The sequence below is a fragment of the Trachurus trachurus genome, assembly GCF_905171665.1.
Source record: "Trachurus trachurus genome assembly, chromosome: 1".
In the NCBI taxonomy this organism is placed as follows: Eukaryota; Metazoa; Chordata; class Actinopteri; order Carangiformes; family Carangidae; genus Trachurus; species Trachurus trachurus.
Window position 1 is genome coordinate 15,385,188 of NC_139891.1, and position 72,089 is coordinate 15,457,276.

General features: G+C 40.8%; 5 protein-coding genes across 5 annotated transcripts; 4 read left to right on the forward strand and 1 right to left on the reverse strand.

Annotated features, from left to right (window-relative positions):
* The first annotated feature begins 1,668 nt into the window (after positions 1-1,668).
* Positions 1,669-38,394, forward strand: LOC310994351 (RNA binding protein fox-1 homolog 2-like). The gene is made up of 13 exons (XM_083983001.1): positions 1,669-2,916; positions 9,456-9,506; positions 23,509-23,715; positions 25,217-25,384; positions 25,915-25,968; positions 26,120-26,212; positions 30,180-30,267; positions 30,563-30,619; positions 30,730-30,874; positions 31,474-31,519; positions 34,129-34,217; positions 34,531-34,603; positions 35,432-38,394. Exons 1-13 carry the CDS (start codon positions 2,665-2,667, stop codon positions 35,474-35,476), a joined length of 1,368 nt encoding a protein of 455 aa, XP_083839127.1. The 5' UTR covers positions 1,669-2,664; the 3' UTR covers positions 35,477-38,394.
* A 3,274-nt stretch (positions 38,395-41,668) lies between these two features.
* LOC310987630 (retinal cone rhodopsin-sensitive cGMP 3',5'-cyclic phosphodiesterase subunit gamma-like) lies at positions 41,669-42,042 on the reverse strand (the record flags this gene model as incomplete). The annotated part of the gene is made up of 2 exons (XM_083973969.1): positions 41,669-41,786; positions 41,933-42,042. 2 exons carry the CDS (start codon positions 42,040-42,042, stop codon positions 41,669-41,671), a joined length of 228 nt encoding a protein of 75 aa, XP_083830095.1.
* Positions 42,043-48,785: 6,743 nt separating this feature from the next.
* Positions 48,786-50,358, forward strand: LOC311008144 (retinal cone rhodopsin-sensitive cGMP 3',5'-cyclic phosphodiesterase subunit gamma-like). Its single transcript, XM_084001579.1, has 3 exons — positions 48,786-48,849; positions 49,579-49,700; positions 49,819-50,358. Exons 2-3 carry the CDS (start codon positions 49,591-49,593, stop codon positions 49,934-49,936), a joined length of 228 nt encoding a protein of 75 aa, XP_083857705.1. The 5' UTR covers positions 48,786-48,849; positions 49,579-49,590; the 3' UTR covers positions 49,937-50,358.
* Positions 50,359-59,404: 9,046 nt separating this feature from the next.
* erp27 (endoplasmic reticulum protein 27) lies at positions 59,405-64,410 on the forward strand (the record flags this gene model as incomplete). Its single annotated transcript, XM_083972859.1, has 7 exons — positions 59,405-59,462; positions 59,878-59,963; positions 61,290-61,427; positions 61,527-61,643; positions 61,843-61,968; positions 62,908-63,105; positions 64,369-64,410. The coding sequence occupies 7 exons, from the start codon at positions 59,405-59,407 to the stop codon at positions 64,408-64,410; spliced, it is 765 nt and encodes a 254-aa protein (XP_083828985.1).
* Positions 64,411-69,497: 5,087 nt separating this feature from the next.
* On the forward strand, positions 69,498-70,549 carry bglapl (bone gamma-carboxyglutamate (gla) protein, like; the record flags this gene model as incomplete). Its single annotated transcript, XM_083969389.1, has 4 exons — positions 69,498-69,558; positions 69,653-70,024; positions 70,153-70,264; positions 70,447-70,549. 4 exons carry the CDS (start codon positions 69,498-69,500, stop codon positions 70,547-70,549), a joined length of 648 nt encoding a protein of 215 aa, XP_083825515.1.
* Between the last annotated feature and the right edge of the window lie 1,540 nt (positions 70,550-72,089).

Sequence of the window (72,089 nt, forward strand, 5' to 3'; positions counted from 1 at the left end):
ACAGCAGCAGAAGCAGACATTTGAGGAAGGGAAACAGGACACATCAGTAAAGTGACTGCATCTGAAAGGGAACTTGAATATTGCCACTGAGGCTTCATCACACAAACGTGGTCAGATTAACCTGCTTGAGGGAATTGGGGCAAAAATTAACCCAATCAACCCTCCACTGTGCAGCAGACACTCTACTGCTTTGCTGGTATATGACATAGCCCTAGGTTTTTCTGTGTTACAATTGGATTAAACAAATTAAAATTCTGCACCATGACAGCACAAGACCATTTAATGGCTAATATTTTTGAGATGCATGTTATGATTTTACACAGATAACATTGCAATTAATGAAGAAAAACAAACATCACTTGCGGGTGTCACCGATTTATAGATTAAACTTTACTTTAAACTATAGGAACTTGCCAGTATGCAAACACAGACAACAATGATAATACAACAAAAAATTATTAAAAATGATCTGCTTTCTTGTTGAGAAAATGAGAGGGTTGGTATCCTAACCCAGATAACAATGTTGTGGTTAATGTAAAGAAGTGATTCTAGGCTGCTGTGACTTTTGGATGTTTTGTCATCACCATGCAAGGGAACTTAGTGCAAACTTTAGGAAGTTGAAAAGAAATGTAAAGCCATAAAAATGTCAGACAATCACACAATTCTCTTTTTTTTTCAAATCTTTTTATTGATTTACAGTTGCGGTAAACAGTACATCCAGAAAAAGTCACATTTTCATTACACAATCCTCATTTAATGGTAAATTGTTGTTTATACGTGTGGGTTATTTGTATGAATTTAACACATGGATATAATGTTATTAATCAGTGAACTGTAGAGATGCTGGAAGGATTTTTAAAAGAGCTCTGTTTCCGGTCTTTAAACTAAGCTAACTGTAACCTGCCTGAAGGCTGTGTTAACTCTTGTCAAGGAAACACATGACATGGTATGGTAAACTGTGACTCTATAAAAGGGACAGTAAGAAACTGAATATGTAGCCATCATAAATAGGTGGATGGGTGGGGGCAGCCAACCAACCCATGTAGATCACCAAAAATCAGGATTAGCTTTTCCTAGTGTTGTAATTTGCTACAGCAAATTGCCTTTGAAGTATGTGCACCTCCTGGTAGCCTTTGACCACTGGGTGTCATCCAAGCAATAAAAATGCCAGAGGAACATAAGGCTCTCCATGCTGCATGACTCACAGCTGGGCTTGTGTGAAGACCTTGGCCTGTGTGTTCGTTGTGTAATGAGTTGGGAGTGAAATCTTCCACAGCTAAAACTTGACGATAAGACCAACCCCCCTTCTGAAGACTCAGCCGTGTTAACGTGGCCTTAACACAGGCGCGTAAACCCAGGATTTGCGCACCAGTAGAAAAATAGACAGAACAGAACGAAACATTTGATCTTGATGTTTCGGGATGAGCAGTTAGAGCATGTCTTCCCCTCATCTCACTATACACACACACACACACACACACACACACACCTCCCCTGAGTGAAATGTATGGAAGCACTGCGGCACACTGCGTGTATTTGCAGGCTGCATGGCTGCCTGGCTCAGCGTTCAAAGGGAGAGCGGAAGATAGGAGGAGGGGAATGACTACACTGAGGGAGGAGGAGGGAAGGAGAGAGGGAGGGAGGACAATTTCCTTTCTGTAACACGCTACAAGAACACACCGGGAAAACGGAGCGAGGAAAGAAAATAATAAGCGAGAAAGAGAGAGAGAAAAGGAAACACCGCAACCCCTCCGTCCGTCGGTCCGTCCAGCTATCCATCCGTCCGTCCGTGTTTTTTTTTTAATGGGGGAGGGGGGAGAGAGATCGTCTTTTCTTTTTAACGCAGACTTGCGGACTATCATGGGGGGAAGAGACAGCTCCTGACGAGGATTGACTTACAGTGAACCTCTGCTCTGTGGCACAAGTCCGAAGCTAATAAGGCGCAGAGAGGGAGAAGGAAAGAAAGGACAGAGAGAGAGAAAGAAAGAAAGAAAGAGGGGAGCGACAGGGAAGACATGTTGAGGGCTTTTTCGTCTTGAGGTCGCGGTAGGATGTTGATGTTGTGCTCTTAAAAACACAGACTCTCGCTCTCGTGGAGAATCTTTTTTCTTTCTTTCTTTTTTTTTTTTTTTTTGAAAAAGGGTGACAAATGGAAATTGGGCGGTAGGCTGCGTTCAAGAGCCATTGTGTTCATCGGTGTTTATTTAATTGGTTTGTTATGATCTGAAATAGCGAAGGCCTCTCAGGCAGCCCCGCAGTAAATAAATACCCGGTCAGCAAACGGGGGCTACAACGCAGGAAATTAACCCGACCAGCCTGTTTGTATTCTCAGGGACGTGCATTTTCTTTTCTTTTTTTATTAGCTATTATTAATTGAGCCGCGTGTGTTTTTGCAGTGAGTTGAAGGCGGTGTTTATGGGCTATTTGCTTTTAAAAGCGAATCGCAGCGTTGCTCGGCCAGAGCCAAAACATTTCCAGATACATCAACTCTTAAGGGGGTCATACAAAGGCCCAGTAGAAAACACAGTGGAGGCTACTTGGCAGCAGTAAAAGGCTATTTTTAAGTGCATAGTACAGAGGCTGGGTGGAAGCACAAAGGTGCGCGGGATTCGCCTGTTTTAGCCCCAGTTTAGGTCTAGAGAGGAGACAAAAGAAGATTTTTAAATGTTAATGTCGACCGACGTTGCATCAATCATGCTGCCTGTGTCCCGGGGTCTCATGGACCGGGATAGAGAGCTGGACACCATGGCCGGAGTGCATCCCAACCCGGGCGGCGCTCCTGCAGCTGTCCGGGGCATGAAGCGAGGAGACCCGGAGCCTGACGGACAGACCGCGGCGGCTCTGGTGGATTCGGCCGGAGCGGAGTGCAAGCGTCCCCGGATCGACGGCTCAGGAGGAATCGGCGAGGTTGGTCAGGTGAGGAGGGGGACTCTTTAATGTCCAAATGCAGTAGGCTAATTTGCAGATATGACTTGATCGGTGAAGCGTACCGTGGTGCAGGGATTTCTTAATGGATGATGTAGGCCTAGTCGTTTTATCGCAAATCCCCCTTTTTAATGTTTTACTGTGTTCGCACTATAGGCTATGCAATATGTGTAGCTACACATGTGTAGCTACTCGTCTTGTGCTGGTTGCAGATAGTTGCAGGCAGAGCTGCAGCAGAGACCACCAATGGGCCCACTTCACTTTATTCCCAGCGTTGCAGGAAATACCACCACATTTTCTCAGCTGGGGGTGACTCTATGCTGTTAATTCACCTTTTAAGAGAGCACTGTAAGAGTTCACTGATTGCAATTCGCAGTGTTTGGCCATAACGCTGCAGCTGCCATACTGCACATCAGACATTTAGCCTACTAAAGGTTTCAGAGGCAACTGCAATAGTAATTTGTTGCAGTGCAGTTTGTATAACTGCATGTTTAAGTGGCTTGTTGCAATAACTCAGACATCCTGTTGCTTCACAACCCATCTCTTTAATGAATATCAGTAAAACCCGTGCAGCTCCAGCTGAGGGTGGGGAATGTAAACAAACGTGACCTTTTATTATGCAAAAACACCTCTGCCATGTGACAAAATGGTGTGGACAACATTTGGCTTAGGATGGAAATCGATGTCACTGTTTGCTTGTGTGATCTTTTGTTTGGAGGGAGGGATATGGGGGCAAACATACATCCAGTTTTATTGGGGTACAATTAGCAACCGTGGTTCTCAGGCCGCTGCTTTTACCAACATTAATACCACAGTGTTTGTAATAACCTTTCATTCTGCATTTATCCTAGAGCTGTTAACCCTTTTCTCAACTCGCTTTTTTTGCCCCTCTGTTTATCCAAACGTGGTCAAATGTTTCTTATTAAAGCATCAGGGGAGGGCAGGAGGATGCTTAGGACATCATTATAGTATATTATGGAGGGTGAAGCACTCCTTTCTACAATAGAAAGCTCTTTCGCCGCCATGAAAGCACCAGTAATGGAGGTGAAGTGGCTTGTTTGCTCCTGTTTGGAAAACTAAATGGCTGGCCTTACATCGTCATGCTGTCTGCGAGTGCTGACAGACAGGCTCAGGAACCTAATGCACTTAAACACAGATGTGAGTGGAAGAGTGTGTTTGCGTTGGAGAGAGAGGCACAGATCAATACTTCAGCACCTAAAATGTATTGAACGTGAGCCGGCTGGACAGTCCGGAAATGAGAGTGGGAGAGATGCCCCCTCCCTCCCTGCCTCCCCCACCCCCCTTCCTCTCTCACAGTTGGTGCAGGAACAGATTTGCCCTATCACTGGCAGTAAAGCGGCTTTGTTTTCCAGCTAATGGGATCACATCTCATACTGGAGGGGGCATTATAACCACACTGATCTCTGAGATCCTTATCTAAGGCAGAGGATTTCTACAACACACATGCATATGTACACACACACAGGTATGAAGATTAGTGTAATAATGAGTGTAGAACTACAACAGTTAGTAATTGATTAGTCAATCAGCAGTAAAATAACTAATTGGTAAAGCAGATTTTAAAGCCAAATTGCCTAAAGATATCAAGTGTCTTGAATGTATTGATTATTTATGTTGATTTCCAGCTTTCGTATATTATTGAAAAAATTCTTAGTGTTTCTGCCACCATGGACTATTAGAAACTCTTAGATTTTCTGACATATATGTCAGATATATATATATAAACTTGACTTATTGAGAAAATGTTTGGCAAATTAATCATAAATGAAAATAATCATTAGTTCCAGCCCTAAATGTGTGTTTCACTTTTGTAAGTGCCTCACTATGTGTCCATGGTTATGATTTGTTCACCTTTAAAAAAAGAAAAGAAAAAAAAGGATACTAAATATTTTTACAATGCATTATTCATCCTCTGATCCCAGTGTGTGTGTATGTAAGTAAAACAGTGTGACGTATTTCTATCCCCTTAACCTGGTGACACCATTAATATTCTGGAAACAAATTGGGTTGAGTGACATTTAATTTTCCTGCTTTTTAAAGCACTTGGCTTTCCATGAAACGTCTATAAAAATGCATACAAGTGCTTCTGTAAAGCAAATCTTCAGAGGAGGGTTAAGGATGGAAATTATTACAGCAGACAGTCCCTCAGCTGTCGTGAAGCACTGGGCCTCCCTTCCTCCACCCTTTCCATCCCTGATGTTGAAAAAAAAAAGATTTATTCCTGACAACACGGCAAGAGTTGAACTCTGACCTGTAATTGAAGCCAACACAATGGTGAAGAGCATCCATTTGAGCCACTGCAGCCCAATAATGAGATCTATCCCATTTGGCCATTGACCCTGCTGCTTTTCTCATTAGCTGGTAGGGTATGATGTCATCACAGTGCGGGGGTGGGTTGCACTGTCAAGTCAGATATGTAAAGTTTTGGCAGAGCATTAATGCATGTATAAGTCACGGCAGCATGCAGTACATGACTGAATGCTCAGCTAACACGTACAAATAAAGCCCGTGGATGAAAGAAAGCTGGATGCATTCAACAGAACGAGTTCAAATGTTCACCACTGCTCACAGAAATTAAGATGCTGACGTTTAGGCCTACACTGTACTCATTCAAAATAGTGTAGATTTTAGGTGGATACTAAGCTGAACAGTCCACCGATCAGAGCCCTCCCATTAAATAATATAAAAAAAACACAGTATGAGTCTATTTTGCATTCTGCTGTTGAACTGGTGAAGTCCTGCATTTTTCAGGACGACAGGAGACTCATAACAGCACTCTGCGTCTCCAGCTCCAGTCAGATTTTGGCAAATGTTGAGAGGAGCTTGTCGGCTTCAATATCCATCCGGCGTGCTGCTGAGCAGCCCATGTTTTGTTGTCACTCTGCGGAGGAACCGGGGCTCTCTCTAACCTAATAAGGTCTTGCCTGGGGTGACAGCACTGAGGACAAATGACTTGACTAGGACATTAATGTAGGTGGATCACCCCTCTGTACTTTCATCTCAGGCCCGGCACTGAAATAGAATGAAAACGTCAGCAAGAAAAATGTACTCTTGCTGCGAGTTCAGAATATTTATTTAGTTTTTGGGCTCCTGTTTTTCTGTGTTAAATGGCTAGCAGAGGTCTGTTGACTGAATTATGTTTGAGAGACCAGCAGACAGGGAAGAGTGTGGTTTGGTGCTCTGCTCTGGGCCAGATCTGATGAGCTGTAAGTGTAATCATCTTCACACATCAAACACACTATAGTATTTCTGGTTTTGGTGAAGCATATTAATATAATGATTAGTTCTCGTGAAGAATTTGTTTGTCTAGCAACTTTTTACACATCAATATATCAGCACACTGCTAGTGCTTATACATCCTATATGTTACCCTGTGTGCCAAAAAATAATAATAGCAATGAAGAGTAAAATGCTAAAATGATAAGGCAGTTAGTTAGTTAGGAAATAAAACGGCAACGATCCTTTAATCAAAAATGCTAAAACATTTGTTGTTTCTAGCTCATCAAATGTGAAGATCTGCTTCCTTTGTCTGTCATGATTACATTAAATGCTGAGGAAACTGAACGCCTTGGGTTTTGAAATGTTAATGGCCAACTTGTAATGGGCATCCTTAGCAGCTACTTTCTGACATTTCTGAGACCAAACAAACAATGAAAAATGTAATCTGAATAGATAATCAAAATAATCATTAGTTTCATCCCTAGACATGCACTGAATATAGGCTAATGTAGAAATTTAATCGTTATTATATTGTTTTTCTAGCAGCACCCTGCTCTGTAACTTTATGGTTCAGTGGCATAATTTAATAAATCTTTGGTAAAATCAAAATGTCAAAAAGCAATAGGAGCCAATCCCTTTTATTTTCTTTTTCTTTTGAACCACCAAAAATGTGCATCGACACTGGTCCTGACAGTGCAGTGTTAAGCTCTGGTTTCTCATGTGGAAAGATGCAACCAAATAATGATGTTGGGTAATCATGACAGGCAATTATGCAGTGCAGTAAATAATTACCAGAAAATAATAACTCCTTCTAATCAAGTCTGAATTAAATTGAGGGATAAAAATGACAGTTTTATCATATGCAGATCAGTGTGTTGGACGTGGGTTTGAATGTATTGCCTGTGATTTGCCAGCTGATACTCCTGCACGATTTTGTTACACCATAACTGTCAAGCTGGCTTCCAAAATCCACTTTTACACCGGCCAACAACCCCCTGAAAACGCACGTTGTAGGTTTACTGTGGAAAGTTGAACAGACCTGAGGTATATTGAGGGAAAATAAACTTCAGATCGTCTTGCCGCATGTTTTGAGGCTTAGCACGTAAGTGCTCGGTGGATGAAATGGATTCACATCCTCTCGAGTGTGTGGAGTGCCCTGCTTTGCCGTTTAGGTAGGATGACTCTCAGAGCGGTGAAATGTAGTTCCTCTTCTCCCCCTCCTCAGAAGAGCAGCAGTCCCAAGGCATGATAGGAATAGACACAAGTCTTGTGACCAAATTAGACATCACACACACACACACACACACCTACCGGTACCTGTAGTTTTTGGAGAGGAGGTGCAGGGTTCATGGTTATAAAGGATCACTGTTGCCTTGTTTAAAGATGGTGTGAAGGAGAAACTTGGAGGTGATGAAGCTTCTCATCCTTTGCTTCTCCTCAGATTTTAGAGGGCCGTCCCACCCTCCGAGCTGGTGTGTCCTCCCCCTCCCCTCCTCACCATCTGTTGACTTTAAGTCATTTTGTTACTTTCTTCTGATTGCTCACCGGGTCTTTCCCCAGCAGTTTGTGTCTTTGCTTGTTTTAGTTAACCCCCACCCCTTCAAACACCAGCACCACCAACCCCAGATGTGAATAGGCTGCTCCATTTGTCACCAACATAAAAAAAGGCAACAAAAAAAGAAAGCATGAAACATGTTAAACTGCAACTGAAATAGGTACAGGGCAAAAAAAAAAAATCTTTTGTTTTTCATGTGCGTGCAAGTGTCTGTGGTGCAGAGAGCGAGACTGATGCACACTCATCTTGAGCAGCGTCCCTGCAGCCCTCCCTCTCTCATTCCTCCCAGTTCCTTAAGGAAATTAAGCACATGACTCCGCTCATGTATGAGTCATTGTCTTTGCTCCCTCCATCTCATTTGGTGTTTTTTTTTCTCCTTTTTTTTTCATTGCTTTCCATTTCCCGTTGTATTTCCAGCTCTGGTTCCTCCCTCAGTCTCTCACTCATATGAATTCCAGATGTTTCTAGATGTGTGTGTGTGTGTTTTAACAACCCCCCCCCTTCACTTTGACAGTGTACTGCCCCAATAAATCTCTATTTGTAGCCTCTTGTTTTGATTCCCCATCTTCTCCATACCTTCAGTGCGTGGCGTCTGGACTTAGGCACCACTGTAAAATAAGGTCTATACTTTATTCATGTTATTCAAGCCTCTTAGAGGTGATTCATTATTTAGAGTTTCTACCTCCCAAAGCCAGTTCACTAAGTACATTTTTGGCTCTGAGATAGACTCACAAAAAATACATTTTTCAATCACAAAGACACTTCCTTACCCCCACCCCTACTCATCTCTAACCAGGCCTCTTGTATTTGGAAACATTGTGCTTAGTTTTACTGAAATGGCCCCATGGGGTCTGGAGTTAGATGGCGACAGTATTAATCAGGCGAACTCAAGCTGTGAGGCGCACAGAGCAAAGTGTTCCCCCTAGGGACAGAGCAGGCAAGGGACATTGGTTCCAGATGAAAGGAAGATCAGGGGGAAGGACAGAGAGAGAGGAGGGAGGAGCTGAGTTGTTTTCTAATCTAGTGATATGAAGCCAGGGAGAGGCAAATCTGTTTTCCCCTTCAAAGTGTGCTGTAATTGCTGTGAAAAGCTCCTTTTTAATGGAATACATTAGCATAAAAGCCGGAACAGAGCATAATGAGTACAAATAGTGAGTTATAAACTATTTTAGGGACATGGGGACATGATTTCTGTTTAATATTTGGCTCCAAACAAAATGTGTTTTTTTTCTTTCTGCGTCTTGTTTAACTTTAATTACCCACCAGATGTTTGCTGTATCCATCTCTGCTTTACACAGCCCAGAACATCGAGAGGAATGCGGTGGGAGATTGCATCAGTGCTCACAATGGCATTTCACACCAATGGGCTTCATGCTCGCTGACACTTCTGACCTATTTATGATTTAAGAGCGGCGGTGACACTCGTTCTTTCTAACCGTCTTTCATCTCCTGCTCGCATGATCTCACTCGCCCCCGTTATCATGTCTTTACAAGCGGACAAAAGATCTGCTGGGTGGAAAACTCCGGAGGAGGAGCAGGAGTGTGTCGGTGGTGGAGTTAATTTGATTGGGAGTCGGTAACACCACAGAAGTGTAAAGCCACTTAAAAAGAATATAGACTGAGTGGATAAAGGAGGCTGCTTCTCCTCAGTGATGGAAAAAAAAAGCATCTGGTAATGTTTTTTTAACCAATGAAGATGCTGCCCATAAATCTAAAAACTACTCTTCTCTTCCAGAATAACGACCCTTTGACCCTTGGTTACCATGGCTACCCATCTCATAGTCAGGTAAGAACACAATTGCACTTCAAAACACATGTCAAAAACCCTGATTTATGTTATCCCACCAGCCAATCCTCTAAAGTTCATTTCCTGTGTGGATACGGTGTTTACATAGCATTAATATGGCTCAGTGAAGCTCTGTAAACCACAAGGTGGGGGTGTAGATTATAATTTGTCAGTCGTGTAGAAGACGAAGACATGCCTCCACACCCTTCACTCTTCCAGTCAAACCCTCCCACCACTTTTCTTTCTGCGCTCAGCAATCAGCAGAAATATTAATCATCTCTCAGCTGGTAAATCAAATTAGTTATTTCTTTTAGCGCCTGTAACCCTGCTAATACTCTCACTTTTCTGCCTGCAAACAAAAACAAACGAGAACCAACTGTATTACATGTTGTGTTAGTTATTGTGTTGGTGTGTGTGTGTGTTTGTCTCTGAGGCTACAATCTGTTTACTCTTGTTTGTATTAGCCTGCTGATTGTGTTATTAGACTGTTCAGTTTATGTGGTTAATCCTTAGATCATCCTCCGTTCATCCACTCATCCTCTCATGCTCTGCCCATAATCCCTTCATCCCTCCCTCCCTGTGATGCCCAGCAACCTCTGGCTTCTTATCTGCACTTTATCAGTCGTAAGCCTTCTCTTATACGCTCTTCTTTGCCTCAGTATGCAAGAGTTGTTGTTTTTTTCTCCTCCTGCCTGGCTCTTGTGCTGCTCGGAGGATGTTACGTAAGCGGGAAGCCAATTAACCAGTTTTCATTTCATTGTAAGTTGATACAGCTTTGAACCGTTTCCTTCCCGAATGATAATGTTGGGAGAATAATCATAAAGCGTTACCTTGCGTGAACAGCTCTCTGTGTTGAGATGGAAAGAAGTCAGTCAAGGACTACTTCAGGGACTCAAAAGCGTGAACTGGCTTCTGACCAGGAGTAAAAGGCAGAGAGGAAGAAAACAATGTTGGGCAGCGGAGACTCCCACAACACCGAGGTGCTAAACTGTCAACAACAGTGTGAGAATGATGTGATCAAAGACTCCTGAAAGGAAAAGCCTGGAGAGCAGCAGAAGCCTGATGTGTGAGGAAAGAGATGAGGTGTTTGCAGACGTGCAGTATCAAACTTTGCTGGTTTCATCTGTCGGTTAAAGTAAGGTTGTTGTTTTTTTTCATGGGTGGGGTGTGGGTCTTATCTATATATAGGTAAATCATCTGATGATGGCTTTATTCAAACATGACACTGTATACGGAAAGGGCCACAAGGCAGCAGTGGTACTGCTGAGAAACAGCGGTGAGTTGCCAGATAAAATAATCATTAGGCTGACAGGCTCATCGGTTTCATCACTGATAGATGTTAAAGCCTTGTTTTTGCCATTGACGCTGAGATAAAGACTGTCGTGATCATCCGGAACACAAAGGAACCCAACCCTTGACCCCACATTTACCACTGCTTTTCACCCTAATGAAAATTCTTTATCCATTTCTACATTTATTAGTGCAAATATAGAATTCTTCTCCGTATTTTCCTCTATCAAGCAGCATCCACAGATAATAAAAAATCACTAAGGACTTAAAAGTTATTTGACTTTTTTTTTTAAAGACACATAAATACATGAAAACACGTTTGTATAGACTGGTATGACTGAAAATCTTTCGCCATATTTTGTGCTGTAGCCTACCGAGATAATGTTATATTTTCCTCGCATCTGAATTGATAACAAATCCCTGCACAGTTGTTGTCATATCAAAACATAAACATACGTCATTTACGTTGCATAATTTGCACTCTAGTAGCTGAGCAGTTTTTATTGCATGTATCCATCAGATGTGGTGCTGAAGACAAAAATCAGTCTGAGTTCAGCATCGCCATGTTGGAAGGTGTTGTTGACGGTCGTGTTGCCTTTATTTTTTATTTCATTTAATGATGCGACATGAAAAATCTTATTGGCTCACAGTTGTTTGGCTTCGCTGTCTGAATGTACACAACTCGTTCTTCTTGTGTTGCAGAGGAGCTGCTCAAGGCATGTTTCCCTGTCCCCAGTGGCCATTACACATGCTATTTCATGTGTCTGAGTAAAATATCTGGTTGTTGAGCTGCTAAGTGCTTTGCTATATTTACCAACTAGGTCTGTTTTGGTGCACGTTGGTTTTTGCAGTGCTTTATTTTGCTGACTGCGGGTGGACACAAGGTTGATGAAAATGGTTAAACTAAATCAAAACGGGTATGTTAGAGCTGCTAAAGGGAACTACAGAGTCAAGTGGTATTCATCTGTGGGTTTGTCACTTCGGACGACTTCTTTTACATTACATGTAATCAATTGAACCAATTTTTATAGTTGTTAAATGTATTGGTTAGTGTGGCAAATAATTACAACTTTAATTTAGCAGTATTCAGACTTGAACTGCATTGGAAATGTTGTCTAAATTTAACAAGGTCCAAGCTCATCTGATTGCCGTCGTGACTGTTAGTGAAAAGTGAATCGAGTACGCATTCAAACATTAGACAAAGATGTAAAATTGCCAGCGCAATTATGTAACAAGGTGCATGTCTGAAAGGGGCTTAGAGAGAAAGAAGCAAAGTCTTTACTTCCTCTCCCAGTGGTGCCAGCAGCCCCAGTTAACTCACCTACATGGAGAAAGAGAACAGAAGGAGAGAGAGAGAAAGAGAGAGAGAGAGCAAGAGAGAGAGAGAGAGAGAGAGAGGAGGGAGGGACTGCGACATGAGAGGAAAGCAGAGGGGAGGGGAAAGTTTGCAGGTGTGACAGAGGCAGAGCGGTAGGAAGGGGGAGAGAGAGGCATCGGGCTAACTGGGTGAGAGAGGAGGAGGACTGGAGAAGAGACAGAAGAGATGAGCAGGCAAGGGCACAGCAGCAAAACAGAAGGCAGGGGGTAGAGGGAAAGCAAGGAGCGAGTGGGAGAGGGAAAGAAAAGAGTGAGTGGGAGACAGAAAGAGAGCAAGAGAAAGAGAGAGGGGGGGAAGAAAAGAAAGCAAGCAAGCGAGCGAGGGAGAGTGACAGGGACAGAGGCCAGCGGAGGAGGAGGAGGAGGTGGGGAAGGGGGCTGGGAGGGAGGGGAGGGAGGGTGGGGGGGTGGTTGGCTGGGCAGTCGGAGCGAGCGGGGGCAGAGAGAGGGAGATTTTGAATCTCTGAGACAGACAAGACTGAGCTGGTGAGGTGACACAGACTCGGAGAGGGAGAGGAGAAAGCGAGGCAGCGTGAGAAGAGGAGAGAGAGAGAGAGAGAGAGAGGAGCGACGACAGTTTGAGCTGTTGCACAGAATACGATGATGGGACTGTACTATCCTTCCGTGTTGTCGGTGAGTGTTTATCTTGATATCTTTTCATATCCTCCTCCTTGTGTACGCGTCCGCCGTATCTCTCTCCGACACAGCAGCAACGGGGCTCCACTGTACATGAAGCGGCACCAGAGCAGGCAGCACTGTCATTGAGCATGAAATGTTAATTAACCACTAACAGATGAGGACTCTACTTGACCCCTTTTTACAGGAGTGGTCCAGTCAGGGCATTTCAGACTCCTGTTGAGACTTTGGCGGCCAGTTCTCCACGAGCTATATAAACATTGAAACTAGCGTAGTAGGCGTAGATGACAGCGAGATACAGACAGGAGATTGTATCGCTACAGTCATGATTCGCTATGGTGAGATGCACAAGCGGCGATGTATTATTGTACGCTGTTGTTGTGGCATCTGTTCCCCTGCCCAGAGCTAGAAGCGCACGCAATCTGAACATCAAGAGCTGTTACTGCCAGAAACTGTGCTCTGCCATGTATTATGTATGCTCTGAAGAATCTAAGTGAACATATAGTGCAGCATGTTGGTGTGTGTGTGTGTGTGTGTGTAGCTGGATGAAGCAGCGTAGTGTGTTGCCTCTGCGATAAACTCTTTTTTAGATATTTCTGAGGCAAGCAGTAAAGGAGCAGAGGGGGCGGGGGGAGGAGAGGTAAGTAAAAAGAAAGTCTTTCTTCTTTATTGCCCCTGCAGCTGTCTCTGTACATCGCTCAAGCCTGTGAGGGAAAGGGACAGGTGTCCATAGAACAGTTGTTTCAGTCCTTTTTTTTATCCCCTCCTCCTCCTCCTCCTTCTTCTTCTTCTTCTTCTTCTTGCTCTCTCTTTCTTTCTCCTCCTCCCTTCTCGCTTCTGCGTCTCCTCTATTCAGCTAACAACACCTCCTCACTGTAATTTCTGTGTCACACATTTCACAAACACACAGAAGCTCAAGCACACAGTGGGCTGCAAAGTTGGTGCATGAAGTGTCTCGTTCATATCATTACATTTCATTCGGTACGAGTCAGGCTTTTTTTGTGTGTGTGTGTGTGTGTGTGTGTGTGTGTGTGTGTGTGTGTGTGTGTGTGTGTGTATTTCTCTTTCAGCTGTACCTTGGATTCCTGCTCTCTTTACTGTTTGACCTCTTTTCTCCCTCCTCTTGCTCTCCCCGAGGCCCTGGCAGCTGTTATCTCAATGTTTTCCTTTAAGAGTCTATGGAAGAGGGGGGGATGGGTTGGAAAAGAGAGAGAGAGCGAGAGAATGGGAGCGGGAGAATAGAAAATTGATTTTTTTTGAGGTGACGGGACACCCTCGGTCAGTTACCAGGGAAAGCCCGTAGATAAGGAAGCTTGAATCATGCAGAGATGGACGCGGTGCGGTGGAAGAGATGGAGAGCAGCGCAGAGATGTGACAATACTGTAGGTCAACCGGAGGAAGACGGCTCACCCTGTGACGCAATTTCAGCCTGTAAAGCTGACTTTGCATTCGTGTGCGTCTGTGTAAGTGTTCACAGTTGCCTCGTGATTTATTAGCTCCCTCACAGTGTTACTCTCTGCTAATATTTTTTGGACTGTGCAGAGCGAGAGAGTTGGAGTAACAGCTCTGGTGCAAAACACTGAAATATTTTCTCAGGCCCCACCTAAGTGTGTGCCCTGAAGCAAGGGAGCGATGCCTACCTGCTGCAAAACTATACACACGCGCTGCCACGCTTGCATAAATTGTAATCAGGTCGTGAGGATCCACCCCCCTCCCCATAGACACACACAGACACACACACACACCCTGTCCACCCACACACCCGCCTCCTCCACCTCCCAAATCTTGTTATTGATTCTTTGCAGGGTTAACAATAATGGCCGTTAAATGATCCCAATGAGCCATGTTGCCGTGGCAACTCGCATTAGTCATTCATTTTGTACAGATTGTTAGATGGTTCGAGGCGTGAGGGAAACGTCGATGGGAGAGCCATGTGAGGTAAACACCTTTTGCACTATGCCTTGGAAAAAAAGAAAAGAAAAAGAGGTTGTTATGAAATTGCTCCAACCTCGAGCTGCCATAACCGTTATGCCTCTTTAGCAGCTATTTGCATTTCTAATGGCTCTAAAAGCGCTTGCTGTGAGGCATCTGTGTGGCTTTCAAAAGAACATGCCTTTGAAATAGATAGGGATTGCCCCCGCTGACTCTTTGACGGTGCGGTTGACAGTGACAACACCGACCCACGGCTGGCCTGTGCATATGTTTAAAATACACTGGACGCTCAGATGAGCCTCATATTATTACGAAGCATTACCCGAGTCCTAAACAAGCTTAACTCGTTCATTTGTCACGCTTAATGTATTGTAAGAGGTGTGTCCACAGTGAGTAAATACATACCTGTCTGCGAGTTTGTGTGCTCACCTGCACGTGTGTTTGTCCGTGCAGGGGCCTGTGGCTTTTAATGAGGAACGAAATGTCATCATCTTTTTGTTGTTTGTGTTTATTTTTCATAAAACGCTGCAGCGGGGCAGAACAAACCATTGACACAGTCAGTGAGGAGATGACAGGGGAAGTCAGGGATCGCGTGTCAGTGTGTGTGTGTATAGTACAGGCCTGTGCATGTGTGTGTTCCTGCACACATGTATGTTGAAGGGGAGTCTCCCAGAAAAGGCCTGCGAGGAAGAGGAGTCATACATGACACCTTACAAGGAAAAGGATGGGGGTGTACTGGGAGGGGTTTGTTTGACAAGCAGACATGTTACCCTATAAGGAGATGGGAGAAGAGTGTGGGAGGAGGAGCCCGGGCACAACTGATATCCTGTTGCTATGAGGCAAATGGTCTTGATTGACACGCGTGGGGGCGGGACGTATGCAAGGGTCCCGTCTGGATTTTATGAAGCGTAAAGAAGCGAGGCACACAGCAGCGAGAGAGAGTGGGAGGAAAGGGAGAACAGCAGCAAGAGGGGGGAGGGAGGACGAGTGATGGAGGGAGAGGGAGGGGTTGACGTGGGATGGAATAATTTAACAAGAGGGTGTCTCCTGGCTCATCGGTATGCCGCGGACACGTCGTAAACGTTTCTCCAGCTGTTTGCAGCTTGGGCAACAACAACACTGAGTCAAAAGCCAAGATCTGAGCTGAGCGCAACTTCCCTAGTTAAAATGATTATTGAGCCAAATGTGAGCTGCTGCTGCTGCTGCTGCTGCTTCTGCTGCTAACGGTATGAATCACATTTTCCGTCGTCAAGTTTGTTGAATTAGGCTATAGACTAATGGCTCGAGGCCCGAGAAAGCAAGATCCTGAAATGTCATTATTCATGTGAAATGACCCAGTGCTGCCCTAGTTAGCTCTTAGCCATCCTCTCCTCTCCTCTCCTCTCCTCTCCTCTCCTCTCCTCTCCTCTCCTCTCCTCTCCTCTTCCTCCTCCTCCTCCTCCTGTAGCGTACTGAGACTGCTGCAGACAAGCACATTTTATAACATGCCTCCTCAGACACACTTGCTGCTGCTAACTGACCCGAAAGTAAGCCAGCTACAGCTACCGCTCTGAGTCACTGGCTTTGCCTGGCCAACGCATACACTTACACAACCCTTAACGCCTTAACGCCAGGGGAGCGTGTGCACGAAAACACACACACGCCGACATGCACACGACATGTACACAAACAAAACATACACAAACCTGAGTGCTGACACGAACGCACTGCACACAGTTTTGCTTGTCTGCAGGGCAGCACTTCTCCAATTGCCTAAGAATGCCCTCCATCTCCGTCTTTGTGTTCCTTTTTATCCTCCGATCTGTACATTTATTCAGTAGATGCTTTCATCCTGATGCGACTCACAAAGACCACTGGCAGTCAGCAAAAGGCCCATAACTTGAAGGTTTGAGAGAGCGGAGAAAAAGTGGCACGCAGGCACACTATTTCTGTAGATACTGAGCTGTTGACATAGTGTATCAGGTAGAGAGAGGGCTGTTGCGATGTGGCTAAAATGGATCTCCTCTGAAAAGGCCAATCGTCAAACACAAATACAAGGTTGTTTTTGGCTCGGCTTCCCGCTTCTATTTTGGTCTGGCAAAAGGAGCAACAGCCGGCGTTGTCCATTCTTCTGCAAGGCTGTAGTCTGTTTCTGTGTATGAGCACCAACAATGAGGGGGATGTTATGATTGACAGAAATATGATTTGATGTGTTGTATAGACGGAGAAAATGATATACATCGCGTTGCAGACAAAACATTAAAAAAAAAAGTAATTTCAGTTCCCAAGTGTTCTGCATTAAAATCCAAGTCACTATCATTCTGTCTGAGTTGCATCACAACCTGTCAAGTCCAAGGCTGACTCATCTGTAGTCGAGTGAGTTGTGTCATGAGTCATGAATGTTGGGACTCAAGTACGACAACAGTGGAGCCATGTTGTAGGTATTTTAATGCAGAGTAGGAGGGTCGTTTTCCCAACACATTTGATAAAAGGTAGAACTTCAGTGCACTTAACTCTGCTTTCATCCGTCAACAGTATACTCTGTACCAGCCACTGTGGCACGGGGATCCCTGAGTTAAGTTTACCAGGATTTCCTCAACTGTTTCCCTTCCCTTAGTTTTGCTTATTGTTCCAGTTCTGGCTGATTGTCCCATGAAAGGCAATTAATTTCATAGCAAGTAGGTACACCTAATACTCATGGTAGTTTAAGGTTATAAACAATAAAGCTGATCCATCAGAACTGTTGATTGGGTTGTCAGATATGTTCGGGACCTTTGTGTCTATTTTTAAATATTATCATATCTGCCATACTTTATTACTGCTTTTCCACAAAGGAAGTTTAGAGGTAGGGTTGGAGATCCTGGAAAAAAACGATTTGAGCAAGCCACATTTCAAAAATAGACAATTCAAAAGTCCAAGCCCCTTTCCTTAGACTTCTGCAAAGCCATGCCTCCTGAGCACAGGAAAGCGCTGCTGTGCAGTGAAGCCCCGCTATGCGCGACAGTATCGTGGAAAGCCGCGTCGCTCACATTGGGATTACATTGGGTCGCTCCGTGAAGGTATCGCCTTCGTGGCACGTCACTGCACAGCATCGCTAACTTTCCGACAGCTTTTTCTCATGGCTTATTCACGTGAAAGAAAACATTTAACATCATAATAAACCATCCGGCATCCAGCTTAGAGCTACATTGCCACCTACCAGACTTCAGTGTGGTACATTGGGTTACCGGCGTTGTGTTTCCCGCGGCGTGAGTTGTTGAAGACTCTGAGCACTCGCCACGATTAGTACACGAAGAGCAGTACGCGCAGAGGAAGGAGGGAGGGACAGAGATGGCAGTTTAATTGACACATCACGATCCAATTGACTTGAACGTGGCGTTCAAAATGATTGGATGGTGTTTTTACAGGCTTGTCCGTTCCACAGGTGACTGACTTTTTTCATTTTTGTGCAAAAGCATTTAATGTCTTGGTTGCAGTCGGGGTGTGAAGGGGATTTCAAGCAATTCATTAAAAAATGTTCCAGAATAAGATCTCCAACTCTACCTTTAAGGTCCGTCTCAGAGCTGGACTGAGACGAAGAACTGACTTTCTGGGAGGAAATCTGGATCAAAAGCGGCATTATTACTTTCCTGATCAAGACCCAAAAACTGTTTACACCAGAAGCAGGGGGTGTGATTGTTGGAACCAAGAAGACCAACTAAAACATATTTACTGTCTTTAACAAACAGCAGTTTAATAGAGTTAGTCTAATCCAAAGAAGTAGAAAAACTAGAAGTACATGACATCAATGAAGCAGACAATGTGGTCGGCCACTGTTGTGCTTGGTTGTAGCGCTGTGAATACCAAGCATATGGTGATGTTTACTGTGATGAATCCAGCCTGTCGTATATAAGACAGACTTATTTAAAGGTTCTCAATATGAACCAACTCTGAACCAGTGCAAGCACCATCCCAGAACTAACATCAGGTTTGTACAAACTACCTCTTTTCCACAGTAACCCAACCATGGCAGGACAGTGCTTTGGGATATTTGCTAATGACAGCACGTCAGTAAAATTATTTCATAATGATCCAGCTAATAATTATTGATACAGATGGATCTACGTAACCAGTCTTGGAGCCTCACTGCTTGCTTGAAGCTGTTTGAGACTAATTGTACTCATAGACAGGAGAGTTTAAATGCTTGCAGTAAAATGTGCCGACCCCTTCTACTTCTCCTGTTTCGTGACTTAACCAAAGCTGGGTGATCAACTTTCTTTTTCTAGTCGGACCCAGGGGCAGGTCTAGTTTCTCTATTTCTGTTTGTCATCCATTTTAGCTCTTACCTGGTGACCCAGAATGACTTGCTCCACCCGCTATCATTTTCACGGTTAATCTTGAATGTAATGGTGTAAAGGCGACGTCATCTGGAGTATCACTTTGCCTGTTATGTTCTGTCTCCTGCAGTTAAAAAAACCTATCTAGACTGATTTCACATCTACCTCGTCTCTCTCTCTCTCACTCGCTCAGTCTTTCTGAATTGTGAAAATATAATGCATTCAGGGTGTCTCATTAGAGGATTGCAGCACATGCTTTCATTATTACCATTAGTGATGCAATAGACTGGATCTTTTGGATCTTGGATTTTTTTTGCAACAAAGAGAAACATTCACATATTAAAATTTTTCCGGTCTAATTTTTGATCTTTCGCTAATTAATTAGAGCCTAAAATTGAATCTATTATTAACAGAAAACAAATTAACAGGAGGGAGAAGTAAATTATTAACAGATATGCAACACATTGAAATTGATATTTATCGAATACTGTTATGCTGTTGGATTAATGTTTTTGATGCTGCACACTCTGGAGTGACTGTGATTTTTGCAAACCTGGATGTATATTTACATACATATTGCTATTACATAAGCAAAACCCTCTCAAGTCATAATAATGGCTGTGCAACAGTCTGTGCAAATGATGAGTAAACCAAGGTACAAGATGGTTCTGCTGCACCATGAAACCAAGGCAGCACAGGAAAGCAAGGATGTTAGAGATGTTATCATTTAGCAAAATCTTAATTTGGAGGCTTGTGGACGATATTGGAAGAGGTTCATACAGCTGCAGGGTTTAGATGAGCGGACACAGCTGCTATCTGAAAATTTGAATGAAGTTAAACTTGGACACTGTGGTCAGTAATCTGGCGGCTTTATTGTTCGAGTGCCAGGCACTGAAGATGGAGAACATGGTTTCTGTTCTGGTCGAGGTAGAGACTCTTCACCTGGCAGGAGAGCAGCGGCAGTATCGGGGATTTAGGTATGAGTGTGGCAGCACAGTTTGGTACCAGATTTACCGCTTTGAGATTAATGACAAAAGATGTATTTACTGTTATCGGGGAGAGAAGGGAGGGAGATAACTGGGTTGCTGCTAGTGATTACCCTGCTGAAATCACAACAGGCAGAGCAGGACTGCAGCCATATAAGGTTGAGTTCAAAGCATTAATAAACACCTGGTTCTGTTTCCTCTGCTCGTACATGATCAGTGAGAAAAAAAGAAATAGTTGAAGTACTGTAGATTCTGATGCCAAAGGGAATTTATTCTGAATTGAATTCAATATACACATGAAGAATGATGTTTAAACAGATTGCTGATCTGCCATACTGTAGATTTTGAGAGACTCAACCTTCTTAAAATTAAAGCAGAAGTAAGTGGTCCGGTCGTTTTCGCTAATGCTGCGTTCCAGGCAGGCTTTTGAAATCGTAAATTACAGCTTCAAGTCACAACTTACGACTTTGTAGCGTTCCAGGCAACCCACTCGTGTTTTTCCGACCTGTTTTACCGGTGAAAGTCACTATAACGGCCACTCGTAACTTCCGACCGGTGAAGTCGTACCAGATCGAACTGGTACGACTTCACGGTCGGAAAAATACGAGTTTCCTTGAACGCACCATAACAGTCCTCGTCCCTACGTCGCCACATTCACGGCGTCCCTTGGCTGCACACACAGCCCTGCATGCCGTTCTCTCTCCTCATTGGATAAAAACTGTAGGATACGATAAATGTTTTCTCCTCGACTCTGCAGAGCAGAGGGACTGACAGACCCGTGATTCAGACCAAACACTCTATGTAAGTGATTGCTGTCGGAAGATATAACTATTTAAGACTTATATTAACACAAATATATCACTTACTTCTGCTTTAAATCAAACAATATGCATAATAAGATCCTCTTAATTACAATTAAATTTGTATCTTCACTCCTATTTTTTGGATACACAACATATTCACTTTCTTAACACTTTGCATATGAGAACAAAACAATTTAGCAAAAAAAAAGAGCTAAATGAACTTTGAAATATTTAAAGGCAGTCCTGGTTTTAAAGTTCATCTGTAAATTATTTTTCCCTGAAAATGTATTCAAAGACAAAGTTTAAATCCAGGATAAATAGATGCATTTCAAAGAAAATATATAATGAATTTGTTGTTGTTGCTCATCAGCCCCTCAACACGACAAGAAATTAAAAACAAAGATGAAAGTGTAAAAGTACATCTGACCTCTCTAGCTGTTCAAAGCTCATTACTGTAATGACTCGTTCTTTTGAGACTTGTAAATATTCAGCACAACACGGGAAGCTCAAGTTGTATTTTCTTTGGTTTATCTGTGTTGGCCTCACTCATGCACACACACACACACACACACACACAAACACACACAAAGTTTCTCCTCACTATTTCCTTGCTGCGACTCGGCTGTAGCTGCTCTCATGTCACACTATCGATGTGATCCGTGTCGACCGTGTGCATCCCCTGGTTTGTCACTGAGTCGAGGGGCCCGGCTGCCATGTCACAGGTGTGACGCTGAGAAAGGTCAAAAGCTGGGAGACAGATGGCATGCACACGTTGACACGCACGCACGCACACACACACACAAACACACACATCCTCCCACACACTTTTAGCACTCCCAAAGGGACAGAGATCTATTGTGCAACTCAGATGGGCATCGCTGCAGCCTGTCAGTCACAAACACAGACAGATACACACACACAAACACACACACACACAGAGTCAGCGTAGCCAAGCAGATGTCAAGTAGAGCATGAAGTCGTTTTTAGAGGGATTCATCATTTTGGATTTAAAACAAGTCGCAAAATATTAATTTAAGTAGCAAATACATTATTATCACTGCATGCTTTTCTGCTATACCACTATTACTTAATAATAATAGTAACAGTAATTAATGTTGAAGTTGATAATGATTATTATAATTGGGGGTAGAAGTAGAATGAGACGAACAAGGATATATAAGACAAAGAAAAAGAAAAGAATAAGAAGCTAAACGCTGGCTGTCAAACAGGATTAATCATAGACGTGTAGGGTTTTTAGTATTCTGTCCTCTACTTCATTGATATTTGCATCATAAACTTGTTTTACAACGGCTGTCTTAATGATATGAATTTCACGTGATTTATGGGAGTGTTGTGAGTTTTATTGTTTTTTAATATATCTTAATGTCAGACAATGAAGGTCTGTCTCTGTCTTGATAAAGGATGCCGGCCAGTGTAAACACCAGGGGCAACGATGAAAATAAGTCCTGGACTTTAGTGTTCTGTCTGGACGAAGCCTGATATGTTGTGTTTTCATCAGCCCTGCTAGCAGCATGGCGTTAGGGATTGCAACGGTGATGATTCAAATATCTTACAACAACTACAGGATGTATTTGTGTTTTGTGCTAGCAGTGCTAATCATCTCATTATCTCAAGCTAAAGCACCAAAATCAGTCGGCAAACGTAGAGTTTTCTAAGCTGGCAACTCAGAAACATCCTCACAGAGCCATGGCAGCAGACTCGTAGTCCTGTTATAAATAAATGAATATTGTCCATAACATTCTTAGCAATAGGTATCAACTGAGTGTGCATCCATTGTTGTTGTAAGTGGGTTATAATAAGTGCCGGTGGGTTTATCTTGCACAGCGATGATCAGAGACAGGTCATGCTTCTTCTATCAGTCACCACCTTTTATCATCCATCCTCCTCTTCTCTCCCGTCCCTGCTGTCTGCCTCCTCTCTCTCTCTACAACTGTTACCATTTAGGGTAACCATACCCCACTGCCAACAGCAAGGAATGTGTGTGTGTGTGTCTGTGTGTGTGTGTGTGTCATGTTTGTGTGTCTCTCCGCCATGTGTTTTGTGGGTGCCTGTATTGTTCTCCTACACGCGCAGCCGCAAACTCTGGCGACTTACACAAGTGTTTTCTTAGAGGAGGTGGTGGGGGGGTGGGGGTAAGAATAATGTCCATAAAATACTTGGGCAGGCTTCCCTCACTAACAGTTGGTCTTTGTGCCAGTATTTAGGTGTGTGGGTGTTTGTGTGTCAAAGGTGGTTTGTGCGCAGAGGCGTGTGTGTGCGTGTGTGTGTATGTGTGTGTGTGTGTGTGTGTGTGTGTGCCTGCGTGCGTGTGTGCGTTCGACACTCACCATTGTACAACACTCTGAGCATGGAGGCATCTGACCCTCAATAATAGATGCGGCTGCAGTGAATATTTAATGAGTGGGGGGTAGCAGAGATACATGCACACATTTGCACACGCACACAAACACAGGAGGAAATGGAAATATAATATCCATGCTTGTATGACTTTTAGACTGAAGCTCTTAGGAAAGTGGTCTCTGTGTGTTCGGGTGATGCTCTCAGTAAAAGATACTGTGGAATTTGGCCAGCCAGCTACTTAAGCTTTAAACGCCCCCACCCCCACCCCCACCCCCACCTTCCTTCTCTCGTTTTTTACTCTTCTCTCTCTTTTCTCCAACAGGGCTCTCAGGATAGTGCTGGCGGTCAGGAGGGACTCGTACCCCCACCCTTCTCCGCATTCCCCCCACCTCCGCCGCCACCCCCCCAGAACGGCCTGGCCCTGGATTACGGGGGCAGCCTGTACGCACCGGGGGCCGTGCAGGGCCCCGTGGAAGCTGGCGGGGCAGTGAACAGTGCAGCCAACGCCGCCAACAGCCTCAGTGTCCAAGTGAGTGCTGTAGCCTCTCCCTCTGTGTGCAGCCCACATCAGGTCTTTGCCCCGGAGGCCACAGAGAGCGAAACCGTGTGGGAATACGTTAACAGATTAAAAAAAAAAAAAAATGAGTGAATGAAAATAAATGAAACAAAAAGTAGGGGTGGACTGATTTGACTCTTCCCAGTGATTCAATGCCATTGCCGTTCAGTGACTCAGTGGCTGAGTGTAAATCAAAACACTCCAGTTTACCAGTCACACTGTCCACACAGATGGTTGATTGCTCGCAAATTTTTGATTTGATTCAAGAATTTCTGCACTTTTTCAGGAAAGGGGAACAGAAAGTAAAATGCGTTGTAAAGGGAACAACATTTATTGAAAAACTACTAAAATAAACATCTAAAATGATATAATGTGACCACGATCAACTCATAACACAATAAAGTAACATTAATATAAATGTACTACTTCGACCTCTTGAACCACATGTAAGGAGTTCAGATATACAAACATCGTTTCAGGCTTGAGAAAATTTGAAACTGTAACTTAAGACTAGATTCACTGTTGATAAAATGTTTGTTTTCTTTTTAAAAGAGCTGAGCGGCATTTATTCAGGCTGGCCATGTCCTACAAATACACAACCCAATTCAAGTTTGACATTTCGATGATATGAGATCATTAACACGCTGTGTTGTTTTTACACCTGAGTGGACAGATATGAGTGAGAGTGAGAGTTGCTATTAACTACCTTTCAGCAAAAAAGAGATTCCCATATTTCACAAAATGAATCTTGTCCTCAGCGAGGTCAGTTATGGGGTATGAATAAAGCCTCAGTGTGTATCGCAATACAAATATAGTGTTTATCATAGTATTAAAATTTTCTGAAAATTGATTGAGAAGCCAACAGGACAAAATCTTAACATTTTCAATTTAAAATTGGATTAAACAGAAAAGGCTCACATCCTATTCCTCACATTTGGGGGGGTGGCTTGTTTGGAATATTTTTTCATCAATAACTGATTAAATTTGATCAATACTATGTTGTTTGGATATTTAATGAATCCAATAAATGCTTCATCAAGGTAGCTTATCAATTAAAAAAGGCTAATGAAATTCTTCACAAATACCACCTGGACAAAGACAACTAGATCATCGAGAGACGCAATGAGTCAATGGATTATATCAAGCTCATAGATGTAAAATTAATAGGCAACTATTTTGAAAATCAATAAATAGTCTTTCTTTAAGCAAAAATGACAAACATGTTCAGGTTCTGGCTACTTAAATATGAGTATTTACCATTTTGACAATATATGCAAATGAAAACAGGCTATTCCATTATGTTATATAAGAAAATAACTTGCAGTATAATGGCATAAACACCTCCACAGCATATACAGTAGAAAACATTTTTCCCCCATCTCTATTGTCATACTTCACAGTCCTATTAAGACATCACTCATTTGTTTTCCTGTCCTGAGCTCTGTGTCCCTTTCATGTTCCTCTGTCCCTGCAGTCTGATGGGTCGTCCCAGATTGACGGGCAGTCAGGGGTCGGCTCAGGAGGAGGAGGAGGGGGTGGGGGAAGTGCTGTGGATGACTCGGACAAGGGGACCCCCAAACGCCTCCACGTGTCCAACATCCCCTTCCGTTTCCGAGACCCCGACCTACGGCAGATGTTTGGGGTACGCTGTGTGATATTGTCCTTTTCTCACGATGCACTTTCATATAACAACAACCCAGTAAAAGGAGCTTTGGATTAAAAACATGCAGTTAGTCAAAATACTGACTCAAAGGACCCATCCAGTGACGTCAGCTCTCCTCACCTCAAATTACCTTTTACTGTTTATTTCCTATGATCCTTTAGAGACGTTTTTTAAAATAGATATAAGGATCTGTCATGTTTATTTCAGTTAAAAGAAATCGTTTTCTGTCACATTTGACAGAATATCCAAAACTATCACTTGGACTGTCTTATTTAGAGTCAGGTGCACAACTGTTTGGCTGTTTTGTAGGACAAATGTCTCTAAAATGTGGCGCATCAAAAAGAGCAGAGGCAAGGAAGATATGTTAGGGAGAAAAAATAAAAAGGAGTACTAGAGCTGGCTCTGCGCCAGCACATCATGGCTGAACAGTGCTGACACCCTGTGGCGAGATCTGGTACACAATTTACATCCTTGCGTCTTCATTTTCCTCCTCTTCGTTTCTGTTTCAGCAATATGGCAAAATCCTCGACGTGGAGATCATTTTTAATGAGAGGGGATCCAAGGTAAGTGCAACTGGAACAACACCTCATTTCTTAGGTTTGTCAACCATGAATGATGTTAGGAAAAAGCTTAGTGCTATCACCATCATCCTCTCACTCTCCCCCTCCTTTTTTTCCCTTTTCTTTTCTGTCTTTGTGTGTCTTGTGCTCACAGGGGTTCGGTTTTGTAACGTTCGAGACGAGTGCAGATGCAGAGAGGGCCAGAGAGAAACTTCACGGTACACTGGTGGAAGGACGTAAAATCGAGGTAACTCACAACCCTCGACCCCCCCCCCCCCTTCTTTTTTAATTCTTTTTTTTTGTGGAAACAGTGACCATTTTCTCCTCTGTTTTCCCTTCCATGTCCAACAATGAGAATGAGTTTGTTCTGGTTGTTTCTGCCCCAGAGAAGGTTTTTTTGTTGTGTTTTTTTCCGGATGACTGTATGTGTTTCTAACCCCCTCTGGCTTCACTATAGCATGGTGCAGTGGTGCCGCGCACACAGACGTCTCTTTTTTGACGGCACTTCCTGACGATGTTTATGCTGTTGTTTGTTCTTGTCGTTGATGTCGTGGGCTGTCCATTTGCACCTTGATCTTAAAAAAGCTGTGTGGTTTGCAACAAAAAAAAGCATGCTGGGTTGAGTGGCTACACAACAGGCATGGCCGGTGAGACGTCACTATGACAACGTTTGCTGACGATATCCGCTTCTGTCACAGCATGTAGGATCTCTTTTTTGTTTTCCTGCACCTTCTCCATCACCATCATCACTTCTTCCATGATCATGACAAGTGGCCATCTATGGTTTATGGTTGTCTTTATGATTGGAAGGGCTGTTAGTGGCCTCTCAGTTATTTTTCTCTTTAAAAAAATAAATAAATAAAGTGCTTGCTGTAAGAGGCTACTATATGTTGCATGGATGGATCATGAGGTCTGAAGAATTTTTCACTCTTTCACTTAATATTACGCAGGTGCCTCTGGGTCACTGGGTTTATTATTTTTTTTGTATGTCTGATGTGTGATGTTTTAAAGAGGACTGATGCATGATGGGGGCGTTTTCAGGGGGCAGTTTTTGGGGAATGAGACTGCCGTGAGAAGTGTGGTGTCATTTCTGATGCTTCAAAAAGCTGTTTTCAGATGTGAAAGATGGATGGTTAAAAAAAAAAAAAAAGTATTGTTTGCGCACACACTTGCATCCACCACTCCTGAAAAAGAACACCAGATCTCATGGAAGTGCATTTTGTGGTGACATCTTATCTTTTCTTTTCTTTTAATTTGTCAGCATGAGCTTGGATTTCAGTTGCAAATGGCCTCGGAGATCAAATACACCATGCTTTTTGCCATTTGCTCTGGCTCCCGATTTTAAATCACGCTTTTATTATTATTTTTTCTTCTCTACTTGCTACTAAAGCTGTTCTGCATGGTCTTGAATGTCTTGCACTCTTCTCTGTCTCTGTGTGTGGGTGTGCAGAATTAGAAATGTGGAGGGTGGAGAGAGAATGAACAAGTGAAGAGAATGCAATAGATAGCTGTCGTTCCCTCTCCTTTCTTTTTTTTTTCTTTTTTACTTTTTTCGTATATATTGGTTCTCCTCCATCTCTCTCCACTCTTTTTCACCAGGCCAGTCTGTCTGTCCGTCTCTCCCAGTTTGTGTGTCCCCATTTGCACCTGCATTTCCGCTGTCCATCCCTCCCTCCATATCTCTGTCCATCTCCCTGTCCTGTGATGTAGTCAGGTAGCATAAACATTGGAGAATGGGATTAAGTTTGATTTCTTTTTGTTTCTTTGTTTCTTCTTCTTTTTTTGAGTGATTTATTTTGTCAGTTACTTGATCATAATCTGGGCAATAATAACAGGTGGTTTCCCTCCCAAGTTAGATAAAAATTTCTGACATCTTCTGTTTCCATTTGTTTCCTTCTTTCTAAACCTTTATGATCTGTGTTTTAGTGGGTTTTCAAACAGTAGAGGTTAGGTTGTTGTCATATGGCTGATGCTTGTAGGTGACTGTTGACACGTGACCTGTTACACCACTTCCTCTCTACCACAGGGTGGGGGTTGCTTTTCATTACCTCGTTTTTGTTTTATGTTTTCTTCTTTTTTTTTGGTTCATCATTTCTTTCTTACATATATTTTCTCTATTTCCCTGATGATTTTTGTATGTTGTTGTTGTTGTCAGTCTCCACGGTAACTGCTCGCGTGTCCTCACGCCGTTTCCCTGGCAACGGTAAGTTGTGTACACATGGCATCATCTTTGAATGACCCCTCCCCCCCACCCCATCCGTCCAAATGAAATAAAATGCACCCAACACCCAAATGAAAGACTCCTTTACTGTAGGGAGCCTGATTGATTGATTGACAGAACCTGATTGGCTAATCCTGTGATTGATCGGGGAGGTGGTGAATTAAACGATTACGAGATTAGCCATTGACCGCATGGCATTATAAAGGCCACTTGTATAACTGAATGTACTGCATCTATCTGCAAGTGCAACAACTATGACTACCACTTCTTATGCATTCATTCCAATCACCTCTCTAACTGCATTCAGCATTTATATCCAGAGCTGTATCCTGCATGGTTTACTCTCTTTCTCGTCATCTGTATGACGCCATATAGTACAATGTCATCTCTCTGTGTCATGTGTCAGCCAGTAGCTGCATATCTGCACCTTAGTGGGACAGCATGCTGAAGCATGAGTGCTATGTTAGCTTTACTCGGAGAGAGGATAATAGCTGTCTGTATCTCGTGGTGTACATTAGCACTTCCTGTATCACTCGGTAGACAGCAGTCAGTTATAGATGTGTCGTTCTTAAGATGTAACATTCATAATATACAAGATATATCTTGTGAATAGTGTGTGCCCCAGAGAGGATGCAAGCATACTCCACTTAGGAGCAAATCTGTTCTTGTAATATGAACACTTTTAGCAGCCGTGACTATTAAGACTGAAAGAAACTGCCATTAACTAAGATGTAGGCCCCAGCAAAGCAAACTGAGCCATTAATTAACGGCAGCTTTTCTTAATGATCTCAGTAGTGAGGTGTCCTTCTTTCACTTTTTGATCAGTTTGGTTCTGGATGGTGTGTGTTGGTGGTTGTGTGCTTTGAGGTTTTTCTCGTGTGCGACACTGATCTGGAATGCCTGACAGTGTTTCACAACCATGGATTTATTTGAATTTATTTATTTTTTCTTCTTTTTTTAAGAAATGTTTTTGTTTTTTGTTTCTGAGGAATGATATCTGCATCCCCCATCCTCTCCGTCTTTTTATCTAGACTGTTCTCTCTCTGTGTTCGTTCTTGCTCCATTTATCATTTCTCCATCGTTGCTCATTAGATCCAATGTAGGCAAGCGGTCAGATGTATTCTGTATGTGTGTACCGCATCTTGTTGTTTCTGTTTGTTCATTAGAGGAATTGCACATTTGGATGGATTATCCACTCTCTCTATCTCTCTCTTCTCCACACCATGTACATGTTTTTTCTGTGTCTTTTCATGTGGACTGGCTCCTCCTCCTGCATCCCTCTATATTTCTGTCTCTTCTCTGTCGTTCTCTCTCCCTCCCCTGCCTCCTTTTTCTGTATGATGTGTATTTGATTGGGAGGGCTGCCAGCCTTTTTTGATTGGTCTCTTGCTGCATTTGATGCTTGCTGATTGGCTAGTTTTGCTCACCTCTGGTGATGTGATGCGCTCTTGATTGGCTGCGTGTAATTTTGTATGAACTCTTCGATTGATGTTTTTTGCATTGTGTTCAACTGATGAATCTGCCGCTTAATTCACCTTCTTTTTCCCTCTTTTTTTTTAAAGGTAGCAATATAATGGTCTTGGATTTCTTTTTGAATGCCTTTGTTCTGAAATATTTTGTTGTTTTCTTTGTTCTGTTTGCCAATGGTTGCATTGTTTGTGTGCAAAACTGCCTGACTACTCACCAGGATCCTTGTTTTCAGTGTCTTTCTCCTTCAAAAGAAGTGCATGCATCAAATACCATCGCTGCTCATCAACAGAATTAGCCTGTCATAAGAAAAAGAAAACTGTATAAAGTGTAATGACACCTCACACTTCAAGTACAAGATTAATATGAAAACTCCAATCATATATCTACTATGTGTCAGCGAACTCTTCAGCTTTAGACAACATACAACACAGACTTAAATATAATTGGACTGTGCATCATTTTTCTGATCATTCCTCAATACTGCGGGTTAAATCAGCCACTGATCACTTTTTCTGGTGTCCAGGTCAATAATGCTACAGCCAGAGTGATGACGAACAAGAAGATGACTACACCATACTCTAACGGAGAGGGCCTCGCTGCACTTCCATATGGTACTGCATTTTTTACAGTTCTAGCTGTCATGTGGCCGAAATCAATATCACAAAATCAGTTATTTTTTCAAATATAAATGTCACACTATGGCCAGTTCACACAGAAATACTCCAATTTGTGTTAAAACTATGAAATGTTTTATCCTCGTTTTCAGTTTTTTTTTCAGTACAGTTTGCTTGTATTCAAAATTTGACTTGCAGACTTTTGTATGAGTAATGTGGTCATAATCATGAGGCTTTGAAATAAAGGTAGTTAATATGGTAACACTGATTTGCTGTTTTTGTTTTACTCCAGCTGGATGGAAGTTGAGTCCCATGGTTGGTGCGATGTACAGTCCTGAGCTCTACACAGGTAGGACAGCACCTATTGTTGTTATACGTGGGTAAAAGAAATATAATTTTTTTTAAATCACAAACAGCAGTATCCATCTTGATTATTTTCTCTCTCCTTCTCTCACTCAGTACCAGGGTTTCCATACCCAGCAGCGGCAGCAGCTGCTTCCACTGCTGCGACCTTTCGGGGCGCTCATCTCCGAGGTCGTGCACGGCCGGTCTACAGTGCAGTCAGGGCAGCTGTGCCACAACCTGCCATCCCTACATACCCGGGGTAAGCACACATCAGCAATCAATAAAAACTGATAACTACACCAGTAAAGCGCTAATGACAATGAAAAGTAGACGTACCGAAATGTTCCTCTAAAATGCATGTCTTCACATAGTTAAAATTAGTACTTGATAATTGTGCATGTTGTGTGTTTGAATAGATTTTTCATTGAGATAATGACATTGATTGCTTGCTGAGCTGAAATACCATTTCCTTGTACCTCAAAAGTGGTAAGGATTCAAACAAGATAGATACAAGTAGAATAGGATTTCCCTTAATGGGCCATTGTCACAGCGGCTGCAGTAACAGTAGTATCACTCTGAAGTCAGCGCATTTCTATACAAAGAGGTGGTATTTTGTCTTGCATGTTGCACGGTGTGTAATAATCTCACCCTTCTTTCTCTTCTCTCTTTCACAATCTGTTTGGCACCATTTTCTCGCCTCTCTCTCCCTCCACCGTCACTCTTGTTTGTTGTTTTCTGCAATGCCCACATGGTGGCGCATCACACCATTTTTTTTTTGTTTCTTTTTGTTTGTTTTCGACATTCCACCACCGCTCCTCTCTCCTTTTCCTTCTTCCTTTCCTTTCTCGTCTCTCTCAGCGTGATGGCCTATCAGGATGGTTTTTACGGTGCAGCCGATCTCTATGTAAGTATACCTCTCTCTCCTCTACTGCCTCACCGCTCACCTACATTTTCCTCCTCTTGCCTGTGGGTTTTTTTTTTCAAGTGTGAAATGGCACAGACCAAACCCATAGAGATGTGTACTTTTGGGTGTTTTTTGTTGCATTTAATATTCTCCATACACAATTTTAAATTGCCAAATTATGTCCAGTTTCATAGAGTACATTCTATACATACAAATACATAGCAACACCAACAGTCCAGCACACACTTACTGTAATCATGTGTCCATTCATGAGTAGACTCCTCTAGGGTTTGTCTCAGTGCATTTGTGAGCTAGTTTGTACCAATGTGATTATGAGCGTGTGTCTGTGTGATTCTGAGTGTGTGTATGTGTGTGAGAGAGAGACCAGGTTGACAATAGCTGTTTCTGTTCTCTCTGTAGACTAGTGTTTCAGGACATTAGTGGCAGATTGCCCCAGGTAGGGTTTACACACTCTGTGTGAGAACCAGTGTGCATCCTCCTCGTCTCCAATGACTGCGTGCTGCTAGACATTATTGACCATCTGAGATTGAAATGCCTTCTCTGTCTTCTTCTTACTAACTCACTGGATTCTGACAAGGGTGGAGTTGCGGAAGGGGGAAGAAAAATAATTACGTTTAAATCTGAATTCATAAAGAGCATACAATATATAAATGTTCATTCACAAAATCTGTTCAGGAGAACTGGATCTACATTTTTGGGTGAATTAGATTCAGGGAAAGTCAGTACTTGAGCAGTCACAGCCACTTTCTTCAGCCACATTTTGCACTGGTGGTTTACAAGTGATCCACTCTATCCCATGACAATACATTCAGCTAGCAATGCATGTTTTCTTCTCAGTGTGAAAACAAAGGAATTTTGACTCATTTTGGCATCATCAACATGTTATAATCCTTTTGTTTAATACTAGACAAGATATGTTCAAAGAAACTGACAATTTATTTTTTCCTTTGACCAATTTTTGCAGACTTTTGTTCCAAAACATGTAAAAGTGAGGGTAATTTGGGTAAAAGAAAAGAAAGAAACAGAAACAGATGATGCCATTTTTCATCCTATAGGACATGTTATCACCACCACTTTCCCTTATAATACATATGTCACACACACACAGGAACAACTGCTAACGTATTGCAAGCTGCACTTGTCATGCTTGAAATGCAAACAGGACATGAAATAAATAAGACAATGAAACTTGAGGAGATCCACTTGTCAGATGTCAGAGGGATGTAGGACAAGAAAATTTGTTCTCTCAGCAGTTCATTCAGACCCCTTCCAGGAATCTCCCTATCTGTTTCACTTGTGGCATGCTAACCGAATCAGTGTCGGCATGCAGACGTACTTACAAGGCTCACCCCCTCCACCCCCCACCCCACCCCCATCCCCGGTCCTCCCTATTTCCTCCCTTGCTTTCCTCTCTTCCTCTAGACCCCTCCCTCCCATTTCTGTCACTCTTTCTTTACCTCCTTCACCCTGTTCACTCTGTCTCCTCTTCAATCAGCAGCTGTAGTTCCTCTTGCTTTGTTCTGTTACTTCTCCTCCTTCTATCCCACTCTCAGGGTCACGTTTTATCTCCTCCTCTGTCTTTATCATCTTATTATCTTCTCCTGGCAGTCACAACCTCCCCACCCACCCACCCTACCTACCTACCCCCCCCCCCCCCCCCCCCCCCCCCCAACCTTCCCCCAGTCCAGCCTTCTTCCCATAGCAGCAACTGTGTGGTCCTGAATGTGGGGACATGGTCGTGACCGATTCTCTAGGTTAGAATGCAGCGGTGTGTGTTTTGTTTTTTTGCATTCTTCTTTTTTTTCATAGGGATGTTTGGCCTAATACACTGTATGTTCTGAGTTTTGGGAAAGCATGCTGTGTCTGTCAGTGATTGGTCGCTGGCCCTGTGAGCGTGTGTGTGTGTGTGTATGCGTGTGTGTGTTTTCCTTTTTTAATCTGACTGGCTGACTGCCTTCTTACACCTGTAGTTTAATGTGTCTGTTCATCAGCTGTCCATTCAAACATAAATAATGACACAATCATCCTGCCACCCCTTCCCCTTTCTTTAACTGTGTGTTTTTGGTAGGGAAAGTGGGGTGGGGCACAGTAATGGGTATGAAATCTCTCTCCCTCCATGCCCAACGCACACTGGGAAAAAATAATGTACTTGAATGATGATAAAACAGTAAAATACATAAAGTACTTGTAATTTTTTTCCCCCTTGTTAGCCATGGAGGGGGAGATGCACACAGCCTGAGCTACATCCTTGTGAATGCTGTACTGCACCAGATTAGCCAGTTGTGCTGACTGTCTGCTTGTTAATCTTCCGCTCTCTTCTCAGCAGTTTTTCTCACAATGTAACCCTTTAGATTCACCACTAGTCTGTTAGTCAGCAGAAGAAATACAGCACCCTCTTAACAAGAATTTACTCTTCTTTCTGTCCCTTCCCACCTATCCCTTCTCTCTCTCTCTCTCTCTCTCTCTCTCTCTCTCTCTCTCTCTCTCTCTCTCTCTCTCTCTCTCTCTCTCTCTCTCTCCTATTGCACGCAATGCCCTCTTCGCTCTGTCTGTTCTCCATCTCTTTCCTCTCCATCGGCCCCTCACAGGGTGGCTATGCAGCGTATCGTTACGCCCAGCCGGCTGCAGTAGCGACCCCCGCAGCAGCAGCGGCTGCAGCGGCAGCTTACAGTGACAGGTGAGTGGACGGTGTGTCTTTGACAGGCCAGCGCCTGCACCTTTTGGTGCCTTTGACAAAGCATTGGCCAGAAAGTGACTTTTAAAAATGTCTGTCATCCTTCCTGAGGTTGTAGTACATTAGTTATTTTAGACAGAAATACATTACTTATTTCCCCTGTTTAGATTAGCTGCAATACATAACAGCTGACACATGGTGTTTTTATTCTCTGCTCTTATCTTATGATGTCTTGTTCTTTTAATTCCTCCTTTTTCAAAGTACATAGAAGAAGCATTAAGTGTTATATGAATAACGTTTATTATTTTTCGGACAGTTACGGACGAGTTTACACGGCAGATCCCTACCATGCTGCACTCGCCCCAGCTGCCTATGGTGTTGGAGCCATGGTAAGTCCATATAATTTCCTGTATTTAAAGCACATATCTTGCTTTATTCTATATTTTTTTCTTATTGTCAACAAATTCAGTAAATACACCAAAACTAACAATGCATTTGTCCACCTGAGTACTTCCTTACCCTGTCTGTAAAAAAGTGGGTGATGAGTGAATGAATAAAGAAAGAATTGAAATCAAAACAAAACACTATATAACACTATATTTGGCTACGATGACCTGTAGGCCTAAATAAACCATGATTGCTATCTTCGGTAACACTTTACTTGAAGGTACCGTCATAAGAGTGACATGACACTGTCATAAGACTGACATGACACAGTCATGAATGTGTCATAAACATTATGTCAATGTCATAACGTTGTCATTAAGTGTCATTCGGTTAACCCTAACCATAACTCTAACCCTAAACCTAACCCTACAAAAACCGAATGACACTTAATGACAACGTTATGACATTGACATAATGTTTATGACACGTTCATGACTGTGTCATGTCACTCTTATGACGATACCTTCAAGTAAAGTGTAACCCTATCTTCTATGTAAATTTATTTTTAGAAACACATAAACTACTGTCAGTGCTTTAAAAATCCACATTGTTTAGTATATATTTTTACCTATGGAGGCAGCCATTGTTCTACCTGCGCAATGCACCATGGGGGCAGTATGTTTACCTTCCGGTATCACCACACCCGGTTCCGATTTGTTAGGCCAGTGTGAGATCAGTTCATTGTTGGTTTTGGTCAATTAATTTTCAGATAACAGTGTTATCTTGAATGAAAAATGTATCTCACTAAATGTATGTGTGTTGTTTTACAGGCCACACTGTACAGGGGAGGCTACAGTAGATTTGCCCCTTACTAAGGACACTACATTTCCCAGGAGCTCATCTCTTCCATTGAATTACTCTAAAAGAGCTCCCTCTTTTGTCGTGGAGGTGGACTGCACCCAGTTTAAAAGTGTGGAGTCATCCACAGCAAAGAAAATTCTGACCCCTCCCCAGAGCAGTCCCACATTTTCTTATATTCGCTACTACAGAAATAGAGGAATGCTGTATTAAAGACTGTTGGATGGCCTTTACATAAAAAAAAAGAAAAAAAAAGACTTATAATGGCCACCTTCCCTATTGCACGGCTGTATTATAGTCCCCCTCCCCTCCCCCTCCTGCCCTCCCCCTTCTTATTCCCTCGGCACTCAGCAGCACAAGACTCGGGATGGAGCCCAGATGTTCTTCCAAAGGCTGTGTGTGGATAACTGACATTTAAACAGCTGTCAACCATGTATGAGACAGAGCTCAGTGCTGTGTGGCCTACGCGCACTCCAAGTTTAAAGGAGAAAAGAGAGGGAGGCCAGAAATCGAGGTGTCCACATAACGTTGGAGCAGTAGGAAGCGGGAAGGTGCATCAAAAAGAGCATCTGACAACATTTTTGAACCAGAAGAGAAGAGTCAATAAAATGATAAAACACCCACGGAGGGATCTTGTAACTCCTCAACGTGGGTGGATTGTAATGAGTGAGGTTTTCTATTCTTGTTGAGTTCTGGTAGAGCGAGAACATGGCGGCTTGTAACGCTACAGAAATCACGTCCGAAACCTGAAGGAGGGAGGGTTATTAGAGCTGTTCCTTACCTCAAGTTTTCTTAGTATGTGGAAATGGTGAACCTTTAAACTTAAAATTGTTATAATATGCAAAGAAATTAGTTTAGAGAAAAAAGTTACCAAATTATTATTATTATTATTATTATTATTGTTATTATTGTAATTATTCTCATTATGATTCTTTTCGAACCATTATTTTTGTTTGACTCAGCTACATAGCAGCCACAGCTGTTAATGGGACATGTAGATCAAACAGTGAAATCAGACAAAGAGCATCTATCAAACCAATACTCCACCTTTTGACTATACCACACAACTAGGCCTATAGTCTCACTTCATCCTTCTCATGCACAGGATTTCACAACACTCTGTGTGCAGTCACCACTAAACACTACAGAACGTGTAACACTACACTCAAAAACATTTCTCATTTACTTGAGTTTTAGATTTAGATCCAGATCCACAATCCAGGGGAATTTAAGTATTTGTTGATCCTTTTAATGTAGGGACTTATTATTTGGATCCCACCCCCCATTGCTCCATCTTTTATAGAGCAAAGTTCAACATTGACTGAGTCTTCCTGAAACATACTTTAGTTGGTAATTGTGTTCGCGATGCTGCCAACAGCAATTACTGAGCAAGAGCAAGAGAGGTTCTGTCGATCAGTTAATAGAAAATATTTAAATGCAAAACATCTTACTATTGTGCATATTTCTATACTGTTGTATTTCCAAAATGTGGCTTTTTTGGCTTTTTGTTTTTGTTCCAAAGATTTGTAGAAAGCACATTTTTTCTGCCGTATGTATAAATATATAATCTTTGTTATTATCATTATCCTTGATAATCCTATTGCTGTCTTTATTTACCTGATTCCATCTTCAGTTTTTTATTTATATCTGTTATTCCTTCCTCACAAAGGTGCAAGGTCTTGAGCCCTGAGCGTACCCAACTAGTAACAAAGCAGAGGTATGCATGTAACACTACCAAACTTTTGTTCTCTCAGTTAAATATTCAGTGTTTTTTTTGTTTGTGTTTTGTCATGTTTTTGGTTGATTATAGGATCTGCCAGCATTACATTTAAGTGTATTTCAAAATATGCAGGAACGGCTGGAACGGCTTTTTGTTTTTTCTTGTCATGTCTATATTTTGCAAGTGACTGAGACATTAGGAACGAATGAACATAGGCCTGTAGCACTTTGCTTAAAACCAACTGCGATCTTTTCTTTTATTGTTTTTCATATATTCCAATAGTTTTGTATCATGCAGAGTCCTTACATTTCAGTGGTTAAATACGTCAGCTTGGCCGGTGTGGTCGCTCCAGTTTTATTTGAAGATATCCCGTAAAATGTCTAAAGTTGTTACATACCCAGATTAATATTTCGGTAAAAAAACAAACTAAAAGTCATGGTGGGAAATGCTAAGTTTTTTTTGTTGTTGTTGCTGTTGTTGTTTTGTTTTTTAAAACTATCAATCAATTTCAAACTGTTGTGTTTTCCACCTCTCACGCTTGGAAAAACATACAGGTCAACAAGATGCTTTTTTTTCTATTAAATGTGCTGCTGTTTCATTTGCTCAAGTCATGACATTAAACATTTCTTTTTCAGAATCTCCATATTAATATAGTATGTGCTCTGGACAAAATGGGGAAAAAAGGAAAAAAAGAAAAGAAAGAAAACCTAGCCAAAGATGCTAACTAACAGCCCCCTAGCACATTCTGTTTCCTAACGTGAAGAGTGCTACACAAAAAAACAAAAAAAACACAAAGATGGACTTTTGGAGACACTGAAGGCATGGACAAACCAGCATGAGCGAGTCTTGTCAAGTTTTAAAAAAAGAAAAAAAAAGTTTTGCATGAATCTTGTGTCTTTCATATTTGACTCCTGAGCAGCCGAGCCCAGTTGTGTTCTTCTTTACCACTAAACTCCATGGAGAATGACAGGCAGCTAGCAGTTTGAAGCTAGTTAACACAACCAAGAGCACAGTGCTGTTTGGCAAAAAGGCCTGCTGACAAACAAAATGGCTGCCGCACAAAGATCATTTTCATGTCGTGGTTTATCTTGCCACTGTATTATAGTAAACTATGTGGCCATTCTTCATAGTTGCTATGGTTTCTCAATGACCAGTCCTACCCCTCTGTCATGTCTATATCCCCTTGACTGCCATTTTGCCCGTTTTTTTGTTATTGAATGTCCATATAAAATGTTTTATATAAAAATGTTTTGTTGTGATCAAGCTTTCAGGTTGTTTTATTTTGGTAATGTATTTATTTAGTAAAATGGATGAGCATATTTTGTAGTTTCTCACATTATTTTACACATAATTGCCAGTGTGTGAGTGCTGATTTTTATGTTGAATACTAGGTCAGTGTAGGTACATTGTTTTGGTCTCTTCCAACTCCACAAATTCTAAAACATGAGTAAAATATCAAGTTGTAGCTCACTTCATCAGGCATTTGGTGCTCTTATGAGATTTCCCTCTCTGTAGTCAGATGAACTTTCTGACTGATTTTCAAACAATTTGTTTTGTTATGAACGTCAGGAATGCAGTTATGATACTACATTCTTAAAATCACGAATAATTTTATTCATGTACTTTTCTATGAAAATAACATTATAGTAACTATGCAAATAGTTAAAGCAGAAGTGAGTGATCCATTCGTTTTCGCTAATGCTGCGTTCCAGGCAGGCTTTTGAAATCATAAATTACAGCTTCAAGTCACAACTTACGACTTTGTAGCGTTCCAGGCAACCCACTCGTGTTTTTCCGACCTGTTTTACCGGTGAAAGTCACTATAACGGCCACTCGTAACTTCCGACCCGTGAAATCGTACCAGTACGTCTTTTTGTACAGTCTATGTACCAGATCGAACTGGTACGACTTCACAGGTCGGAAAAAAAAAAGAGTTTCCTTGAACGCACCATAACAGTCCTCGTCCATACGTCACCACATTCACGGCGTCCCTTGGCTGCACACACAGCCCTGCATGCCGTTCTCTCCTCATTGGATAAAAACTGTAGGATACGATAAATGTTTTCTCCTCGACTCAGAGCAGAGCAGAGGGACTGAGAGACCCATGATTCAGACCAAACACTCTATGTAAGTGATTGCTGTCGGAAGATATAACTATTTAAGACTTATATTAACACAAATATATCACTTACTTCTGCTTTAAAGTAATAGCTATATACGGACAAAATTTCACAGAGTTGTGAATAGTTTTTTTTAGTGCAGATGATTGGATCACCCATCTGCTGCAGCCAGAGCAAGTTGCCTGACCCAATATGGCCTTGACCGCAGTGAGGACTAGCCTCTGTATGTGGGGTGCCTGCTCAACCCAGTCAGCTATACGACAACACCCAATCTGTTAACTATTCCAGCAGGTCTCGGCACTTTGAATGCATCAAAGCCTCAGTCCACACAGACATTCACACAGCTCATATTCAGAAACTGAGCCTTGAAACGAGAGTCAGGAATTTGTGATGTCACAGCTAGGTTTCAGCCAAGCCCCCTCCCATCCTGGCCCAGCATTCAATCAAAGCATCGAATGTCAACATCACGGTGATGCTAGACGAAAACCGGGGTTTTTGTGCAGGTGCAGCACATTATTGGTGGCATGTAGGTTTTTGTTCTCCGTCTTTAGGACATGGTTCTCTGACTGCAGTTTTTTCTCCTCCTCCTTGAGGACATGTTTCTCTACCTGCAGTGTTTTCCTCGTCATTTCTCCTTCTCCCTTCCCTCTTAAAGACTTTGTTCTCTACCTGCATTTTTTTCTCTACGTCCCTATGGATTTGGTTTTCTGCCTGCAGTTTCTTGTTCTCGTCCTTGAGGAATTGTGTCTCCTTCTGTTGTCTTTTTTCACCTCCTCCAACTCTCTGACTTTCCTTATCCAGGAGTCTTCTATCCTGGCAAGCTCTGCCTCTTTTTCAAGACTGTTGTCATGCTTTAGGCTCCTCAGCTGATCTGAGGTCTTCTCAGCGTCCTTGGGCTCCTGGATAAGAATGTCCTTCTGTTTGACATTCTCTATCATCTCCTTTAACTTTTCTTGGCCTTCCTCCACCTGCAGTTCCAGTTGCACGTTTCTATCACCTTCAACCAGGAGACTGTCTTACTGGCAAACTTTGCTTTGAGGTTCTTGGTTGTCTCTTCTTGAGAGGTTTCGTGTCTTTTAGTCTTATCACCCTTGCAGCAGAGGTCCTCTTTCTCCTGAATGAGTTGCAGGGTTTGAGTGTGTCATGCTGTTACAGCTTCTTTTTCATTTTCGTGAACTTTTCCAGGCTCTGTGCCTGCTGTTATGTAGATTTAAATTCTTAAGGTGGAATATGCACTCACTTGGCTGACTTTACTTGAACTTCTGCACTGGGCTGATGTTGTTGGCCCTGATGGTCAGCAAGTTCAAATCTTACCTTAATTGGTTTGTGTTTGCATGCTTCCTTAAATAACAAGCCCAGCAATCAGCATTACATCACGTTCCTTTCCTTTGAAAAGTAGGTTCCAGGTTGTGACATCAAAAATAAAAATAAAGCTGTATACATACATCCCAATCAGGCAACATGTTTTCATATATAATTTGCCAGTGTGTGTCCAAACTTTTAATGGCAATCCATCAGCTAACTTTTGAGATATTTCAGTCTGGACCAAAGACGGTCCAACTGACATCCTTAAAGCTGTGCTGCAGGCATTGTTGAAAATATACATACTGGTAATAGGTTTGATAATGCAGATGACAATGCGGATGTGGGTGTTAAATATAAATACCAAAACTGGACTTATGTAAGTCAAACCAGCATTAGTCTTATTACATTATAGAGAAATTGTCTATGCTAGTGTTGAGTCCCAAAAATGTAAACAGAATGCTCAAGACAACATTGCTTCTTGGGGAAAATATTTATTGACAGTTCTGTTCAACTGTTCTACCCATTTTCTATTGACCGGTCACACAAATTTACATTCATAGTTCATAAAAATAAAAATATATTTCAACATAAATATATCTCTTTCATAAATAGCTGTACATTAGGCAGGAGTAGCTCCAAACAGGGGCAGGAGTGTGGAGTGGAAAAGGCAGGAGAGAGGAGAGGGTTCAGCAGTGCAACATCGTCACAACAGCAATCAAACCTGCTTGCAGCAGATTTAGTCCATTGTCTCTCAGAAATGCACAACCCAATTGTAAAGTATTGGGGAGGAAGATTGGAGTTATCGCTTGAAGCATGCACATCTCAGTGAAGCGTATATAAATTAATAAGATATGCACTTTTAAAATTAGTTGGGCCAATTGATCTATATTCTTTGTCAGACTTGAGGATCATTTTTTGTGCAATGTTTCCCAAAACATGTGGGGGCTTAAACAATTTTGGGAGATTTGAATGAAAATGGGGCAAATGGGAGTAGGAGGTAGACTGGGTGAAGGAAAATCAGTGCAAGGAGGTAAAACTGTTGCAGGAAAAACGCAGGAGGGTTTCTAGACAATTCCGTATTTTGCCAGGTCGCTGAGCTCCATGTCACCAAAGGCTTCCCATGGGCAAACCACTGTGATGTCTGTGCCGAGACCCTCCATGCCGGGGATGTCATCTCCGAATCTGAGAGAGAAACAGAAACGTGTCGGTTTCAAAGGTGTGTCATTTGAAATGTGACTTTCAGTGGTCGAGGAAACACTTGCATCCTCAACTAAAGGTATAGATTCAACAGTGGAAAAACACTTGGGAAGATGAGCTCAGTTTCTTACCCCTTCTGGCCTGGTTTAGGGGCCTTGCTCTTGAAGGTGCGGGTGGTCCTCTGCTTGAACTTGGGAGGAGCCTTCTTGTCGGCGGGAGCTGCAACGGCTGTGTCTGCCATCTTTTAGTTTCTGAGAGCAAAAGAGTTGAAAGTCAGTAAGTTAGTTTTGATGACCAAGAACCTTGTGCAAGACCCTTGGATGATATAACATCCCCAGACTAGGTGAAATTATGGTCTAAATCTGACATAGAGATTCTTAAGACCCCGTTACACAAACAGCTTTGTCTATTTTTACACCTTGGCTTTAAAGATTACTCTTGGCCACGTTACAAACTGTACATCTTGAGACAAGTATAGAGTTAAGTTCACTTAATTCCTCAGTTAGTCTGAAGTCAAGACACATTGCTGCGTGTTATAGATAATAAACTCTGAGTCTAAGAAGATTTGGCCCTGAGCAACTTATTTTCAACTTGCTTTAATCTGAACTATTTCTGACATCGGTTGACTGTTATCGTACAAGGAAGCTCAGCAATGCTCTGGAATTTCTAGAAATTTACTTTGACCACACTGATGTTTTCACGCTAACAAGCCATTTAATTTGTGGAGGTTATAAGGTCTTAATTAGGTTCATTCTTAAATTTCACATCCCACTATATTTTTTGTATATTTCCTTATTTCCTACATCTCCGCTTTTGCTAAGCCACAGTTCATGATACAAGTATCTATTCCCTGCAGATAATAGAGTTCACCATGTGTCCTTACGAACCATGTCTGTTTTTTCAACACAGACACACACTAATGATCTATACAAGGACATTTCCAATCCTCTTTATCATCATTGTATTGTAATCTATTTTTCATTTAACCAGGTTGGCTTCTTGAGCACTACATCCTGTTTTCAAGGAAATCTACATCATACATTATAACATATAATTGGTGAATTATGTTGTATAAATCAAAGCAGGTTCTGCATAGAAAATGAAATGCAAATATACAATATAATTTAACACAATCAATTTGCTCACTGAGGTTTGAGCTCTTATAATAATTAGATACATGCCAAATATGGTATCTAGCTGTGTTTTTTTTCTCTTAAACACTATTTTTGATACACAGTCACATTCTGTCTGATAAGCAGGACAAATTCACTTTTACACTCTAACACATTCATAACCACATAAAATGTCCTCTAAAACAAGTGAAAACTTATTTGTAAAAGACATAATTGCTTAGACTTGTTTGTGCTGAAACTGAACAGCACAAGTCTATGTAAATTAAATGACATAACTCCTTGTTGTGTCTGACACATGTAGAATCAAAAGTGACCAATGTGGACCTCAGGCTCTCTATTTATTAAAAAGTCAATAATTGTTTACTAAGCCAAAGATGCAAAGAGCAATACCACAGAGTATAGCCGTGAAAAAAACAACTTAATAAAGCCAAAGAAAACAGTTGCACTGACTTTGTATCTTAAAGATCTCTGAGGCCTTTTCTAAAGTTGCAGAGCAGCAACAGCTGAAGACAGTTACATTTATCAATGAATCGCCTACAGTATCCATCTGAAGTCATGCTCTATCAGCACTTTACAGTCTGCTCTGTGCTTTATCCTTCATCCAGAATTGAAACTCGAACCTGAGTGAATGTCAGAGTTTGATCTTACCTTGTTGGTTTGTGCTGGAGCACCGTGCAGTTCAGTTCAGTTCAGTTCAGTTCTTCTGTCTGCAGTGTTTCTCTCTGCTCAGCCATCTTCTTATATACACCCTCGGCTAATCCCCTGACATGCTCACCCATAATTTTCTGTCCTCCTTTTTTTTTTTTACACCCTAACCCTCTAATTAGCCGCTCTGCTCTATGAGCTTAGGAGGGGGCTCATAAGGTGTCATGCCACGTGAAGATGAGCACAACCTTACATAATGAAGCACTGCTGAGAAAAACTCAATTTGATATATTGAACAACATACATTATTCTTTTCTTTCACTTTTCACTTTCACTTTTTTTTATTCAACTCACGACCAAGTACATGGTATGGAGCACAAACAAGACAATAATCAACCAGGCTAGCAAGTAGCAAGGCTGTACATGCTTTCCATCTCTGACAAAACATAGATAAATAAACAATCATGATAATAAAATATCACCTAAACAAAGGAAGGATGCTCTTCAGAGAGAATATATGAATAACTTTTGCTTTATAAGATTGTAGTAAAAAAAAAAAAAAAAAAAAGTTTAACATAATATAGATATTTTTCTCTGAAATTTACTTTTGTTCGTGCACTCAAATAAAATATGAAACTCATTGCCTTGACAATTATCGTCACAAAGGTTACAAAACCTCTGACTTCTATGTCGGCCTTTATACCTTCCAATGACTTTTGGTATTCACTCTAAAATTGCAGATGGCCTGTCTAAACTTTGAATTCAGACACAATAGGTACTTTTCTAAATTAAACCCTTGTATAAGCTCTATTTAATTGTCACATGACGTCATGCTACCAAGTTCACGTTCCCATGTTTGCAGGAACTGATCTTTCAGTCTCTGTTCAACAGTTAGTTTCAGTCAGTCAGGGTTAATACATTTTTGAATGAGCCAAAGGTACGACAGACTGCAGTCATCCAATATCTGCTAAATACACTTGAGTTATACAGGTTAAGTAGCCAGTTGTACATTATTTTATTAAATTTACTTTACCTATATCAGTTTCCCCCAATAACTGATAATTCTCTTTTTGACTGCAACACAAAGTGGGTACCTCCCCAGCTCAGACCATATTATTACAAGTTGTTTTAACTTTTAAAACAAATTTAAGAAATTTGAGGTGAAGTTTTTCTCACAGATCAGTTTTTCTATACCCCCAAACCTCATGACCGGTGAAACTAACTTGTCAAAGAGATCTAGTGTGACATCTACAGGTAAGTCAAATGTTCTACTTTTACAAAGGAGGGCACACGTGGCATGAGACGCTTTCTTGTACAGCTCATCGATAGTAATTCCGAGGTAATTCAAAACAATGGACAACCTCTAAATTTTCTCCGTCAGAGGTACACTTAAATTTGCTGGTGTCAGCTTTTCTAGAACCAAAGATTGATCTATAATTTCCATTTCTCGCAAAAAATACACATCAAACTTACTGCTTTCTGTAGCCCCTCCTTTAAAATAGACATGAAACATATAATGACATAAAGATACTCGCTGTACATTTGATGTACTCATTTAAGTTTTGGTCAATTCCTGCTGATTTTCCAGGTTTTCATTTTTAAATAACCAGTTTTATTTCTTGCTCAGTAAAACTACTGTAGAATTTAGGTTGTTACCACCATGAGTGCATTCAGTAAGTGGTTAAGTGGTTTCAGGTATCTTGTCTATTTGCACTTCCCAGTCAGATAATCTTTTGAAATGTCCATGGAAATTTTCAGGTGGAACTGGACAACTCTCATTATTTCTATTAGAGCCAGTAAGTATTTTCCAGAAGAGCTTTGGATTATTAGATTTTATACTCAACATCTCTCTATTACATTTATTTATAAACCCTCTGTGCTTAAAGCAGAAGTAAACGATCCGGTCGTTTTGGCTAACTTTCTGTCAGCGAATGGAGTTAGCAGTCCCCGCCCTCGTCCCTACGTCACCACATTCACGCGCATCCCTTGGCTGCACACACAGAGAGGACCGCCCCTTTATGCCGTTCTCTCTCCTCATTGGATAAAGGTTGTAGGATAAGGAAAGTTTTCTCCTCGGCTTACAGCAGAGCAGAGTGACTGACAGACCCGTGTTTCGGACCAAACACTCTATGTAAGTGATTGCTGTCGGAAGATATAACTATTTAAAGCAGAAGTAAGCGGAATGTTTGTGTTAATATAAGTCTTAAATAGTTATATCTTCCGACAGCAATCACTTACATAGAGTGTTTGGTCCGAAACACGGGTCTGTCAGTCACTCTGCTCTGCTGTAAGCCGAGGAGAACACTTCTTGTATACTTCCTTGTATCCTACAACCTTTATCCAATGAGGAGAGAGAACGGCATGAAGGGCTGTGTGTGCAGCCAAGGGATGCGCGTGAATGTGGTGACGTAGGGATGAGGACCAATAGATCCATGACGAGGGCGCGGGCTGCTACTCCATACGCTGACAAGAAGTTAGCCAAAATGACCGGATTGCTTACTTCTGCTTTAAGACTTATATTAAAGCAGATATCAGTGGAATGTTTTTGTTAATATAAGTCCTAAATAGTCCTATTTTCCGTCAGCAATCACTTACATGAAGTATTTCAGCCTAAACACGAGTCTCTCCGTCACTCTGCTCTGCTGTAACCCGAGGAGAAAATTTTCCTTGTGGGATACAAGTGTTATCCAATGAAGAGAGAGAACGGCATGAAGGGCTGTGTGTGCAGCCAAGGGATGCGCGTGAATGTGGTGACGTAGCACGAGGACCAATTGATGCCTGACAAGGGCGGGGGCTGCTAACTCATGGTGCGTTCAAAGAAACTCGTACTTTGTGTTTTTCCTTCCTGTGAAGTCATACCAGTTCGATCTGGTACGAGTTCACGGGTCGGAAGTTACGAGTGGCCGTTATAGGGAACTTTCACAGACAACAGGATGGTAAAAACACGAGCTACGGGTTACCTGGAACGCTACCAAGTCGTAGTTGTGACTTGAAGCTGTAACTTACGGTTTCAAAAGCCTGCCTTGAACGCAGCATTAGCCGAAACGGCCGTGAAGCTGATATCTGCTTTAACACAAACATTGCACTTACTTCTGCTTTAATATAGTAGCTACTTTCTCACCCTAACCCTGCATTTTCTTTGCTTTCAATTGTTCTTGCCTTTTTGATCTGCATGCCTTATTAAACCATAATGCATTGGGTTTTTGGGCATTTCTAGTTTTTGCCCTTTTTTTTGAGGGAATTCTAATTCTTTTATGAGTATGTGGCTTTTCTTGTCTGGAGAAGTTTTAAAGAAATTATAATATCCACACACACTATTTATCTATCCACAATAAATAAATAAATAAATAAATAAGTCTAGCATTTTACAAATTGTGCCGACATCCAAAAGTCTTGATTAGCTTTAGATAATGTGAAAACTCTGGAAAAAGTTAGAAAGCTGAGATTAATGTTCTTTTTCACAGAAGCGTGGAAAATGTTGGGTTATGTTGTGAATTCTTACTGTTTTATGACTGTCAGATTCTTCTTTTCATTGACATTAATAATTGCTGAGTTAACTATCTGTCACAGTATTGACTCTTTTTAACCTCAGTCCATGCCATGAGGCGAGGGATTAACTACTGAATGGTTAAGTGCTCTTTATTTTCCACTAAGTGACTGATAATCTAAATGCAGCCCTGGGAGCCTCTGTTCTTACATCACATGCTCCAGATCCTTGTTCTACATGAGGTCACGTTTGTTTACAAATGAGCCAAGTCTTTAGTATCTTTATCCCAGTCTTTAGTATCTTACAGTTTCTCACATGTCAACAGTTATCAAACCTCCCCGATGTTTGAACACAGGCTATTAAGGCCAAATGAACTCCTTAGTACTCACGTGTGTGTAAGAAAAAAAGAAAGAAAACAAACAAACAAACAAAAAGTGCTGAGGTGCTGAGTCATGGTGACTAGAACTGCTGAGGCTTCACATCGTCTAGGGAAACTGCTCTTTTCGACTTTCAATGGCAGCATATTAACTGTGTTGGGGATGGTTGTAACATTTTTTCTGTATGTATCTTAAATCTCTTTAATTCCTGTGTGTTGAAAATTGAATACAGACTAGTTCAACATATCCACTATTAAATAAAGAAGGTATATTTTCTGAAATATAAAGACACATATGATTTAGGCTTACAATCCATCCTATTGTCAAGATTAATGGAAACCACATACACTTAGAGGAAATTTAACATTATCATATAAGGATTATGTCAAAAACTTTGATACTGAAAGCTTTGTGCGTGTGTGCTTGTGTGTGCATGCACGCCATAAGAGCTGTCTGTGAGCCATCATGATAAGACATTTGAACGACTAAAACTAAACCAAGTTTAACTACAAAGAAGATAATCTTTTTTTAAAAAGTAGGTAAAATAACAATATGCTTTCTTATAAAACAGTCTGTGTCAGCCACAGGGTGAGTGAATTCGATGATTTCCAATAGGAGAAAATGAGGAGTGTTATACCTGACCCATGTTACGGGCACCCCAGTCTCCCCTACATATAAATCAGTCAACTAAGAACTACATGGCCAACTCCATATACTATCGAATGAGATATATACTGTATTTGTATTAAATTGTTGTAGGGAGAGGCTGCAGCTAACACAAAAGCAGTTTACAGTTATAAAAGGTGTCTAGTGACTGTCACTGTGGTGTCCACATTAAACCTTCTCTCATTTACCTTTCTCTGTTTTGCAGCCTCCTATCACAAACCTGTGTTAAAGGGCTTTTACCACTGTTTTTGTAGAGTCAGAATTTAAACAAAAGAGACCACTGTTTTCCTGATGCAGAGGTGTATACAGTACTGTGTGTGTGGGTAACATGCCAACGTGCGTGACAGACAGACTGGCACACAATGACTGTCTGTCAGTAGATTCTTTTTAAGGCTTCAACTTGATAGTCGTGCTAATTAAGTTCATTTACTACTGCCAAGACATGACACCCCTGTAATTCACTTCAATTCACACTGTGACAGGCACATCTAAATTGAAACAGACCTCGTATTTATATCTCCTTATCCTTTATCTCGCCTATTTGTGGCTAAGCTGGTACAGAAGAGGACCAAGCAGAGTTGGCACATAAAAGAATGACAGATTTAACATCTGAGGGGGATTAGCAGCAGCTCAGAGGACTTTAAAAAGGGACGGTCCGGCAGAGAGAGGAATGCCACAAGCGAGGAACTGACAAGCACAACAGACAGCTTCAGAGAAGTCGTTTGGGACTCCAACAAAAGGTAAGATGAAATTGCAATTTTCTCAGCTCTGGTACAGCGAGTTAATGCTCTTACTGCTTTGATAGCATGTATTGCCTCAGACTCCTCTCTGCTTTTGCAACAATTTCCTTACAGAGGAGAAAGAGAGAGGGAATGGCTTCAGAGCTTTTATTTTACTTGAGTATCATGACTGAAATGGAGCTGAAATAAGATGTGTGATTTGCACTGAGTAGTTCTTTGTGCTGCACCTCTTCTTGCTGCTGTTCAGCGCTCAGCGGCTATTTCTTCACAATGATCACAAGTCTTTTTTACCTGATGGATTCAGATGTACCGGGAGCAGTTTTGAACACTGGCTCTTTCTTTTCTTTTTCTTTTTCTTCTTCTTCTTTTTTTATTTTTTTTTATAGATCTTAGTGCCTCACACTTTGGTGACCAGGCAGGTTGTTGATCAGCTTGTTGAGCAGGATGAGAAACACAGTTAAGAGAGTGATGTGTTTACAGTGAGGAAGGGTTTTATACATCGTGAACAGCAGGTTAGCGGTTGATTGAGGAGTCTGCAAAGTAAAGCACCTTTCAGCAACAAGGAAATACAGTACTAAATGTTTTGAAGCGAACCAGAGCGATATACCGGTAAAGGAAACTGGTGAAATTTGATAAAGTTACAGCTGCAGTTACTAAATTCACAAACAAGCTGTAAAGATGTGAGAGCAGCAGGAAGCTCACCGACACCGTCTCTTTTTCTTCTCTTAGAAACTCATCGCAATGGCAGACGTAGCCGTCGCAGCTCCCGCCGACAAGAAGGCTCCTCCCAAGTTCAAGCAGAGGACCACTCGCACCTTCAAGAGCAAGGCCCCTAAACCAGGCCAGAAGGGGTAAGATGAATTTAATCACACATACAAACAAGTATTTTCCTCCTTGTCACCAGTTTCACTATTAAAACACCGTCCTGACCTGTCACTCATCTCATCTGTTTTCGTCTCTCCTGTTCAGATTCGGAGACGACATCCCCGGGATGGAGGGTCTTGGCACAGACATCACAGTGGTTTGCCCATGGGAAGCCTTTGGCGACATGGAGCTCAGCGACCTGGCAAAATACGGAATTGTTTAGTTGGCTTTCCTCTGCTTTTACCGGCGTATTGCCACTATTGTCCCTCAGGTATCCCCACTATTTATCAAACAGCTGAAATCTGCCACCTGTGTGCTGTAGAGAGAGGGCAGCCCTCGATGATTTAGAGGTTTGACCTGGAAAAAAAATCCAGCACTTTTCTTCTTGTCTGTTGCACTTTATTTGGCCCTACCTCTCCACCTCTCCCTTATCACCTGCTTCTATTTCTCTTCTTCACCCCTGCCTTTTCTTTTTCCTCTGGGTCTCTCTTTTCCAGTTCTTCCTCTTAGAACGGATCGCGTCAGCTTGTAATTTCCAAAGAAAGAGAGAGAGAATGGAATGAAATATTTTATATATTTTGTAAATATGAAAGAGAGTTTGGTATCTGTTGACGTGATATCTCAGGGCTGTGCTGCTCTTCTTGTTTTTCCCAACTTGTCTTCTCAAAGCTGCTGATTCGACACGCAAAGATCTCTGTTTTGTATCAGCTAATTCAGATTTTACTTTCATGAGAAAATCTGTCATTCACTTTGCTCTTCAATGAAAAAGATCTACCCTGTATATTTTGTCAGTAGACAACTACAATAAAAGCTCTATATTTTCCTTAGACCATCACCTCAGTGTGTCCTTTCAATTATTAACACAGAAAAACACAATAACCAAACAACTACACACATGTTTGGGCCTTTTGTGTTTTTCACTGTTGTCTGGCATCATTCAGTTTACATTAATATAATATGAGCATAATAATACACCTCATCTATTATTGACTAGTGTGGCCATCATTCTTTTAGTGGCCACATTTGTATATTATAATGTGGAAATGTAACATAATTCACAAAGACTGCAAAAATAACTGAAGCAGTCATTGCCATAGCAACCAAATACCACTCTTTTTCTCCACAAGAAAGGAGGCAACAAACAGTCTTGATGTCAATCACAGAGCTAATTTCAACTAATGTAGCTGTAATTGAGTGCTTAAATCTACAGCAACACATTTTATAAACGTTTAGCTAAATGTGTACTGTTACTGGTAACTTGTTAGAGTGGATTGAGATATTTGCTTGAATCTAAAAGACAATTAAGTGGAAATCTGCAAATAGGCTATCTTAAAACCAAACTTCAGTACAGTAGTGTGTTAAATACACACCACCATCCATCAGGGCAATCCTAAAATGAAATATTCAACAGCTCCTCTGGTCAGGTTTTTGTTGTTTGTCAGTGTTTGTGTGTGTGTGTGGCCTCCAGATATCAATGTGCATTTGTGTCACTGCACCAATTAGCTGCACAAGCCTTTAAACAGTGAGCTGACAAAAAGGGACAGCGCCTCGTGCAATATGGCCTAAACATACAAACACCATTTTAAAAAACCCTAGGTCACTTCATTAGTGGGGGTGTGGAGGGGGAGACATGGAAAGGAGATAATAACCAAGCTGTGTTTGCATTTCAAACTGAAAAGGGAAGTTAAGGTGTTTCACCAGACTGTTGAACTTCAAGTCCAAGTAGCTACTGTAGGCTATGACTGGTGACCAGTGACCATCAATTACCCCTGATTTGTGGGCAGGAATCTTGTGGACCAGATGTCTGTAGATGAAACCAAGCGTATCAGCGTGGTGTAAACCAGTATCAGTGAGTATGTGCTTTTTGTAATTTGGATGAACTAACTCTTTCATACTGTAGCATAAAGCCCATACAACACCATCTGCTCTACAGCCACCTGCTGTAACACCAGGTTGTGGCTGTGAATAATTAGCATATTCCTGATGAAGTAAATCAACCCAGTTCCTCATAAATAAAAAGCGAAGTCTGAAAGTGTTTCTGCATAAGAGCCTCATGCTTGATGTTTTTTTTTTTAATATCATGGGGTTTCACTTTTGGAGAAAACAATATAGTATGTGGAAGTTCTAGGATGCAAAATATTTAGTTTTATTAATAATCCAAAGAGGGGGAAGCTGTTTTTGCCACATGACAAATCATTATTTTCGGTAATTTCCACTGCATGCAGGTAAAACAGAAACAACAGCATTTGTTCAGGAATAAAACACTTGTAAGCTGCTTATAGACTGCTATGTAAGATGATTAATTGTTTCTTTTTATGTTAATTGTGTTTCAGATTGTCAGTCTGCTGCCAAGTCGTCTGCCAGAGAGAGAAACCTGCTGCAGGTGATTCAGTAGTTGTAATATGTTTGTTAGTTGTTGGCAGAGCTGCCACAGCCACATTTTCTGCTTACTGAGGGGGAAATATGGAGATGAGGGTGTGAGATGTTACTACATGAAGTGTCTCCTGCAGATATGGTTGAGAGTATAATGAATTACCAGGATGCTACCAGGTTGTATTTAAGTGTTTTGTGTTCTTTTATATTCTTAAACCCAACAGCCCCTTTGTCTTTACAGGTGGAATCAAATGATCCTCCACTCTCTATTTGTACCCTCTGGTGGCAGGATTAGAGTTTGCAAAGTCACAGACAGCACATGTACAGTAATTATCTTGACTGTGCACCTTGTTTTGTGTCCTAATTATCTTTATCGTGTCTACATTTAGTTCCTTCACATTCATACCTGCTGCTCTGGTGCTTTGATTTGCACTTGAATGTGTCCGAATCATTAGGGTTTTAGGATTTCTTCCGGGGGCTGAAGCCAATTCAGGATATTTAATTCTCCAAAATGCAAACAAATATAAATTAGTGTTGCCACAACACCATAATCTTTTTAATAAATCACATTTTTTCCGTTCATGAATATGCTTCTGTTATATTCAGTATAATGTAACTAGTGCCTATGTGTGCCACATTACTTTTTTCAGATATGCTGCACATGCATATTGATTAATTATATAGTTATTATAAATTGTGTAAGGAGTTCACTGAAATCACATTTTTATCATCCGTATATAGGAGTCACCACTCAATCGGCTACGTTTACTGCCACATACTTTTTTTTTTCTTGTCCTCATTTCAAACATAATTAAATATGACTTACTTCCAGCACTGGTCTGAGCACAAATTGTTTAACGAGTTCTCCTAAAATGTAAATATAGGAAATGATGGACAAAATTATGCACAGTGATCTAATAATAATACTTTTTTATTATTATTATTTAGATTTTTTTTTTCTTCAAGTATCCAAACCAAGATATCTCTCAAGCTGTAAGAGAAATGAAAATGCTTTTGGGACAATGCAATGTAATGTGACAATGACAAGGCACATGTATTACTGTCAAACCATAGTGGCAGAAAGCCTGAAAGGCTCAAACAGAAACAAGCAGACATTTCAGTATTAAACATATCACAACAGAATGCGTCTAATGCACAGATCTGTAGAATCATGTATCCATCCAAGTATGCGCATGTGGTTTAAAACACAGTTCCTAGAAGGAGAGAGTGGATGAGAAAGGCCATGTGACTCAAACATGTTGACTGCGTATCCCTGGTTGTCTGTTTTTTAGACTTGGATCAATCATAAATGCTCTGACTTCACAAATATATGAATATACGTATATATATATATATATATATATATATATATATATATATATATATATATATATATATATATATATATATATATATATATATATATATATATATATATACTGTATACATTTTTTTTTCTTCTCAAATTCAACTGGTCTGCAACACAACAAAAAAGAGAGAGAAAGGAACAGAAAAACAAAAACAACAACTCTGAAGACTGAGAGTACTCAGAAACCTCAGTGCAGAACCTGTGTGAGTGTCTCAGGTGACACCTGTCAGGTACTGACCAAAGGATCCTGTTTGCCTCTTTGTTCTTTGGTCTGACGTGAAGCTGTGGCTCTTCACTCTGAGACATACGAGAGCTGGCAGCTTACAGCCTGCAATAGGATTGGGACTAATCCATCTGGGCCACTGCAGACAGATCCAGTACGTGAGTGTTGTGTTGAGTCCAAGTCAGGGCTTTCTTCGCCTAAAGTTGGCCACAGTCGCTATTTACAGAACATGCATGCACACAGTCATTGTGTTGTTGTTGTTGTTGTTGTTTCTTCTTTGGCAAGGCACCTTTATTATTTTAGCACATTTCATATAGGCTACTAATTATACAGGGTGCTCAAACTCTTTGCCGCTGGCCCTTTTCCTTTTCTATCATTTTGAAAATTAAAAAAAAGAAAAAGATATTGTTTAAAATGTAAAGGGGATGTGTCATCTGTAACTTTATGCCTTTTAGAGATCATTTCATCTTCCACTTGCTTAACTGTTCATATTAACAGATATTTGACCAGGGGTGCCCAAACTTTTGCATGCCACTGTGCCACTGTATGTGACACAGATATATAAACATTACTGCATTTTTCTTTATATATTTCAGCTGGTTTGAACATTATTTTAAAAAACGACGTACATGCATTGATGGAAGGAAATGCTTCAAAACCTTCCCCACACTAACTGTTTGCAGTTGGATTCCATTAGAGGGCAAATTACTTGTTGATTACTGTTCAATTTCTGCACTGTAATTTCAGTTTCACGCCATATTTTTAGTCCCTGAGTGAACACTGGTTTGGATTATGTATCTCCTGCACAGGTGAAGAATTACACGCTGTCTTAGTGGTGATTGCAGTGTCAGAGGGCTTCCCCATCCTCAGTGGACCCCTGACATACAGTAACCATCAGACATCAGTCTGTAAGCATGAAATCCATACTGCAAATGCTCCCACAGAGTTGACACAGTAACCGTGACCTGCATCATATTAATCCTCCAGACCAAACATCACAGATATTTTTGAAGTTCTCTTCAGTGATCCTTTTGGATGATACAGATATTTTGCTTTTGTATATACTATGCAGTGGTTTTCTTATTGTCCTTGGTTGTAGTTACAGTTGTCTGTGGGTAAAGCATCTCCTCTCCTTAACAATACATGTCAGGTTCTGTTGACATTACATCAATAATCTCATTTTTTATGATTTTGAAGACATTTCTTGTTTCTTAACACAGCTGCATGATGTACATGTGTTTGCATGTACACATTGCATACGTGAACCATCAGCAGTATCTGAGGCAGCTCAGCCACAGGGTCTGTGGATTTATTTCCCACATGATGTGAGACTTTCAAACACATGGGCTGTGTCAAAGCTAAACCGGGTTAAAGGTTGTATAACTAGTGACTACCAGTAATCCATCAGCCTCAGATTTACCTGCATGACATCACTGATCTCTCCTCTAAACTCTCTTCAGTGTCTGCGTCTAAACTGGAGAGAATCGTCAATACCATCTGACCTGTTGGAGCACTCACGCAAACTGGCTTATTCATGTTTAACAACAAAAGACAAAGCTTGTAAACATGTAAGGATTTAAGAATTAGCTCAATTTAAGTTTGAACTTCGTCAAGTCAAGACAATTTCAACGCCAAATTCACAATGTAAGTTATCTAAAGGCACTTTACAAAAGATAAGTTGTACACCTTCTCTTAATAATGGTATTTACAGAAACAGATCTCACCAAGAGCAAGCACATAGGGCAACAGTGGCGAGCTTTCTTTGAAGGAGCAGAACCAGGCTCAGGATGGGCAGCCATCTACCTCAACTTATTAACATAGCTGTACAGTATGTATTAATTGAAGTCAATTATGGAAGAAACAAGTTAACATGACATTAAGGCTCATATCAGAAGCTCTTTTCTTCCAAAAATGGTATAACGCCCTCCTTAAGTAAAATAACCAAAAATGAAAATAAAAAGAAATGCGAAAGCAAGTATATAAGTGAATAAAGAAGAGAAAGAAAGTGATGCATTCATGTTTACAGATGCATTTAAAATGTCACATTTTCAATGTAACACAGCACAGTCCTATGTGTATAAACCCAAAACACCATTATATACAGCTCAGTGACACGTCTGCTCTCTCACTGGCATCCGAACTGAAATAATTGTGATTATCTGCTGCAAACTTTCTTATTACATGTAATGATTTGCAGAAATTATGAGTCAGTTAAATAACACTGTAATTTTTCGCCTCATTCGATCGTAAACCTAAACAATTTTGTGAACCCAAGATTCTCTTAATAGTATAATCTTTTAATATCAGATTTCAGATTCACATTTCTTATATAATGATCATCAATCATATATGAAGATCTAGTGTGGTACTCCCTTCATCATCATCATCATCATCATCATCATCATCATCATCATCATCATCATCATCATCATCATCATCATCATCATCATATGTGTCAAAGCTGTGAAGCTGACGGCCTCTAATTCAGGTTTTATCATTTGCATCAGTCATTTGTCCTGAAAAACATTTTATTCTAACAGATTTTAAAATAGTGCAAGTTTCTTGTGCAACTTGAGAGGTTTCTACTTTTTTTTTTTTTGTTCACAAAGTTGCCCTGAAATAGGTCATATGTCTCCACAGTCACAAACCACTAAGCCTGTGTAATGATTCTGATGTTTTAATTTGTGCCACTGTGCATTGTAATCATTACTCTTGCTTTGTTTATTTGTAGCAGCAGCTATATGAGCAACTGGGCCTGTAATTTCAACCTTAACTGCATCCTCACTGAGCCCATTGAACATTTAACACTTGTCCACACGGACTCAGAAATTGCCCCAAAGGAATTTTTTTTTTCTCCTTCCTGCTTCAATTCGCTCTACCCTTTTCATTTTTCTACCATTATCTGGCATGCTGCTTATGTCAGGACTGCCGCACACAACACATTTACTTATAGCTTACGGTCTTAAAGCAGCACTCTGGCATAAAATCCCAAAGCAGACATTTATGTATAGCTATAGACAATCTGAAACTATTTTTGACTGGATTAAACATTTTTCCTCAGTTTTCCTGTCAGTAAACTATTTCATATTTACTGACAAGAAAACTGAGGGAAATGTGGCTAAGATGCTTGAATTCCAGTGTTGTGCAACACTCATGTCACTAAAATACACGGGAGTAAGGAAGGCCCTACATTTTCTTTTTACTTGCATTAAAGTACTGGAGTAATTGATTTAAAAAAACAAAAACAACACCAAAAAAAAAAAAATGTATTTAATAGTTTGCATGCAGTTTTGTTAACACGTTGTATTGTTCAACAGTATATTTAAACAATCTCTGCTCTAACTTAAACATTGATTGACTGAGTACATGTAGGTCAATGTATATGACCGTATATATGTGCCCCAGAACTGTATATAACCCCATTTTCAAAATAAGGACATTTTTCCAGATATTAAAAGCTGCTTTAAAGTGCTTAAAAAAATTCCTTTGCCCTTGGCACAAAAGTATAGATATTTGTCCTCAAATGTATTCAACGTAGTCAAATTAAAGTACACATACTAGTAAAGTATACATAATACTTAAGTTCTATGATATGATATGATATGATATGATATGATATGATATGATATGATATGATATAATATAATACAATACAATACAATATAATAATACACAAAACTGTTGCCTGCTTATTGCCTACCCCTTTTGTCTTCTTTCCTTGTATTTTCATGTTTTTTATACATCATATACCCAATAAGTAGGCCATTATATTGATTCCTTGTATACAATACAATAAATATTTACAGAGTAAGGCGTGGGCTGCGATCCTCGTCATCACTGTGCTGTGACACTACAGAGACATAAAAAGTGTTTGTAAGCAGATTTTCCTCAAGTGGTCGTCACCTCAAAGAGCCTACTTGTTCACTGCTGTGACGTCTGTGCACATTTCACAGAAGTCATAAGTCTGTGACGTTGGTGTTTCTCTAATTCACCTTTAAGCCCCCTGTGAACGTAGCCTACAGTACATCATACGCAGCTGCCCAGTAAACAAGGTCAGAGTTGTCACTGCTTGGAGCTGCACATCCGTTAAGTATTTCAGTCATGCTGGTGGCATCTGTCTGGAGGTGGCAGTTACACTCTTGACAATTTTGGCGTGTTGGATTATTTGCCATGAAATGTGAACCACACAATGACTTGAGACATAAGAACATAGTGTTACCGAACATTGTCATCATCCTGTTTGTGCAATTATTCCCTCTATTTTCTTTTTTGGGATTGGATTATTTAGGCATCTGACAAAGTGTTCATGTCTATTCTCCCCAGATCAAGTCAGACAAAAATCTGCACTCCATAAATTTAAAAAATAATCTTACGCCCATCATTAAAATACAAAATATAAATATATATTTAGAATTGCAAAACAAATTGGATGTTATTGAGGCACCAGAGACAGTTTACAGGCTTCAGACCAAAACTGTCTTGTCTAGTCTAGTTAGTTGTATTTTTGAGCATTTGTTTTTCTGCTCTGTGGTTGACTGAGCTGTTACGTCGCTGCATTTTTTGGCAGATTGTTTTCCTGTGGGAACAATGTTGAAAATCTCTGTGTAAAATGTCAAACTAGATGTAATTTTTTTTTCTTATTATTTTCAGTATAGTTTAAAAAAATATCTTGGCACTCTTGTGGATAAATGTGCTCTTCAGATGCCCAATGTTTTAGTTATAACATGAGGGCAAAATGAAACATTTCTGTGGTGGTTGTGGGAGTGTTTTATACTGTTCTGGGAAAGTGTCTCATTTTCTTTGTCCATCTTCACCATGTCACCATGATGCTATGTCATCATGGTGTCTATTCCATTTTAAAATTAATTTGTTATTTTGGTATTCAGATGCTGGAATTTTGTGCATTTATCCAGTTAAAATCTATCTATGTAAACTGACTGATCCCTTCACAATTAAGATATCATATCATTCAGATATGATATCAGATATCATTTTCTGCCATGACTTCATGGTGTCATGGGTATTTTAATTGTGATTGTGATTTTCACCTAGAGTCTTACCTATGCATAAAAAATAGGATTTTCAAATACTGAGCTCTGAACTTCATGCATTTCCTATACTGTATTTTAAGGTTTAAAGCTTGTCAGCATCATGATGACTGCATTAGACAGGGGCTGTGTCCCTCATGTGGTGAATGTACCAAAGTGCAGCCCAGTTAATCTCAAGTCCCTCACTGGTAACACAGACCCCTCACTGGCTATTTCCAATCTGCCTGAGGACAAAGCATGAGCATTAACCAAGCTGCTATTTCAGCAGAGACTCCCACCCACAACACGCTTATGTAACGCACTGCAGCACAAAACTGAGGAAAGACACAAGAAAAGGTGAATTTGATGTTTCACACAAGTAAAGCTCAGCTGTAATAAAAGTGTCCTCATTTTCCATAGTGCAGACATGTACATACATCTGTCCCCTGTCCTAAAGTGACACGTAGTCCAATATCCCAGCATCCCCTGTCTTATCAAGAACACCTTGCTGGTTCCCACGAAGCCTCCAATCACACCCCAGGAAAGTTGCAGCAGCTGCAGGCGGCTGCCATGTGGCGACTGACAGGGCCAGAGCACAGGTTACACGACTCTGCTGACAGAGTCAAACAGCTACAAAGTCCTCTGGTCTCCCCTTGGTTTTCCTTTTGTTTCGCTGCCTGCCTGTCTATCAGTCCAAACATGCTGATCACTCTGATTCTTGCCTTCTTGGTGTCTTCTGTCTCTGCCACAAAGAAAGGTAAATTGGTTTAAGTAGACTTTTGTGTCTTGCTAATTACTCTTCTCTCTGCTTTCAATGGGAAACATACATGAAACATACTATAATATGACTTTCTTGTGCCATGCCAGCTGTGTCACTCCACAGACAGAAATCTATGTTGTTCAGTGGATCGCTTTTGAAGGGACTGAACACTGTACAGATATTCACGGTTTCCAGAGGTTGAATTCTGACCATTTTGCTTACAACCAGCTCTATCAAGACATTCATATTTGAAGTTTTTGATAAAAGTCAGATTGTCATTAAATCCCTCTCAAAGTAAACTGTTGCAATTTGGATGACTACCTCTCCAGGCTTCCATCTGCTACTATTATCCCGTCAAAACTTCCATATTTCCGTTTGATTTATGATCAGATTTCATACTTGTGTGTTTCAGATGCTGCTCTTCTCCGGCTGAATGACACCAAAGCTGTTGAGGCTTTCATAGACTCTGCTGAAGTGGTGCTCATCGGATTTCTGGAGGTCAGACGAGAAAATTACACAGAAAAAAACACGTCTGAACCATGGACTCAAATATGCTCCCAGACATCTCTTAAACAAGCCCACAGGCGCTGTTTTATGGCTCAGTTTATTTTGTTAACATGCATGTGGCACACCAGACATGATCAGACAAATCAGCTGTGAGTGGGCCTGCAAGAGCTCCACAAATACAGCATCTGTTTGCACCCTGGTCTCTGTGATGCTGCTGCTCTCACGAACAGATCTTTCAGAGGGATATATTTCCCGTGGCCACACCTTTGGCAGCGCCGGTGCTGTAAGGACTGAGGGTGGCCAGCTGTCCCACAGAGGCGAGTCCTTTGGCCAGACTCGGTGTGCGTGGGAAGATGGCGGGTCGTTTGACAGGAAATACATACGTATCTGTAGTCTTGTGGGATTGGCTCCATTGACCCTCTCATAAACAAGTGCAAAGGCAGGGAGAGGGTTCATGAGAGGAGAGTGGCAGAGAGCGAGGGAGAGCACAAGAGGATAACGTAGTTGGACCGTGATGCTGAAGGCAAAAAGAGACCAAAATATTGGTGCTATGAGTCACTGGGAACGAACATATATTACAGGCTGTAAAATGATAAAAGGGATTGCCAGAGCTCATGCAACATTGTTTCGGAAATAGGCATGATTCACCTACTTTTGACTCAGCCTCGTATCTCCTGCCAGTTTAAAGTATTTCTTTGTTTCTCCATCTCCCTTTCAGACACCTGCACTTGTTTTCAAGTTAACATTTCTTTTGAAAACAAACTGTTGTATAAGGGTAAAGTAATTGATGGTCCTAAATATAAAATATAAAATGTGCAAGGTTAAGAGGGCAAAGGCTTTAATAAATATAGAAAAATACATTATACTGTATAGGCTAATGAACAAGTGCAAAGATATTTTACTTACAGTAAAAACAGCAGCTTCTTTTTTTTTTGTCAAAGTAACAAAATTTTACAAAAAAAACAATAAAATTACATCTGGTTGAGTTGAAACTGACTTGAACTACTTGTTTACCACTTCATACTATTGTTGGAGACAAATACATTGAATATATGACATTTTGTAGCCTTTATGATATCTAAACAACAACAACAAATTGTTCAGTATAAGTACCTTGAGTAAATGTATATATTTACTTTCATTATCATGCACAATACACACCTTTTTAGAGATATAGATAAGATTTGGTTTTATATCAATAGGTGAGGACATATTAAAATTGTCTTTTCAAATTAGTTGTGGGTAAAGAAAATGAGAAGACTGTCCCTGAGTTGAACTGTCTCACTGTGTAACTCTCTCTCCTGTTTGGTGTTTCAGGGAGAGGAGAGTCGTGGCTATAAGGAGCTTGTTGCAGCTGCAAAGCGCGTTGACTCTGTCCCTGCAGCCATTTGCACTATGAAAGAAGTGTGGCCTGAATACAACATCCCCTCAGACACCGTTGCACTCTTCAGAAAGGTATTGCACACCATTGCATATATACATTACATATTTTTCAATAATACATTTGACAGTGCTATGAGTTTTATTATATGAATGGTGTGTCGTGTGACGCAGGCCGACGACCACCAAGAGAATCTTGTTCTCTCAGAGGCCAAGAAGTTAGACGCCGACGGCCTTGTAAACTTCATCTCTATCAACGAGGTCCGATACATCACAGAGTACAACCAAGTGGTAGGTCTACCTCCTCATCAACAGCCTGCCTCCGTCTGTCACTGAGTCCTGAAAGGCTTGCTTCTCTCATCAAAAATATGTAGACAAATGCAAAACAGACACACAAAAAAGCAGAAAGTGAAGAAACTTACATTTTTTCATTCTCCATTAAATATCCAGCGTCCTCACTCTTTTTGTATGTTGTTTTGTTTCCCCTCAGACAGCAGTGGGCCTGTTTGAGTCAGAGGTGAAGTCACACCTCCTGCTCTTTGCCAACAGGGGGAGTAAAGAATTTACTGAGCTGAAAGACAAACTCGGAGCTCTGGCCCCCGAGTTCACAGGCAAGGTAAGAACCTATACATTGACCTAATTCAGCTGAACAATAAATCAATTCACAGGTTGAGTAAGTTCACATGGCTGCAGAGCAAATTTAATGCAGGGTTATGGTGCTTTATCAGGGTATCTGCAGATCTGTTAATGTCTGAAAAACACTGGATTTAGTTCTCTCTTAAAAAAAAACATATTAGTCTTATTTTTTCTTACCTAATGTGTACATTAACATTTGACTATAGTCTTTGGAAATCTTGGACAGTGACAAAAGACTTCAGACTGCTTTAAACTGCTTTCCAAACAACAGTAGTGTATAAACATATAACATATTAACAATGAACAATAGCAATGCACATAGTTTCATTGTACTTACCTTCTTATTACCAGTAGTAATTACCTAGTAACACATTTTTGTTACCATGTATTTACTGGGTAAATACCCAGTAATTACTGTACCATAAAAGGAAGGGTTACCATAATTTCTTAAGAAAACAAATATCGACATCAACAGACACATCAAATATCTTCTTTTTTTTCAAGTATATTTTTATGCCTTTATTAGATAGATGGATCTGAGCCTCATGAACCTTTCAAACAATACATAAATGGAGAAACACATTCACTGATTAATCATATAACTAGGAATTACTGATATATACAGCTGTGTGAGAGTAAGTTCATTAAATTGATAAATAATTCTGTTACTTCTTTTTCGTCAATCTTCGCCTGCTATGACCATGACAACAGTTGCTGAATAATGTTCTCTGTGGTATTAAAAGGGTCTTAAACAGCTATATTTACCTCTGTGAACACTACAGACAAGCTGTGTATTCATACTCTACCACAAATCAAATACGACCAAGGCTCTACAAGATTTCACATATCTGTCTGTTACTTGATTTGATCCATAACGATTTAAAATAAGCCATTAAATCAAACCGAATCTGTTTTTCAGTTGTTGTTCGTGCTGATTAATGGAGCAGTGAAGTCCAACTCTCGGTCACTTGCCTACTTCGGCCTCAACTCTAAGGACCTCCCGCGGGTTGGCCTCTATGATGGTGCATCTGACATGAAGTGGCTCCTTCCCGAGGGAGAGATTTCCACTGAACGAGTACGGGAGTTTTGCCAGTCCTTCCTCCAAGGAGAACTGAAGGTGACCAGTCATGACTACGATCATGTGCCAGATTAGATGTTTTTAACCTGGTTTAACAGCAGATGTATGTTAGTCATTGTACTACGCAGTCATGCGATGACTTGAATTGAACAACAAAAAGAGTGGCCAAGTTACAGTAAATGTATAGAATCAATGTGCAGCTCGTATGTCACAGGAAATTTCCTCTGCAGTCCGTCATGCTCAAGAAACTGACAGAAAGGGAAATGGTAACTGCACTTATGTATAACAAGAAGACAGGCTCTTGTCACTGTAAAGTAAATGTGCCAAGCAAAAGGCAGGAAACCTCACTGTGTGCACACCACACAGATCTTCAGCTGGCTGTGACGCAGAGTCTGAACTAAGCCCTTCAGCCATACACACACACACACACACACACACACACACACACACACACACACACACACACACACACACACACACACACACACATCACAATACATGGTATTGGGTGGGGAAAAGTATTTAAATCTCTTATGAGTAAAACTGTTTAATATAAAATATGAATGAATCACAGAATGTTTATTATGTTATTGTCTTACTGATATGTGTAGCTACAGTGTAACATCATGTTAGATTTCCTGTGTAATACAGAAATATACTGGTCATATCTTAAGATTGAAAGTATTTAAAAATTGTATTTACATAAATATAGTAGATAACCTGAGCACATGCCGATGTACCTAAAAACCAACTAATCACAAGTATGCATAACTTTCAAGTACTGTCTTGACAAAAATAATGACCAGAACTAAAGAACTGTCATTATCATTGGACTTCTGTACTTCTTTACGTAAGATACCACCCTGAGATTTTTTCGTTCATCTTATTTCATCACTGTTTCCACACATCTACTGTCAGAATTAAAACAACAAGCTCAACAGTCACAGTCAACAATTCTACACCTTTGATGCTGCAAGTTCAAACAGATGTCTGTCTGACATCTGTTTGAACTTATAAAACTAATGAATAAATGAATCTACATGCTTCTGAACTTAAGTGTCTGGAAAGAGACAAATGAACCAGAACACAAATAGATTCGACTCTGATGCACAACTAAGTGTAGTTAGTGTGGGTGTAGTGAAGTCTCTGAGCTTTATTCTGAGGGAAGGTTAATCCAGTGTTAGACTGTGTCCAGGTCTGTGTAATGTTACATACTAGATAAACTTGGTGTATACAGGTTTGTACTGTTCTGGTGATGTATTATCCACTCTGTTTTACTCACCACTACTTTTTATGTTTCAGGGTGTGAAGCAGGCCGGAGCAGAAGCCAAGACAGAGCTATAGGACAAATGTAAATGAAATCGTAATGAAATAAATAACCAAATGGAAAAAGGGCGACTGATATGAATTCTTCCTTCTGTGAAAACACAGCAACTCTATATTACACTCTCCTGTCCTACAACTTCTTCCCTTAAACATAAATGAATCTATGCAAAGTGAGCATGTGCATGTGTGTGCCCTCACTTATTTACCCATGTATGTTATGTTTTGTCTGTTTAACTAAGTGTGAGTCCGTCTGCTGTCAGGTTCGCCAACCACAGGGTCAGTGACCACAAGTCGTAGTCATCTGGCGGAGTTTGTTAGTCTGTCCACTAATGTTATTGTCAGAACCACAACACAGCAACCTCAGAGAGACTGACAGAGAGCATACTAAAAAACTCTGAATCGAAGTAGTTCAGACACTGTTGTTGGTGTGACTTTCTCATATGATTCACTGTGGATAGAAAAACATTTAAGAAAAGTGAAAAACATCATCTGTGCATTAGAAACTATGAGAACAATCCCCAATAGTGTCTGGGGATCACAGAGACACACAGAAACAAAGTGGAGCATCTTAGTCAAAAGTCCAATTAAATATATCTGACATTGGGACATATCAAGCTCTGTAAATATGGGATAAAAGAGAGAGAATTTAGCAACAAAAGCCATAAAAGTTCTGTAAAAGAACAACAGATGGGCTGTTAGACATCAAGAGCGCAAAGCGCGTTTGGGCCTGTACCAAAAATATTCTCCCAAGCAAGATGGGAATTTCAAGGCCCAGACTGGGATTGGTATAATTAGTGGTATTGTACTGCCAGCCGGATGCATCCGGCGGAATTGGGAAAGCCTGGCAGGTGGACCAGATGGAAATATATACTACATGTTGACTGTGATCTGAGTTTGTTTACAGCCGCAACTAGGGTGGACACGGACAAGACAGTGTTACATAAAGGTCTAATGGGGGTCACAGGGTGACAGACATGACAGTGTTTTTAGTTTTATACAGAGCAAATTATAAACTACTGGCCCTTTGTAAAATGATTAGACCCTATTCTTGTGTTTAAATTAACAACATTAATATATCCTAATATATCAATATATTCCAGTAATTAAACAGTCACTGATTATTGGTCAATCCAATAGGATTTCATGTGAATTTGTGTGGTTTAGTTTTGATCATTTGAATAGACTCATTTGGATTTCATGTACTTGGAAACTCCTAAATCTGTTTGTTCTGTTTGTATGAGTAAACATTAAAAACTGCAGTAAAGGACCAAACTGTGTGATACTAGATTAAAAAGTAGCACTAAACACACAATCTGGTTTTCTTACATTTTAATGCAAGAAATGAAAATGAAAGGTTTTTGCTCCTTATTTGCCTGTGTAAGAAGGGGCTGGACAGTGAATATTAAAATATTCCACAGGGATGTTTAAAGGGACAACAAGGAGTTTTGGAAATTCTTGGACCGGCGCAAGACGGACGAAAGCGAAAACATTTGCCAAGAATGTTTTCATTCATCAAGAATGAAAGTCGGAGGTTCGAAGACGATCAGATACCGTCATAGAGTCGACCACTAATAATAATAACAATGATAAAGACAAAACGATATATTTATCAAAAATGGACCCATTAAAGCAGAAGTAAGCGATCCGGTCGTTTTGGCTAACTTCTTGTCAGCCGATGGAGTTAGCAGTCCCTGCCCTCGTCATGGATCTATTGGTCCTCGTCCCTACGTCACCACATTCACGCGCATCCCTTGGCTGCACACACAGAGAGGACCGCCCCTTTATGCCGTTCTCTCTCCTCATTGGATAAAGGTTGTAGGATACAAGGAAAGTTTTCTCCTCGGCTTACAGCAGAGCAGAGTGACTGACAGACCCGTGTTTCAGACCAAACACTCTATATAAGTGATTGCTGTCGGAAGATATAACTATTTAAGACTTACATTAACACAAATATTCCGCTTACTTCTGCTTTAACAAGTGTGGGTAATGTAGATTCATTCACATTAATATGAGACTTTTTTTTTTTATAACCAATCCCTTTAACAAAAAATCAATTCCCAACCCTATTGGACCACCCACTCTACCTCCTGAGCCACTGTCACCCCAAAGCTATATAATAGCTGCAAAAATACTTAAGTATTGTAAAATGGCACCATATCACTGTTGTTCCACTGGTAACTGTGGCAACACTAACGAAGAGCACAAGGTCAGCTCAAACTCAACATAAAACTCTCTGTTCCCCAAAACACAGTCAGTTCACTGGAGATGTCACGGTCCTGTTGGGCTAAACTGAGCGGTGACTTGGCCCCTATGAGGAAACGTAATAAATCTTCATCTAAAACTGGTCTCTTAGTTCAACTAGTCTCTCATACAGTAAGCACACTAAACTGTATTGTTAGATTAAATGTATTCTGTGATGCTGGGTGTTTGTCTGTTTAAGGTCATTATGCATTTGACAGAAAACAAAAAAATTCTGTACATATATTGAAAGAATTTCTATATAATCATTTTTATTTGGATGAGTTACTGTAGTCATATAGTGTATTAATTATATTTATCTCATTCATATACAAACAAGTTTATGAAAACAACATACATTAAAAAAATCTTTGTAACATGTGTTTTTCTAATTAAATCCTTATTAAAGTCGCAGTGCTGTTATACTGTATATCAGCACTCATGGAACGTCTCTTGTCCAATCAAATTGCTCGGTTGGGACCGGTCGGAACTAACTGTTGTATAAATATACATAACATATAAGCCTATGGACATAAACATACATGTATGACTAGGTACATTATGTCAATATTTTAAATTGTTACAATATCTGGGTGTTAGATAAATACTCCATAAGTCCAAATATAAAGCATCATGTTTGTAAGTTTGAATTTTACACGCTGTGTCAGAGTTGTTAGCTTCCACACGCACGTTGAGGTAGGCGTTTTAAAAAATGCTCAGTGATGAAACTGGTAATTTCAAGGTGGTTTTGTTGCAATTATATCATGCATGTGTATCATGCAAAAGTAAAACAGGTGGCAGAGACAAAAGAAGGACATTAACACACAAGCATTACAATAGATGTACACTCTGTGTTGTTGTTATTAATGTTTAATGTACCAGACCAAATTTACCTGATCTGATTGTTGAGGTTCCAAACTTGATGGTAGATTTATGGTAGATTTTGATATTTTAGCATTTGGGTCCAGCTGTGTCAGAGCCCAATGTTGTCTCACAATGTGTAAGTGGAGAACTTTCTTCGGCAGAATTCATAAAATGACAAAATGTGCCACCATGGTATCACTTCCCTCCCCTAATATGACAGTCCAAACTAGAATACACAAAAATAATAAATAACAACCAGCAGGTAAACTGCTCAGTTTCAGTGTCTTCCAGACAATAAAATGTGTATATACCAAATCATCCATAAAAAGTGAGCACTACTTATCGTCCAGATGAAGTGAGTTCGATGCCAAGATGCAACAATGAAAAATCGAATGATCCAAAGCAGAAATGTTTTAGGCTGTGTGTTTCCTGCCAGAGACCTTGTTGTTTTCTCCAACTGTGTCCCCCACGCACTACAATGCCTCCACAAAAATGGACACTAGACCAGACATTGAAATTACACAGCACATGGTCCAAGACAAATCCCTGACACCAGGAATAACACAAAACTTAAAGAAACACGAAGGACACCAAGGTCACTGTGCTGCAGCACTGCGTTTATCACTACATGATAGATGGGGCTGTTTGGGGGCCCCTCTGAGACAAATATATACATGAAGTGATATGTGTGCATAAGTGTTTGGTTATCCAAACAGTATTTAAGTTCAAATATGGTTAACTTTAGATTACAGATACAAACACATTTTTTATCTGAAAACCACGACTGAAGCCACATTTGAATCGTATCACTCAAAAGGACAGCTGCATCCGAATCCGCATGCATAACGCCGTGCATCCAACCCAAGGGGGTTTCCTATACTTAGCTCTACGTATGCTGGAATACATCAAGCAAGGCTGTGTGTTGGGCCACTGGTTGCCATTGGTAAACCGTGGTCATGCCTGGATCTAGCCCAGAGCTGGATCGAGATGGATCTGTAAATAGTGACTGACTGCGGTTCTGGTGGGACTCTGCAACACTCTAATTAAGCTCTGTCGCATAACGAGGCCCACTGCTGTTCCGTGTCACTCGATTAGTAGCTTGTGGTCGGCTCAGGCTATAGTTTGGGGTTTGTGGGGGTGGGAGATCGCATCTGGGGCAAGGAGCACAGCAACATAACAGCATTGGCGATAGCGATGCTATAGAGGCAGCCCTGCAGTGGGTCACCCTGATTAAAAACCAATCACATTTTGAGGGAATTTTATAGAAATCTGTAACACCACTGGTTTAGACTTTCAGGGGTTCGCTGGATTATTTATACTTCAGTGATGGGGGTGAGGAATGGATGGAAAGGAATTTGAAAGGGGTGTGTATATAAGACAAGTATAAAAATGATTGGTTTGACCTCACACATGATTGACAGAGAAATTATGGCAAGAAAATAAGACAAAAATATTGGTCAGTTGACCCAACAGCCAGAGAGAAAAACTTTTATTTTATTTTAATTTTTTTACAGTGTCAGTTCAGTAATTTGATTTTACATGAAGTTTCAGGTTATATAAGTTCTTTCAAATTGAATATTTCTGATGCATATTTTCTAAGTGCATCTTGGTCTCCTCTTGTGACCTTTATGTCAAGTGCAGGTTACATACATATAGTCTTACATACAGTATTGTGCACTGTATGTGTAGACAAATGCCAGGAATGTTTGCGGCTTGTGCAAGTTTCTGCGCGGGTGAATGAGTTTTTGGACACAGTGCCAGAGGTTGCGTGGGTGTTTATAGGAGCTTTCATGACAAGTGGAAGCGGAAACGTTGACATCTGATTCCCCAGCCAATCAGAGGGTTATCCCGTTGTGTGGGTCTGGTCTGAAACAGGAGGTGGACTGCAGTATAAATTGACCTTGAATTTGGGGAAAGAAACAGAGCAAACCATCGAAGGAAAGCAAAGAAGAGCAAGCAACCAAAAGAACTTGTCTACAACAAGAACCTATCAACAAAGCATCATGAAGACTCTGACTCTCCTCTCCATCTTCGCCCTTCTGTCTGTGTGCTGGTCCATGGGAGGTAAGCTCAGACTTAAACTCATTTAATCACTGGTGTGCTCACACAGAGTTCTTGTGTTTCTTTTAAAATAAATGTTATTTTCTGTGATCGACAGCTGTGGAACCAGAGGTTGTTGTGGACCCTGATGTCGACACAGCTGCTGATGAAGCTGCACCTGTCGACCCCGCAGCAGCAGACGCTGCAGCTACAGACCCTGCAGCCGCAGACTCTGATTCATCTTCTTCTTCATCCTCTTCCTCCTCCTCTGAGTCCGATTCAGCCTCATCCTCTGAATCAGACTCCAACTCTTCCTCCGACTCTGGCTCTGACTCATCAGCATCCAGCTCATCCTCATCCTCCTCCTCTGAATCCTCCTCCTCTGAGTCCTCTTCCTCCGAGTCTGCCTCCGACTCATCTGCATCTGATTCTTCCTCTTCTTCTTCTTCTTCATCCTCCTCATCTTCATCCGAGTCAGCCAGCACTGAAGGTATGTACACTTTTACCAGAGAGACATTTTTCACATGTTTAAAAAAAAAAAAAAACTACTGCGAGTTTCCATATGTCTGTAAAACACTATAACTGAAGAAAGACTGAATTTGTGATGTGTCCACTCAGCTGCTTCAGCTGCTCCGGAGGTGGTGGTGATGAAGAGAGACCTGGCTGCTGTTCTCCTGAGGAGAAGAAGAGCAGCCCCAGCAGGAGGCCTCAGCCTTCTGCAGCTGGAAAGGTACACTCACTTACTCTGACTGGACAAAACCGGCTTACTGGGAAACAATATACAATGCAGCAGCACTATTCACAAATGTTTGGTTTGACCTTTGCTGCAATTCATTAAAAAGACTAAACGAATAACAAAACTGATAAGTAAAATACTAAATGTTGTCTTTCTTTCTTTCCTCCTCCATCCAGCCTGAGAGAGGTGTGTGAGGTTAACGACGCCTGTGACGAGATGGCCGACACAGCAGGCATCGTTGCTGCCTACACCGCCTACTACGGACCTGTCCCCTTCTAAGTTAAAGACCTGCATCCACAAGTGAACTCTTTACTTTTGTCCTTTTTGTAATAGTGCAATAACTCCCCCAAATCTAAACAAGGAGCAGGCAATCAAAAAGAAAAAGAAAAAACGGGTTTGGCCTATGTATGCAAGATGGAGATTTCTCTTTGTTCTTGGTTGTTTTTTTAAGGCACAAATCCTTGCACAAGTGACCAGATTTAGTGGTCCTGTATCCCTCCTCCAGAGAGAGGCACATGGAAACACAAGCCTGTGAAGAATGCAGTAGCCCAGACAAATTTAAATTATTCTTCTCTTCTTGAGTACAATGTAATGAATGGTGCTACAGATGCAAATCTATTGATTGTTAATGTGTTTGTGTTTTTATTTTGTGCTCTAGTCTTAGAGTTACTAGTTCTAGGATGTAGTAGATGTAGTATTGAGTTCTTAGAGATAGCAGTTTTAGTAGAAATGTATCAGTAGTGGTAGTGGTAGTGGTAGTGTACAGTGTGTTTTAAATGCACATCAGTTATCTGTAATGACTGTAACCACAAATTGCCTCTGGGTTTGAAAATAAATTATTTTGTTTTGTCCATTTGTTGTATTGTGTTCAGTATGTTCTAGTGGTGAACTTGTTCACCTTTTACCAATCATCTCTCATTCATTTAGTTGTGTCGGTTGGTCTGCTCACCGTCTTTTAGCTCTCTGCGGGGGTATGAGGCACTTTAGCTGCTGAAGGCTTCACTATGTTCACAGTTACACAGTTCACAGTGAAGCTGCATCTGATTTATCAAAGTTTTTCCATGTTAAACTGCTCCAGTTGTCACTGGAAATAGCCATTGTTTTTTGTAAAAAAAAAAAAAAAAAAAGTTGGAAGCCTGTAATGTTTTCTGAAACATATTCTTTAATGTAATAAATTATCCTCCCTGCACCATCCAAATGGTATCATCAATCTCCTCCTTTTTTCCCCCTGCAGTGTTACGATGTCCTCAAATGCCTGTGCTGTTCCCATATTTGCCACCAGAAGTCAGTGTTGGTCAATCAAACAGATTTCACTAAAAGTCAGCACTTAAATCTGTATTTACCGTAATTAGAAATCATGAGCACATGACAGTGGTCTGAGTTAAAGACAATATCTGCCGTACATTCCTGACTATGAGCTTGACCTGCAAGTTCAGTCCCAAGACTTGAGACTTAACCACATGACTTTCTCCTCTAACAGCTTGGGACCATTGTCATATACTGTACATTACTGTAATAAATATTGTTTTGTGTCAGTCATTACAAACACATGCCGTTCAACTCAAAGACACAGACCATTATTTTAAACTATACTATATAAGATCACTACTCACACTAGTCATTGATAGATACGTACCAAGAATGAACTTTTGTGTAAAATTATGCAAAAAAAACAAATAATATTTCCATTTGATGTAATGGTTCTGCTATGGATATATATATGGATTCTTGGGTTTGAATATTTCACACAATTTACAGCCTTAATCAAGTGTTGGAGGCTGATTCAGAATATAGTGTATGACACTGTCAGATAACCATG

What these genes read in the sequence shown, in the direction of transcription:
- LOC310994351 (XM_083983001.1), top strand. Translation starts at nt 2,665, where the DNA reads ATGTTAATGTCGACCGACGTTGCATCAATCATGCTGCCTGTGTCCCGG. An exon ending in ACGGTGCAGCCGATCTCTAT is followed by an intron (nt 31,520 to 34,128) that starts GTAAGTATACCT and finishes GGCCCCTCACAG; the next exon opens with GGTGGCTATGCAGCGTATCG. An exon ending in CCTATGGTGTTGGAGCCATG is followed by an intron (nt 34,604 to 35,431) that starts GTAAGTCCATAT and finishes GTTGTTTTACAG; the next exon opens with GCCACACTGTACAGGGGAGG.
- LOC311008144 (XM_084001579.1), top strand. Translation starts at nt 49,591, where the DNA reads ATGGCAGACGTAGCCGTCGCAGCTCCCGCCGACAAGAAGGCTCCTCCC. An exon ending in CCTAAACCAGGCCAGAAGGG is followed by an intron (nt 49,701 to 49,818) that starts GTAAGATGAATT and finishes TCTCCTGTTCAG; the next exon opens with ATTCGGAGACGACATCCCCG.